The following is a 72,089-nucleotide window of genomic DNA, read 5'->3' as shown; positions in this document are numbered from 1 at the left end:
TTGTCTTCCACCTATCAAGAGCTAGAAGACCATCATCTGCACTTCCAAAATTCTCTTCAGAGAGAAAGAAAATAGCAATTTTACCCTTTCACCTGAGACAAACGAAAAGTGTTTGTCTCAGAAAAGTTCTCTGACTGCTCACACCTGCATGTCTGTTTGCTACTGCAAGTGAAAAGATAATTGAAGGTCTAAGGGGAGGTGAGGTCACAGAATCACAGACCCATTCATAACCAGGCACTGGATGCCTCTCTTTAGCTCACATACTGTTTATAGGGACCATGGAACTGACAACAGGATCCCGGACAGGAAAACGATTGTGGTGAGTTTGTCCACCTGCTGTCTGAAACGAGGAGTCCATAAGTGAAAATTTGTTTCAAGAGTCTTGGTAAGTGATCAGACCAGCAAATGGGACCTGGGATTGGACCAGGTAGATCACAGAGTTATATAAGAAATGAAGAGTACAAAGGAAAAGTTTAGCCAGCAAAGGGACATTGAGTCCTGATTACACAGATAACCTGCTTCTCATTTAAAGAGTCCACAGCAACAGTTGTTTGGATTTAATCTGATATAATGAAAGTTTGTTTTAATTAATTAGAGGTGTTTGAAAATCAGTCTGTTGCTCAGTCCGTACCTCTAAATTCCTAGATTGGATGCTTGGCCTTTCTAAGACTATGCATTCTTTCAGTACATGTTCTTAAGTCCATGGGATGAAGCTCCCAGCTTTATTCAGTCATTTGTCGGTGTGTGTGTGTGTGTGTGTGTGTGTGTGTGTAGAGTTGGAGCCTCATTTTTATCCATGGGTGTTTTGGTGCATGAATATCTGTGAACTGTGTGAGTGGAGTGCCCAAGAAAGGGAGAATAGGGATTAGATTCCCTAGAACTGGATTTACAGGTGTGAGCTACCATATAAGTGCTGATAAGAGAACCCAGGTACTCTGGAAGAGCAGTGAGTCCTCTTAACTGCTAATCCATAGCTCCAGCCTTGATATCAAATTTATTTATTTATTTAGTATGTCTTTTACATCATCTATCTTGATCCCAGTCATTTCCCTGTCCCTTTGCATCCACCCTCCATTTTTACACACACTTCCAAATAAAACAAAATTAAAGGGAAAATAAGATAAATTAAAACGTAAAATAGGGAAGGGAAAAACTTAAAAATCTCATCATAGAAGATGTAGTGTGACATCATGAGTCACACCATGAACCCTTTTTGTCAATTCTCTGCCAGTTTTCATTGCAAAAAAAAAATCATTTATCTGGTTTGAGGTCTCTGGTTTGTACTCTTGGGTTCCTCCTGGATAGCCTGTTGCTGCCCTGTATTGGGGAGATCCTGCAGCTTTGGGTCTGCAGGTCAGGTCCTTTCACTTGCTCCAACAGATCGTAGGGGAGGTGGATGATGGGGCAGGCCAAGTCATATTTTTGGTTCTGTGCTTGAGCAGCTGCGCTGCCTAGATAAAGTGCAGGGCAATATTTCTCATTTGTTGCTACTGGTAAAGGGTTCAGCTCCCTCACTATCTCAGCTCACTCCCTTCCTCTCTCATCTCTTCAGTTATGCCTCTGTCCAGGGGACTTGAACCATTCTGTCTCTCTCTTTCTCCCATGAACCACCATATCTGTACTTACACTGATAATACCAATCTGGCTGTAAGTACAAAGTACCAAATAGGCCCGCATTTTATTCTTGGAACTTGGAGTGGTTAACCCAGACCTGCTCATTGTGCCACTCAGGTCATCCTGGTGTCCTGCTGGGCTTCCCCATCACAAAGGGATCATTACAGTTCCCAGTCAGGCACTATGACCCCAGTTGGGCTCAGGGTTTCAAGGTGCCCCTATACCCTGGTTGGCTGGGTGTGCCTGCCCCTGTTGTATGGCACACCACGGGGCAGGAGGATTTTCTCTGGAGTCCAGTGGGATTTCACATTTTTACTAGTATAACTTAATATCATAAATATGCCAGTTTTCAAGAATGAGCTCTATTACAACATCAGTTAGCAATGCTGCTTCAATGGGAAAAGGACTATTTATTTGCACTAATAGTTAGCATGTCAGTATTTCATTCTTTTGTTTCCTTTTAGTAATACTTTATTAGTTCTTTGAGGATTTTATATATTGTTGATCATATTAACACCCTTTCTCATTTCTCCCAGATCCACCTCACCTCCTTTCCTTACCAGCACAACTTTGTATTCATTCTTGACCCCCCTATTTCTTTCTCTCTCTCTACATATCAAATCAAATTTGTGTTTTCCATATACTACTGGGTGTGTGGCTTGAAAAAAATATTGACTCTCACTCTCCCAGCAGCTGTCATTTGCCAGCTCAGTTAGAGTTGGAATTTCATGTCCAGCTCCTCTCTCCATGCTAAAATTTTCCTGAGTTGAGCTCACACAGGTCTTGGGCATGTTATCACAGCTACAATGAGTTCATATGTGCAGCTTCTCTGCTGTGGACAGAAAATAATATTCCATTAAAGTTATCCACTGTCTCTGGCTTGACAATTTTTCCATTCAATTTTCTGTGAGGTTTGACTTTTTTATACTCTATTCCTATATTGGTCCTTTTCACCATAGTATTATGGCCTGCCTTGTGATTGCTTGAATTTTTTTGACAGTCATCATTCTGGCATTTTAAATATGAAAAATGGAGTTTTGAGTAAATATCCACACATGCACACCATGATTTAGACCCTGGAAATCCCATGTTTCTCACAGTATGAACATGATCAAATATCTAAATGATCAATCTTAATTGGTATTGGTTTCTACAATAAATACTCATAAGCAAATGGATGCTTCTTACAGAAAAATGCCACTGAAATCATAATTAGAAGTTACAAAAGGTAAATTAAATACATAACTTTAAAAAAAGGGTCTCACTGGGTAGCTCATTAGGTCTGGCTGACCTGGATCTCAGTATGTAGATCAGGCTAGCCTCTAACTCACAGGGTTCCACCTTCCTCTGCCTTCTCAAGTTTGGGGTTAAAGATGTGCACCACCACACCTTGCTTTTAAATACACAACATAATGAAGATCTCCAGTAAGCAGTAATATTGAAGGCCTGTTGAATACAGATACTCTATTTGTTAATACACAATCACTTCCTTGTTAGCACTTTATCCTTTACCAAGCTCGAATTCAGAAACACTTAACCACTCTGTATTCAACTATTTTCCTAATACTCACACATGACATCCTAGTAGTGTTAACCTTCTAGAATAAAAAGAGGAAAGTATCTTTTGTATTTCTCATAGCCAGAAATAGTTCACTGCAAATACTTTATAAAATTATAGCCTATAAGTCATTAGCTGTTTATGGTATAGTTCTTTGTCTAGCAGTGGGATCCTATGAAATTTTACACCTTCCACATTAACATGTCCATTGATATTGTTATTACTAGATTTGCTTATGTAGAGAATTTAAGGACAGAATGTTTTTTTCCTGATATCCTGGCTCTTACTATCTTTCTACTCCCTCTTCCATTATATTCCCTAAGACCCAGATGAAGGACATGCCTCTCCCAAGCATGAGCCCCTTATTGGTTGTCCAATACAAATTGTTCAGCCCTAAAAACTTTATACACAAATAATAACAATGGTCTCAGAAAATTATTTTTATGTAATTGTGTATACAATAAGAATACATGTATGTAATAATAATAATAATAATGATCAAAGAGAAAGAAGCCATCAGTTGAGAGTGGGAAGGCAGGCTAAGTGTTGGAGGGCAGGAATGTAGGAGACACTGAGGGAAAGGAAAAAGTATTGTAATTTTTATTTAAAAGTAGTTAAAATAAAGCAAAATGATGTATTGAACTGTAGTGTGTTAACTGACAATAAGTCCAGAGGGACTAATTTCTAAGTCGCCCCTATGTCAGCTGGAAGCAATCTTAGATGACGACGCCCCCCCTCCCAACAAAGTTTACCCTCAGGTTTAGGGACACTAATTGGTGGCTGGTATAGGGTTGTCGGGTTGTGGAAGGCTTTATATGGACTCAGGGGTATAAATTATGTGTATATGTATATATATATATATATTTATATCAAAAAAGGGGGGGAGGGATTAACTGGTGATCTGAAGGAATAATTGATTTTTTTGAGTTATTGTTTTTTGAAAAACTATATGAGTGTTGATTCTTGTATATTGATATATTAAACATTGTATGAGAGTATGATACTACCTCTGTTTGAAACAATTGTTATATTGACATTGTTTACTATATTGCAATGTACATCTCTACCTCTGATATTATTTATGTATTGACATTGTTTACCATATTGCAATGTACATTTCTACCTCAGATATTATTTATGTAAGGACCCTGTTTACATTTGGAAATCATTGTCTTCATTTATTGCACAGTTGTCTATTCTATTAGTCATACAGTTACATAAGTGTTGAGAATTATATGTTGGTCATATTTATATTTAGGACAATCAGGTTTTTTAGACACATAGAGGTTGTATTTAGTATAGATAGCATAATCTTCGACCTCTTTGAAGAGCTGTAGAATATGGCCTTTAACCTAACCTAGAGTTTTGTATTTATGAGACACAATCACTCCTGGCAACAATGCTCTACTCCCGAGAGAACGTTGAGCACCAAAGACACTCCACTGGGAGTTTGTCTTCTACTTGGCAGAACTGGCCTTGGGGCAAAGAAAAGCCCATACCTCCATTACTGACTAAAGTACGAAATATCCATAAGTGGATAAAACAGAATTGTCTTATCTTGCCAAGACAGGATAGGATAGTTCTACTAAAGCTTCCTTGCCATTGTATAATGGTATGTCAGGTTATATCAGGCCTCAGCCAAAGTTGGTTGCCTCAACATTGCTATCAAGACTTCGTGTGGTTGCCCAGGTAGTCAATTGTCTCTGTCTTCTGTTGCACATTTTGGAAGTTTCTCGTTTGTGCTTCCTGGTTGCTTTGGTAATATTACTTTCCTTCTCAGATCTTTGATGGGGTTAAAGATTAGATAATGGTAGCTACCTTCTATATTATTTAGACTTCCCAAAGTAGAGTGATTAGAAAAATTTTTTGTTATATGCTCCTCGCCTGATATTGTTTACTTCTTGTAATTTTATATGATCTGTTCCCGTTGTATATAGTTGTATTTGATTTCTGAATCTGCCTTATTTAGACAAAAGGGGGAGATGTTGGGGCAGCTGGCCCAATCCCTGCGTTCAGGGGCGTGGCTGCCCCAGTGGAGTAGGATACCCCTTAAATAGGATCGGGGCTCCGGAAGGAACCCCGTTTGCTATCCCCCACATTACCTTCTACTCCGCTGGACCCTTGGTTCTGTAAGTTCCCTTATTTCCCCTTTTATTAAAACTGATTTATTATAAAAGGACTATCTTGGTTATTTCCCAACCCCTCCGACCGCCGGTACCGCCGGTACCCGCCAGTACAATTGAGATACAGTTGGTATGTTATTTGAAGCTCTTGCCTTGTCTTCCCATACAGGATTCTCCAGCTCAAGAATGAGTAAATTACAGGATGAGGGACGAAGACATGGCTGTAGGAATCATCTTCTTAATACAAACTTTGGCTGGAGTTTCAGGCAATTCCTACCTTGTATACAATTATCTCTTGCTTTACTTCAAAGAGCACCAACTAAAGGCCAAGGACTTGATTCTGATGCATTTAACTTTAGCCAACTTCTTAACACTCTTCTGTAAAGGAGTGCCCCAGACAATGGTGGTTTTTGGTGTGAAATGTTTTCCCAATGACTCTGGATACAAGCTACTTTTTTACTTTCACAGAGTTGGCAGAGGTGTATCATTTGGCAGTATCTGCCTATCGAGTGTATTCCAGGCCATCACCATCAGACCAAGGCATTCCAGCTGGGCAGGAATCAAAATTAAAGCTCCTCAATTCATTATCCCCTATATATCCTTGACCTGGATCCTGTCTGTCCTGGTAAACTTTGATATACTTGAGCACATGACTGGTAGTTTGTGCAATACAAACTTCACTCATCCAAAGGATTTGATACACTATTCTTTTCCTTGGGAGGAACCTGGTGAAATGCTCCATGTGATCTACATGGCAATTCCTGATGCTGTGTGCATGGTGCTCATGCTATGGGCCAGCAGTTCCATGGTTCTCATCCTGCATAGGCACAAACAGAGGATGCAGCGCATGCCCAGGACCAGGAGCTCCTCCGGATCCTCCCCTGAGATGAGAGCTACCCGAACCATCCTTCTCCTGGTGAGCACCTTTGTCTTCTTTTACACACTCTCCTCCCTTTTTACTATCTATTTAACATTTCTGCTTGATCCTGGTCAGTTGATTGTAAATGCCACTGGAGTATTCTCCATGTGTTTTTCCTGTCTCAGCCCCTTTCTGCTCATAAGACATGGCTTCAGTTCATCCATGCTTTGCCGTACCTGGATAGAAAACAGAAAATCCTCCCTAATTTTATAATAAATATGTGAATAAAGTTTGAAGAATCCTCATTTGTTCTTAGTCAAATCTACAGAATTTTAATCACAATATAAGCAAATTTAACATCTATGAGTGGTTGTGTTCTGCAAAGAAACTTTTATGTCAGAATATATGTATGTGAATATTTGTCCATACTTTTGTGTGTAGTTTTGTGCATGAACACATGAACATGTATTCACTCAGATCATGTATATTTTCCATACAGAAATAATATGTGAAAATCAAGTGTAACATATATATATTTCAAAGAAAAGTGAAAACATGATTTTAGACTTCAAAAGAGAACTAATTATAACCATGACAAAGTATATTAAAAATAGTTCATATTTTATGTGCATGGCTGTTTTGTCTGTATGTGTATCTGCACGCCACATTTGTGCCTGGTGTCTGAGGAGTCCAGAAGAAGAAGTTTGGTCCTCTGGAAGTTTTGTCCGCTTCCACGTGGTTTCTGGAAATTGAAACCTGCTCCTTTGCCAATCATGCAAATAGAGTCACAGAGTATTTCAGCTCAATGATTGCAATCAATGGGTCTGATTATTTTCCATGAAATGGTAGATGCATTTGATAAGCATTGACAAATTTTAAAATCTCCATGACTAAATCAGGCATGTTTTGATCAATAAAATTCCCTGCCTGAACTCATCTCTGCATGCAGCTCCTACATTGAAAATGAATACTGCAGTGTCAAAAGGCATTGTTATCTGCCTTCCATAATCAAACTGAGATTTAACTACGGTGACATCTCACAGCACAGATTGGCTTCTCACCTTTTACTTTATATGTTATATTGTTCAATGTGAAGTCTTTTACGTTGGGCTTTTAAAATTCCACCTCATAAATATAAAATTATTCTAATGCTACTCTATTGAATCTCCTGTGCTGTGGCTGAGATATGATTTGAGTTTTTCCAGAAAGTTACATTTGTTAAAACTTCTGTCACAAGAATAAAAATATTGGTTTGGGCAGCTTTTAGGAGGCAAACAGTAGAAAAAGATGCCCATGTCCTGGGATGATAGCCTTTGGACGGGATTAATGTTGGTCCCCTGGTTTGCCTAAGATTTCATAATAATGAATTGTTGAAAAACAAATTTTGGGGTTTCATTGCCCATTTGATCTCTACGTACTCTATGAGCTCCACTGATTTTTGCCATTATTGTAATATGGATTTGAACATGTCTTCCTGGCTTTCCCATAAAGTACTCAGAGTCAGGCATTTGGTTTTGAAAAGAGAAACGGAGCCTATGACTGTTTTCAAATTGGAGAGTGGTTGTTTCGTGTGTTTTCCAAAGTGCATGATGGTACTGGTGTGGATTTCTCGGCATGTAAATGCAGCTGCACATAAAGGATCACAGATTTAAGCCCATTTGGATTTCAGATGTAGAGCCAAGCAGTCCTGAAAGAGGACATCATGATTTCCATCCTGGAAATGCCTTTACTTTAACAAAACACCATAGAACATGTTCCATTGTAAGTCAACGTTTGTTTTATTGAACATCCTTTCCTGTTGTAAGCGGTTCTCCTTCATTTCCTCCTAACACATCAATGTATACCTTTCAAATTTATATTAGTGTTGCATTCAGAGTGAGTTTCTGTTATATGTTGGTAATGACTAAGATGACGGATGATTATAAGAAAGCTGTTTCCGCAACACAGCAGGGCAGTTGCTCATACGAATTTAAAGCAGAGTTTATTATCTGATTTGTGATTCAGGTAGTCTTATATGTGTTGACCCAGATGTGGTTTGTCATTATCCTTCCCCTGTGCACAGTAGCAGGCTATGTCCAATGGTTGGTACTCTGGGTAAACAGCACCACAACACAGAAGTGGATATCTGAGCAGCTCTTTTCAGAGATCTCCAGGCAAAAGGGCATTTTAGGCAAGACACTATGAAGCAAAGTTTGATGATTTGCTAAAATCTGACAGAAAGGGATTTGGTGTGAGAGTAAACTCATATTAAATAAGATGGGTGTGAGCTTTTCAAGGGAGAGAGCACGATTTGTTTTTACTATGTGGCATGTGCATTTGTGTGTATGTGTATGTGTGTGTGAAGTTTTAGTGACTTTCATTTTATTGCAAGAAAGCTTCACTCCATTCTTTAACATTGCTCAAGGACTATAAAGATTTTAGCTTATAATGATTTAAAGTTAAAGAATGTCAGGAGAGATGACTTGGTAATTAAAGGCAGTGGCTGTTGTTACAGAGGATCTGGGTTTGGTTTCAGCACCCACGTGGCAGCTCATAACCATCTGTAACTCTAATTCCATGGAATCCAATGCCCTTTTCTGGCCTTCTTGAGTACTGAATGCATACAGTGCACTTACATGCATGTAGGTAAAAATATGCATAAATAAAAATTAATAAAATCATTTCCTTCTGCAAAGAAAAATATAAGACATATATTTATTAAGGGTATATAGCATAGATTTGGAAATGTGAAGGGAGTGATAAAAACTCAAAGTTATGCATCATTTTAGACCGAAGTAAGGACAGTTTATGTCATGTCCTTGTTATGGTATCACATGGAAACTCATATCATCCCCATGGGCGATTTTTGCTTGATCAGTGTTATTTCAAGTTCCTGACTTACTCAACAAAATAGGAGCTCCGATTCTAGAGCAGAGTCACAGTTTCCTGTTCTTTCCTCTCCATTACCATCATCCGTCTGTCCTTCCCCACTAGTCTCTCCTTAGTTTTAAATGGCAGTGTTCCTCATTTTTACATCACTTCCTCCTTGTTTTCTGTCCTTCCCATTTTTTAGCAGGTAATCATTTAAAGTCTAGTACATTACAAAGTGTGAGCATATATATTAGAATTTATGTTACTGTGTATGCTGAAGGAAAAGCAGAGTCTGACAATATTTTGAATACTTCCAAGTTCACACTATAAATTGATCTCAATGAAGTAGAATGATCACATAAAATGGTAAAAAATGAAAATAATAAAATCCCAAGAAAAATGAGGGGTAAGTCTTTAATATAATATTTTTGATAGCTGTTTGAGAATTTTATACAATGAATTTTGGTCATATTTTCCCACTACTACTCCCCCTAATGCTCCCCAGTTCTACTCACCATTTCTCTTATCCCTTTATTTTTAAAAGCCAACGGAGTCCAATTTGTGCTGGTCATATACACACAAATCTGCCAGTGGCCACCCTTGTAAAGAAAAGTGACCCTCCATCCCCCAGAAGCCACCACCTGCCAGTATTTCCTCAGTCAGGGAACCTCCATACCAGAACGCTGTCTGGCTTGATCTTACGTGAGTCCTATGCAGAAAACTACAGCTGCTGTGTGTTTGCTCATGATCCTATAATGTCCAGAAGATACGTTTCATTTGGATCCCACCTCACCTTCTGGTTCTTACAATTGTTCTCTTCCCTCTTCCTCAATAGTCCCTAAGACTTGGAAAAAGGTAGTAAGATACCCATTTTCTTGGAGCACTCTACTGACACTTATTCTCTGCATGTGGATAAGCTGGGTATTTCTGAATTAATTGTCATCCGCTGTTTAAAGAACCCCCCCATCTCTTTTACACCCAGCTGTGGTTTCCGCTCCCTACTCTCAGTCCCTCCCTCCATTCCCCCTCTGTTCCCATCTCCCAATTCACTCCTCCTCAGGTTCTGTTCAGGAAAGGGCAGGTTTTTCATTACTATCAAGAAAACATACCATTTCAAGTCATGTGGTCTGAGAGCTGCACTCATCTATGGGTAGAGAGATATGACTTTAAAGGGCAGTTTCATACTGTGTCCATGTAGCAGGATAATAACAGCAATTTCACCTCTGGGGTCTGTGAACGCCCCCAAAATAGCTTCTTGGTTAAACTTAAGGAACCAGGCAAGCATTTTTCCTCACAAAGCAGGGCTTATACTCAAGAAATTGGTTAGCCCTGTAACAGTTGTGCCACTATTGTGCCTATGGACATATCTTGCCACAGTAATCATTCCGTAGCCCACAAGGGTTATATCTAGGTAAGACTGTAACTGGCTTTTCTCCTCCAGCAGCCTGAATAGCACCATCCAGTACTATGAAAGCTAGTCTAAGTTCTCTGGAATTATGATTTGGAGGTTGATTTTATTTGCTTTATGTTTAAAAACCACTTATGAGTGAGTAAATGTGATAATTGTCTTTCTGTGTCTGGGTTACCTCACTCAAAATACTGCTTTTTAGCTCCATCCATTTTCGTGCAAAATTCAAGATGTCTTTTTTTTTTTTTTTTTTTATGCTGCTGTGTAGTCCAGAGAACTTAGACAACAATGAAGACCCTAAGAGAGACATACATAGATCTAATCTACATGGGAAGTAGAAAAAGACAAGATCTCCTGAGTAAATTGGGAGTATGGGGACCTTGGGGAGAGGGTTAAAGGGAGGAGGGGAGTGGCAGGGAGGGGAGCAGAGAAAAATGTAGAGCTCAATAAAAATCAATTAAAAAAAAAGAAAGCTAGTCATCAGGAAAGGAGCTTCTTGGTCACTCACTACCAACTTGATTTCTCCATGACCTGGAACCAGTTTTTATAGTAACTTCTGGAATCCAATCTAAACATCAAGTTCCGGTAGGCCACCGTGAGCAGTTTCAACCTATATTGTTTGAAGGGTGTCCAAAACACTCTGACCAACAATTTAAGGAAAAGTATCCTGCCCCTGACACTGCTTTCTATTTGCTAGTTTGTGGCTTCTGAAAGGAGCATAATTCCTTGTGTAGGTTAACCACAGTTAAATTCTTATATCTAAACACACACACACACACACACACACACACACACACACACACACACACACACACTGGGGGGGGGGAGAGAAAAGAAGAAGAAGAAGAAGAAGAAGAAGAAGAAGGAGAAGGAGAAGGAGAAGGAGAAGGAGAAGGAGAAGGAGGAAGAAGGAAGAAAAGAAGAAGTCAATAAAATAGGTTTTTAAATGTCTTTTCAAATATCTTTAATGTTATCATTCCCTGTCCCCCATCTTCTGCCCTGCACTCTACTATCTCTCCCCACTGAAACCTGCCTTCCCATTATTCCCTCTTTATATCTATCCTGTGTTCTACTATCCATGAGGGGGGGTGGGATTTTATTCTATAGGATTGTGCTCAAATGTCAAGTTTTCAAATAAATGCATATGAAGAGGAGAAATATCTTCCATTCAAAGACCAAGTAGGTAAATGAAAAAGAGTCTATGACTGATAGAAATGAATACTGCCCATAACGGACAGTTTCCTGAAAAATATTTGATTAACTTGTGGAAACAATAACAACAAAAAACAGAAGCATAATCTTACTTACAACAGACGTGAAAATAACAAAGCACAAAACATGCTGAGCGAGGTGAAAGACCTCTACAAAATGCCTAAAACATGAAAAAAAATTGGATTTGTTTTATTTTTCTGTATGAGTTTTGCTTGTGTACGTGCAAGGCCCGCAGAGACCAGAAGGCACCAGATTCCCTCAAAATGGTGTCACAGATGGTTGTTAGCAGCTATGTGGGTGCTGAGACCCAAACCCAGGCCCTATGTAAGAGCAGCCAGTGGAAAAAAAAAGATAAAAAGAAAACTTACCAAGACAGTAGCTAACATCTGATCTGGAGTAAACATTTGCCTTAGAAAGTCCCAGTCTGCCTCAGCCTTATTACACAGAAAATTTCCCATATACATTTTGACATTCTAGCATAAACACACATTCTTAGTCTAGATGCTTATATCCATATCCTACATGTTGAATCATAGCCCCCATCATATAACATATCATGAATTTATTCCAAAATACACTGAGGTTTCCCATGTTCTGAAGTACCAAACATACTAAGATGTAATTAGTTATGTGAAATAATCACATTTATCTCTTTAGAATGCAAATGTGGCTTTGCCTTAATAATTAAGATACAGGTTTAAGTAAAGGGGCTGGGGAAAGAAAGGAAAGGTATATAATTTGATTTTAATTAAAATAAGAAAATAGGTTGTTGGAAAAGGACAGCTATGAGAGCAAGGAAAGAGATATTTTTGAGTGAGGGAGCCATTATGAGGTTAGCAAGAAACCTGGCTCTAGAAAAATTCCCAGGAATCCACAAGGATGACCCCAGCTTAAATATCACCATAGAACCTTCGTCCAACAACAGATGGAAACAGAGGAAGAGAACCACATCAGAGCACTGGACTGAGCTCCCAAGATCCAGTTGAAGAGTGGAAGGAGTGAGAATATGAGCAAGGAGGTCAAGACCATGAGGGGTTCATCCACTGAAGCAGATTGCCTGAGCTGATGGTAGCTCACCAACTCAACTGGACTGGGAGTGAACGAGCATGGGATCAAACTAGTCCCTCTGAATGTGGTTGACAGTTGGGGCAGACTGAGGGGCCACTGACACTGGCATCTGTCTCTACTGCATATACTGGCTTTTGGGGATCCCATTCTCTTTGGATGTATACCTTGCTCAGCCTACATGTAGTAGCGAGGGCCTTGGACTTTCCACAAAGCAGGGTGCCTTGCTCTCTCTTAGAACTGGAGGAGGGTGGGGTGGGAAGATATGTGGAGGGAGTGGGAGGAGGGGAGGGAATGGGAATTTGGATTGGTATTTTTTAAAGTAATAAAATAAAAAATAATAATAAAATAAAGTTCCAAATAAAGTCATAATAGCCAGAGATTATATATATATCAAAACCTTGGCTTATATAAAATTTACTTGTTTTATCATTAGAAATGTTTGGTTGGCACAATGAAAATTACACACACTTTCAATTTTAATAAAAGGTCAGTGGGACCTACAAAGATGTGTGTTCTCATTTTCCTGAGAATCTGAACTCCATGTTTCCCTGTTTCAGCATTCATGGATAGCAAAAAGAAACAAGCTAATTCTAAAACGCTTCAGAGGTCTCTTAGAAGATAGAAGTGAGTTGTAATTAGCAACTGGATTAAATCTTTTTTTTTTCTTTTTTTTCTCATGGTTTATTTTTTTTTATATTTAAAAATTTCCATCTCCTTCCCTCCTCCTCCCCCTCCCTCTGCTCCTCCTCCCCCTTCCCTCCCCTCCTTCTCCCCCTTCCCTACCCTTCCCTCCACCCATACCTCCCCTCCCTCCCTCTCAAGGCCAAGGATTAAATCTTTTGTCAAAAACATTTTCTGGGTTCTAAGCCTGAAATGCCACTGCCCCTGACAGATAAAAGTTAATTTTGGATTTCTGGGGAGTTGTCACAGAATGAGAACCCTGAATCACAGGGTCAGGTTGCTTCCCCACACATACTGGCTGCTGTGACCTTGGAACTTATCCCACAGTCCTGCAAAGGGAAGCTGTCATGGGAATATTTTTATTGCAGTCTGTGAGCCAGAACAAGGGAGGGGAATGAAGGAGAGACGGTTTGGTTTAGGGCTGACATTTAGAGAATGGACTCTGGGGATAGAGAGAGATCCAGACAGTTTGGGTTAGTGATGACTTTTGGAAAATGAACTCTGGGGATAGAGATCCCATGCAGGATCTCTGAGTTGGGTTGTTAATGCAACTTAATGAAAAGATCCCCTGAAATGGGCACAGCTTAACCATGCCAGTCATGGGCAAAGAAGGCTTCACAAGACTTGAATAGAGATATTTCTGTTGTTCATGTAACCTTACAAACATGATGACAGGTCCAAAGAAAACTCCATTTCCCTAAATTCTAAAAGGTGGAAGGGACAAATGGCTATCTGTGGTGCGTGTTAGCATACCAAAGCATACGCCCGCCTCTAGGCTCCTTCAGTATAACAAGTACCTGTTACACACAGTCCAAGTGCATCCTAGCTCCTCACTTCCTCACCCATGCTAAACTTCCCCAGGTCCCAGGCTTCTTTCCTTGCAGCTAGTCATTCCCCTTATAAACCTATTTCAGCTATGCTCTGTCTTCCTTCCTGTCTCCCCTCTTCTCTCTGTTCTCCGTACACACATACCCTCCCCGCACATTACTGCTTCTCTTATTGCCAGGTCCAGTCTGAAAAGTTTACTACTTTCCCTCTTCACTCTGGACTCCTCTTCTAGACTCTGTCAGATACTTCTAGCTACATTCTCATTCTGTCTATCTAGATCTATCTATCAATCGATTGATCAACTGATTGATCTATCTACTATAAAACCTTCCCCCTAGTCACACCATAGAACAGTCATGTCAGTTTCTTACCCTCACAGGGTAAATCCTCAGGATTACTGCCAACCAGTACATTCACCTTGAATTTGGGCCTTTGAGAAAGAATAGGATGAAATCACCAGAGTTCCCTCACACTGTGTAGAAACCAAGAGTGTAAAGTTATTTGTGGAATGAAAATGCTTATGAAAATGTTATTCTCCTGTTTAATGAATGATTATCATCTAACACTTCTGTGCTCTGATTATAATGAAGACAGATCTCCTTCATGAATTTAAGATCTGATACATGCCAGGAGGTGACTTCCTCAGGTGTCAGAGCAAAAAGATCATGGCACTGAAATCTTCATTTCAGCAAAGACAAAGAGTAGGGTATTTCCAGCTGCAGTCTGGGGGACACATTCAGAGGAGATCTATGTCTAGAATCTGGGTAAGTGGTCATATGAGAAAATGAGATGCCAGATTGAAAGCAGTTGTCACACAGGAAGCAGAAAACTGGGGAGGAATGGGATCAGGCAGCAAGAGCAATGGAGTCTTAGACACATTCCAAATCCAGATGTTTTCTCTTAATATACTCCTCCCTGCAGTGGCTGCTGGGATTAAATCTATGTAAAAATGAGAGCTGATGCTTAAGGTGATTGTGGGTGCATTAGTAGCAGCCTGCTGCTGTGTCTCTAGCCCACTATCCTAGCCTTGATTTTCAAGTTTCCCAGAGCCATGCCTGTAAGCTCCCAGGCTTGTGAAGAGATGGGCCAACAGGATCTACTTAGTCCGTACAGAAATGGAAACTGCTTGAAGAGAATGGCTACTCTCACCCTGGTCACAGAGTGTGCTGGGTGTAGAGATCAAGAGAATCCATCCTGAAAATGTCATTGTCTGATTATGATGAAGCTCTTCCTGTTAATACCGGCTATAAAAAGTTACCATCAGCCTGACTTTATTTTATTTTATTTTTGAGACTTACGTAGCTCTTGCTGGCCTCTAACTCAATATGCAGAACTACCTGCCTTTCTCTTGAGTGCTGGGACTAAAGGCCTATGATACCACGCCTGGCAATCCTGACTTCCTAACAAGACCCTTCAGAGAAGCATCACTTGTTTCCACTCGTTCATGGAATTCTCCGCATTTTGTAAAACAGATCACTGTTATTAAAGGAATTTAACAGGAGTCTGGAGAATGAATAGGACATGGAAAACTTATTGCCTGTTCTTTGCTGTTCAGTTTCACTATGAACCTATAATTGCTCTAAATAATAAATTGTGTGAATTTTCTACTACCTAATGAAAGCCTAACGTGTATTTCAATTATTTCAATGTTCATGTTATACTTTTACCAGTTTGTTTATGTCTGTTATACTAGTCAGAAATCTCACAGTTCTACTCAATTAAAAAAATAATGACAGCTTGAATTTTGCAGGAAAATTGATGGAGCTAGAAAACATTATTTTGAGTGAGGTAACCCAGACACAGAAAGACAATTATCATATGTACTCACTTATAGGTGGTTCTTATACAGTGACTTTATTTGCAAACTGCTTTTGTATCTCCACAGACAGGGCAGGGGTGTCTCCTTTGGAAGCAACTGCCTCCTGAGTTATTTCCACCAACATCAACCCTAGTACTGCTTGGTGGGCATAGTTTAAAAAGTCTCACGGGTATACTGGCTCATTTATACATATACCTGATCTGGATCCTCTACTTCCTTAAAATATTTTTGCTGTTGTTGTTTGTTATAGATGTGATTGGGAAACAGGGCAACAGAAATAAGACACGCCTGTAGGATTTTGGATGTTTTGCTGTATACAATATACACACAAAATTGGTATATTCCTACATGCATTCTACCTGTCATTTCCTGATGTCCTGTGAATGGAACTCATGCTTTGGGTCAGTGGCTCCATGGTTGTTTTTCTGTACATATACAAGAGAAGGCAACAGATGTGTAGGAGCAAGGCCACCTCCTGATCCTCCCCTGAATCCAGAGTCACCAAAACCATCCTCCTTCTAAGTACCTGTCTGCTTTTCCATGTTCTCCTGCATCCTTTAAACATTTTAGGTCTTATTATCATCCCAAGCTGGTTACAGGCAAACACAAGTGTAATGGTCTCTATGTGTTTCCAAATTGTCAGTCCTTTTCCCTAATAGTTGTTGTAGCTGCATTTAGGAAGGGAAAATTCTCTTGACATTATCACCAACATGCTAATTATAAGCTTTTGAATTTATTTCTTCAGTCCCATTCTCAGAACAGTAAACACTAAATTCACATGTAGATGGTTTATCAAAAATATGTATCTATGTGTCAAATGTGTGTTTATCTCTATATATATAGACAGCAATAGATGATAGACAGGTAGATGAATGGATGGACAGATAGCATGTATGTGGACACATGAGAGCACAATTATGTATGATATCCATCTTGCAATATATGTCAGAGAAATTATATATCATATAACAAATAGCCAAAGATTAAACAAGAAAACCTGGGAATGGAGAGATGGCTAAATGGTTAAGAGCATTGATTGCTCTGGCAAAGGACCTGACTGTGATTCCCAACACACAGGGAAGTTTCCAAGTTCCTGTCTATCTACTTCTGCCTTCTGCAGGTTCCAGGCATGAAAATGGTGCACATACATACATAGAGCCACTCATACAAACATGTAAAACAAAATGAAACTTTCAAAATAAGGTGGAACATAACTGTGGGAGACACTCAATGTTTACCTCTGGTCTCAACAAACATACACACACACATTTTTCTATACCTTTTAAGAACTGTATCATTACATTATATCCCCCTTCCCTTTTCTCCCTCCAACCACTTTCATACATCTTGCTTATTCCTTCTCAAACTCATGGCCTCTTTTCCTTTCATTGTTGATTTATATTATCTATCATTCATCCACATCTATCACTCATCCATATCTATCTATCTATCTATCTATCTATCTATCTATCTATCCATCCATTTTTCCAAATACATAAATACAACCTCCGTAGTCCATATAGTGCTACATGTATGCATGATCTCAGCACTGACTACTTTATATTGAATAAAAAATTCGCCGTAGTATTTTCTCTGGAGTTGAAACCTCGTGCTGTTGTTTAGGCAGTCATGTTGATGAGACTTCATGGCTGTAGCCTGACATTTTTAGGAGACACAATCTCATAGCAAACTTCCTATTCCATTGGTGCTTACAAGCTTTACACCCTTCTTTTGCAATGATCCCTGAGTTTTAGGTGTAGAAGGTGATATGAGTAAAGAAATTTTGCAAGAAGCCTACAATGAGTGCAGTGTTTAGTCAAGAATATAATGACCTGGGGATTTGCAAAGATTCCTGGGAAGACGTTAGATTGTTAAGCCTGTGTCTTTTAGTGAGGTGTGTTGAGAGTCAAACTTTCTGAGAACAGAAACAATTGACTTATGTGAAATAGCAAATGCGTTGCTCTAAAGTTTTCATAAAATGATAAAAGGTTTGGGTTAGAAAACAAGGAGAGACAGAAATAGATTTGAGTACTCAAATGAGATGGTAAGTCTGAGGGTTCACTTTCTTTCCTGTGTTCTTCCTGACTGCTAAGAATCACCTGGGGCTATAGAGCTGTTCCATTGTTCTATGATGACATGGAATTCTAAAGTGACTAGGCATTCTCACATCAGGCTGCTTGAGACAGAGTGCTTCAGACCAGGCAGAACTCCATCTAAGTGACAATATGTATATTATGGATATTTTCTATTTAACGTAATGTTTGGGGTTTCCGTTTCTCTATGACAGAAATAAATGTATTTTCATCAATATGGAAACACTTAGAGACAAATCAGGTAAGCAAACCCCAGAAATGCTTGCCGGTTGTCCTTCCTGTTACACTGGATTTACTATGTTGACAAGAGATATACAGTGGGTCTCAGGAGACATTAAAATATCATGTCTGAAGACAGAAATGAGAAAGATCTAGGTTCTGTCCTCTCAATCTCTGTGGTAGATCCTCCTGAATGATTGGTTGGCTCCAGAAACGACTAAAAGAGACTTCTCTGTAGAGAACAAAGGGCCAGAGAAAGAACACCCTGGCCTTGAGATTAGGGCCAAGGACTTCAAATCCCATCCATCCCTGAGCACACAATCCCACCAATCACTGAGTTAGCACATGGGCCAAGGACTTCAATCCCATCAATCACTGAGCACACAATCCCACCAATCACTGAGTTTGCCCCAGAGTCTGACCACAGAATCCCAAACTCAGGAATTAAAAACTCACCAATTTCTGAGCTTGCCCTAAGTTCAGGACTTGAAATCCCACCAATACCCCTGCCCAGAAGTTTTATATAGTAAGTTCAGCATTCTGAGCAGTTGGCTGCTGCTTCTTACCTGAGTAAAGATAGCCAGCCTCCTGTTTTTTTTTTTTTTTCTTTCTTCTTCAAATAAATCTTGTGTGAGGTTTGTGTGGTGTGGTGTGATACTTTCACCAGGGCCAAGTTGTAATACTTTCCACTCAGAGGAGCAGAACTATAATAGCTTTGCTGTGGAACTCCCCACCACCCAAAAGGAACAGAGTTGTAACACTTCTGTTGGAAAAACCTTTCCTTTCAGAGCTGTGACGCTTGTGACTCTGTGGAATTCCATGGCTCCTGACCGGATGGATGTGTTGCGGCTCTGATGGAAAGGTACGGATTAGTGAGGAGCAAGGGAATACCACAGTCACTGGAAGCACAGCAGCAGATCTGCTTATTAAGTGTAACTACTCTGCCTCTAGGGCAAGTTTTCCCAGACAAAGACCTACAGTTCCACGAAGCTCCATGGATAGTTGTTACAGCTGGGCTCCAGGGAAAAGTATAATACTGCACGACAAATCTCACTCAAGAGATTTATTGAGAAGGAAAAATCCAAGAGGGTGGCTGCCTCTAGGGTGAAAAGCAGCAGAAAACTGAACATAGTACAGAGCTTACATAATGTTTCTTGTGGAAGCGGGTGCTTTCCAAGGTGGCTTGGGATTGGTGGGATTTTGCAGATTCTGGGGCAAGTTCAGGGATTGGTAAGATTTCAAGTCCTGGTCCTGGGGTCAAGTCAGGGGCAGGGTGCTCTTTCCTTGGCCTTTTTTACCCTACACATTATAGTGTGTTCATTTGGAGAATATGGAAGCCATGAAAACATCTTATGTTAGAGAAGGGAAGCACTGGCTAAGGAAACATTATCCTTTCTGACCCAGTTTCTTGTTTCAGCAGGTGAGATGCAGTACACTTCTCAAAGAGACCCATGCAGAACAGAGAGGAAGACAAATCTTAAGACAGGGTCTCACTATGTAGTCTTGGCTGAACTATAATTCATATTCACCTGCCTAGGCATCCTGTTGCCAAAGATTAGATTGTCCCTGGCTTGATGGCTTCAACAAAGTGCAAAAGGATCCCACACTAATGTGCTGATGTCTGTGGGACAACTGTAGGCTGCCGCAGGAGAAACGGAGAGTGAGAGAAGCTGGAGTAGAGTGAGCAGAAGTGAATAAAGGGGAGAAATCTGCCAGCAAGATGAAAATGAGTAAATTTTCTCATCCTCAGCTAACCTCCCAAACACAAACTGCCCTAGACCTTGTTTGCTGAGGATCCACACCACACTGAAGCACACTGCAGAGGTATGCCTGTTCTACTGCAGGCATATGCAATGCCTGATGGAGGCTGTTTTCTGACCTGTTGTTGCCATTTGGGACAGAGGAACCTGATGTCTTACACCCATCTTGATGAGAAGCAGGTCACTGTCCTTGTTTGTAAACATGTGCCACCTTGTCTTCATGTGCCACATGTCTTCATCCAATTGGAGAGCCATGTTAATTTTCCCCAGTATGACCTATAGCTCATATACCACAGATAGATCTTGTGTGGGAGTTGAAAATACTATAACCCTACTCATTAGTCAAAGGTATCCCCACGCCCTCACGTGCATCTGGGTTTCTTGGGTCAAAGCAAAAGGGCTGAGTAAAATAGATGCTAGCAAAGTATGTCTAAGAGCAGGATGATCCAGAAAGAAGACAAAAGCTGTCCATGTGTCCATGGATGGTTCTATGAAAAAGACCAGAAGACAACTGTGAAGGTCTAGAGACAGCCTCATAGGAGAAAGTGGGTGTTTAAGTTCATCTTAGCTCTACATGGTGTCTATACCCTAGGGTCAAGGACCCAAGGAACCAGCTTACTGAATATGCAAAGCTTCACACTCACGCCTAATACTGGCCTTAACTGTAGGCATCTCTTAGGGACATGAAAGCTGCTGCTCCTGCCCCATTTAACAATGCTTTAAGTGCTGGGATTTACAGCAGTCTTGGGCTGCTTCTAGACAATGCAACCAGACACCAACCAAGCATTCCCTGCTAGGATTCCAGTGTCTCCATCTCATGGCCAGGGTGACTGCCCCCTCAGCCAGCCCAAGTTGACCCAAGTGTATACTTCATCTCGGAGTGGTATGTCCCTTGCCTTTAAAGTCACTATCAAGAAAGGAGAACTGGATGATAGTGTTTAAGGCAATGCTGCACAAATGTTACTAAAGAGGTAGATCCCTGGAGACACTATTAAAACAGGGAGATGCCCACCAGAACCAGCACTCTTGCCTTCAGACAGTGCTAAGTATCAAGATTCCAAGCTCTGTCCATCAGTTGGAGAAGAGATAAGGACTGGATTAATGTCAGACTGTGTGCCTGGTGTTCACCTAGGAAAACTTTCATTCTGGGGCATGAAGCACTGCCTGAGAATCCTGCTGATGTTCCTGATGTTCTCAGGAACATGAGAGAAGAACTGCTAAAACCAGTCACCCAATGCTACAGTTACTTCCCATCCACGTGAGTCACATGTTACTCCAATGTTACTTCCTCTGAGACTCTTCTTGGTATACAATGTATCTAAGTGATTGGTCCTTTTTCAGGGGCTTTTGGCCTCCTTTGGTGAGAATTGGGATGACCTTCAAGACTCCAGTCATTTAACAGTTCCACTGTCACCAATAACGGCTGGCTGAACAGTGTGAGGGATTCAGGCTCTGTCTTACTCCTTTGACCTGCCTGGCCTACATTATGACTTCCCTGACCTAAAATGACTGACCCTACTCCAGACATCTGGTCTGCATTCCAGAGAATAGAAAGAAGGATCATGCCTTCCCTGTGATACGCTGTGAGTACTATTTCTTTCCATGTCATTTTGGCCAAAATTTAGTCATACCACTGGACACTCCAACAGCTAAAAGCACTTCCATATTAAGGGGAGAGCAAAAGCTGGAGAAATGACTTAATGGTTAAGAATGTTTGTTGTTCTTTCAGAGGAGTCGAGTTTAGTTCCCAACATCCACGTCAAAAGGCTCACAACTGCCTATATTCCTAACCCTCTTCTTGTCTGTGGGGGTACCTGCATACACATGGCTACAAACACAAATATAATGATGGTAATAATTATAATAAAAGCAAAAAAAATCAATCTTCAAAAACAATAAGGGCAGGGCAGATACTGAGAGCGAATGGTTTTGTCTTCATACAAAGTGCCTACAAAGCACTATGAAGCCATGTCCTAAGACTCCACAAAGAGCCCTAACCAGTCTCCTGGTATGAAGGTTTTACTTGCATATGTACATGGATTCACCAGGCAACCTGACAGCACAGCAAGCGGCCCACAGAGCTTGTAAGTGCTATCCCAGTGAGGGCTCACACAGGCCAGGACTCCATCGCAGGCGCTAACCCAGTTAACACTACACAAACCTGAGAATTATGCCAGCGCTTGAAAACCTAAGCTTCATCCCAGGACCCTGCCGAGCAGCCTCTGGGCCCTCTGCCCGGTGGCTCTTGCTGCACTCTTGCCAACTCAAGTCCTTCCTCTCATGACAGGAGGGATAGCTGCAGGACAGTCTCCTCAGGAACAGAGCAGAGAACCAACCCCCATGCAATGCTCTTTCCTCCATTCTGATGACTAAGACTAGAGACCAACTATTTCTACACATTTATTTCTCTGTGAGAAGAGTAGGGAAAGGAATAAAATAAAAATGGCACAGTTGACACACACAAAAAAACATGGTTCAGGGGTTGGAGAAAGGGAGGTGGTGAGTAGATGGGTGAGGGGTCCCTATTACAGCAGCAGGAGCCAGTGACCTAGGATGCTCCATCTCTCCCACTATGGGCAGGAACAGCCAGCTTTTCCTTTCAGGCTGCTGCCCTGCCCCAACTTGCACTGTCCTAGCCCCTTGGGAGGTGGACAGAAGTCTTCCCAGGCTACAGAGAGGAGGAACCGTGCTGGGGGAGGGGCCTGGGGTCAGACCATGCACAGGGAGTGACAGTCATTGGCCTCCACCTACCTCCCTAAGGGAGGTACTTGGTGGGGGTTGGAGGGTGGACACCAGAGGCCGGCAATGGTTCTTCTTCCAGCATCAGGCAAGAGACAGAACTGGGAAAACAAGGAACAATCAGGCCTCAGAACTGGACTACACTGCCTACTTACACTACCAAATTCTGCCCCCTCCCCAGGCGCGCCCTCACCCTTCTTTCTGGGCTCTATACTCTCAGGTCCTTACCAGTCAGCGCCTCCTGGGCAAAGTACTTGACATCTACATCCTGGTCCTGCGTCAGCTTCTCCAGGATGGGCTTGACTTCACTCTGCAGTGTGCTAGAAAGGGAGGAGAAATGAAGGTGGTGAACAAGGCTAGGCTGAGACAGGGGATCACAGGCAGGAAGATGGCTCCTGTGCAGGTAAGCATCAAGAAAGTCATACAATATCATAAAGCAGCATATAGGACGAGGGCACACACAAGTAGGCTTGGAATCAGCTAAACAAGGATACTCTGGGGCGCCCAGGTGAGCCCACAGGCCTTGGAGCTCAGCAGATTCCTTCACTGACTAAATGTATATTCACTAAGGCACTGTGTGTCTGGTGTAAATACAGAGGCATATCACTCTAGATTCTTACCCAGATGAGCACAGACCAGAAGACCAATTAATGGGCATGGCAGAAATATCAAAGGCTTCCTGATTTCAAGGGGCCAGAAGTTACATCTACACAAGGAGATCTGCCTGTCTTGTAAGTTGTGAGACATGTAGGCACATCTCAGAGACAAAGGTTTAAGGCTATGAAGCAGAGATGAGACATATAGGTATCAGATGTCTCCTTTAGTTTAGCAGGCAGCTCCTCTTCCCTCCATACAACCCTCCCTCATTCCTAACACTTGCTTTGCTTCTGTTGTTTGCTTGCTTGCTTTGTTTTGGGGAGGCAGGTCTTACTATATAACTACACATGACCTCAAACTATATAGCCCAGGCTGGTCTACAGCTCATGACCTTCTTGCCTCAACCTGTAGAGTGCTGGGAAGCTGTGTACCACCATGCCTGGCTATTAGACTTTTATCCACAAAACATTATTTACATGTATGTGTTTGTGCACACACTTTTGTGAGTTCTTGGTAATTGGTGTATGTGTCAGGCTTGGATACCCTAGAACTAGAGTTATAAGCACTTGTGAGCTTTTGTCTGGGTGCTGGGAAGTGAACCAAGGTCCTCTGCAAGAGCAGCTAGTGCTCTTGACCATTGAGCCATTATCTCTCTGGCACCCATCTATTTTAAACTCAATATAAATGGCTTATTTTCCTGGGTCTAGCATCTCCCTCAATATGATGCCAATAAATCATCCATAATTATACATGTTGCTACTTAGACACAGGTATCTCTTTTCTCATTACTAAGTTTTCTGTCCTTTGAATAAGTCACGTTTTCACTGTGGGAAAGTATTTAGCTGTTTCTGTCTTATGGCTACTATACATAAGGCCACATGTTGGAAGACAATGTTGGCTGGTCAGAGGTCATGGCCTCCCAATGGCCTAGCAGTTTATCTCAATAAGCTTGGCAAAATGGAGCTCCTTCCTTCCAGCAAAGGTTCCTGTTCTCTACTGTCCTTGTCTGGAGAATGTTCCTGAACCTGACCTTATCTAAAAGCTGTCACTAAACCAGCTGTAGATTCATCTTTAGCTTGACCCTTCCATAGTTCCCTGCTGAGAAGACTCATGCTAGGAGCTGCTATAGGACACTACTGCCATATACTGAGCCTTGTGATAGGAGCATGCCACTTTATGCAAATTAAGATTTGGCCCCAGGCTCGCAATCCTATATTTTCCTTATACTTTAGAATATATTCACTGAAATCTGTCAGAAGGCTGTCTCTGTACTCATGGGTCACCATGCCCCACCTGCCTCCTTCCCCTTTTGACCTAGTGGCCAACAGGCCAAGGGGGACAGAGGACACCCATAGCCACTACATTTGTGGTGGGTGGTAGGAGAAGAAGTACTCATTTCTCTAAAAGCAAGGCCTAGCTCAGGGTCTACACCGACCTAACTGCATCTGTCCACTTAAAATGCTCAGCCTTTAAAGCCATCGCAGGTGGGCATTCCAGCTGTACCACAGCTTCCACCATCCTGGTGTTCAGAGTACTTTTGCTATAACCCGTCCTGTCCCAATAGCCTACAGTGCTCAGCACCTAGTCAGCTGTACCTTCTCAGGTACTCACTGAGCACATGAAGATCCTATTTTCAAATTAGCACAAATGAACAGGATTCCTCATGATACTGTCACACATACTGCTTTGATGGACAACTTGCCTCCTCCATCTCCTCCTGACTTGCACCTTCCTGCTTCCAATACTCCCACTTGAATGCCTTTTGTCTTTGTCTTCTTCCCATCTGTAACTGTGAGTTTCCTTGTCTTCCCACCTATAAGATTCTAGACAAATTCTTTCCACATAGAAACAACTCCGCCCTGTCAGCAGATACACAGCTTCCCATTTCCATGAGGCCATCTTGTCAAACTCTTCCTTATACAACTCAGCTGGTCTGTGTGCTGCCCATGTCATGAAGACATTCTTCTGTATTTTCTACACGTTTTCTTCACAATCCTGATTCTGGTTCGAAAACTTACTTCAGATGAATTTGTTTATGCAGAGGCAGGAATTCCACTTATTTTATGTGGGCATCCAAGTGATCTAGCCATTTTTAGAAAAAAAAAATGAACATTTTTCCATCAAACTGCAATGGTACCCGCTGTTCCACACACCTGAGTGCTTTGTGTGCTCTGGAAAATGGTTCAGTGGACAGGAATGTCCACTTCACTGTTTCTTAATTATGTATATACATGTTTCCCAAAGCTTCCCAGGGTACTGTTTAATAGACTCACTAGAAATGTTCAGTGTACTTCATTACTTATATTTTGGTTATTTGATGTCTGTGGTACAAGTGTAAATTTTAGATACAAGCGTAACTTAATCTACACAGATAAAATATCTACATAAATAAATATTGGCTAATTTCATTATGGAGCAATTCATTGTAGCACAAGGCTGCACCTACCACCCTCTCTTTTCTTTCATTCTATTTTGTGGGAATGAATTCTCATTCTAAAACAGAAAAAAACAGACTTTGTGGAAAGTAAAGCAGCAGCAGCTAGGGTCATAAGCAAGACGGCTTCAAACCCTGCCCTTCATCTTCAAAATATCTAAGATGTTTAGAACAAGCCCCAGACCTCACCTGTTATCAAGAATGGGTCCTATCTTCTGTAGTGATTTGGCCACATTGAAGCGGACATTGGCAACTGGGTCCCCAGCCATACGAAGCACTGTGGGCAACATGTGCTTGGTGGTGATATCCTGCCCACAGACCTCAGACAGCACCTGAGACCAGTGAATAGCAAAAGCATGATTATGCAAGTTTCACTGCTAGGTCCTTATGTCTCCCCACCTGACCAGGCCACCTGGGTCATCGTCAGGTTCCCAGAGGAATGCGGGAGGATCTGGGTCCAGAGGCATCAACCCCGGGGAGAGGTAGCTCCGAAATCCCTAAACAGTGTTCTTTGAGGATTGACTGTGCTTTGTCTGGATTTCCTTCATCCTCAAGGTTTGAGTGGTTTTGATTCCTAACTCCTGAAATTCCTCAATACAGGAGTCTCCAAATTGTAGTATGGAGGAAATGAGTCATTTCCAAGCCATGCTTTAGCTTCTAGTGTCAGTAAAACAGTAAGAATAAGAGACTAATGAAAATCAGTAACTATACTCTGACACAAAATCAGAGCTGTTCTATGTCTTCTGTGGCTATTACATTACTCTTCACATCCTGGTGAGCATCATCATAAATCTACAAAGGTGAGCAAACCAAAGCATTGACTGTTAGGTGCTTTGATGTGTGGCACAGCTGAAACTGAACTGGGTCAACTCCAGAGCCACACGCTTGCTCTCCTGCTCAGCAAGCAGAAAGTGCTTCCATGTGAACACATGTGCTCTACTTCCCTCTCAATCTTGGATCTCTCACCATGCAATCCTTAGCCCCCCAGAAGCCTGATCTGACACGGCAAACTCAAGCTTTTGCCTGCAGTCTTCAGAGACTCATCCCAGGCCCAAATCATATTTCTATTTACAAGCAAAACACCACCACCACCTTCATCTTAGGGGGCATTCCCATTCCCTGGGGTCGACAGGCAGTCGGGGTGCTTACATTGATGCAGAAGAGCGTGGTCATGCGGTGCAGGTAGTTAGGGTCTCCAGACATGGCTAAGACCTTGGGGATGATAGTGGCATGGGCCCACTCCTTTCCGAACTTCTCCACTAGCTTCTTGAGGTTGCTGGTGGCAGCCTCACGGATGGCATAGACTATTATAATAGGGAAAAGGAAAGGGCAAGGGAGGTGATTCAGGGTGAAGGACTGACCATGACCATACCTGTTTCTGCCTAAAGTGAGGCCCCAGTGGCCAGACCACACAGGTTCAGTCAATTCAGCCAAAATAAGAAACAGCGCTTGCTACATTTTGCCCAGTTTCTTCTCTTACAGCACCTTCTGGCCACCCAAAGAGACAGATGCCACTTGCCTCATTATCCAGAAGTACTAACTGAGGCTCTGCTTGTGCAGATTACATCTCAAGCTATTTAAGTATACTACTTAAAACTGCCTGAGAAAAACAAAAACTTTAATTTTTTCTTGTATATTTTTTTTTCTTTTTCTTTTTTTTTTTTTTTTTTTAACCACTTAATAAAACCAAGGAACAAGTCTCACAAGGGCCCGAGAGATCACGGTGAGAAGTCTTTATGTTCGAGTTTGAGTGTAGGGCTCCACAGACACCCACCCCACCCCACCCCTAACCTACACTTCTCTAGGGATTTTAACAACAGGTGAGCACTGACAAGGAAATGTGCCAGCTCATCTGTCCTTGCAGCTACTAACCTGTCCTGCTGTATTCTGGGGGTACTTACCATGATCCACCAGCCAGGCCATACACAAAGAGTTGAGTTTCTCATCAAAAAATTCCACACCCTGCGGAGGGGAAAAGATTGGTAAGGGCCTGAGGGGAAAAGGGGAAGGAAGAGAGAAAGAGAGGGGTCCCAGAGAATCAGGCAATTCTGATCCCCACCAGAGCTGCCAGTCTTCTTCCTCTGACTCAACTCCTTGCACCAGCTAAGGACTCAGTTCCTGGGTTCAGACATCCCTCCACAGAGAGCTGTCACTGCCTATACTGAGGCTCTAAGCCCCTAGTTACAGCACCACAGCCCTGGTACTAGAGTTATGCCCAGACCAGACCCTGAAATCTATCACTTCATGGCCAACAAAACCTGGCTCCTCACTCACCAGCTGTCCAGCCAGCAGAGGCATGTACTCAATGATCGCCAGCCGCACTCGCCACTTGGCATCCTCAGCCAGCTCCACAATGGCAGGGAGCAGGGACTGAGAGAGCTGCCGGATACCAATCACCTCATTCACGCAGTCCAGGTTGGAGATGATGTTCAGCCGCACCTCGGGACACTTGAAAAGATGATAGGAGGATTAAAAGAGCACTTCGTACAGCAGCCTTAGAAAAGTGATGGGACGTCCACCCATGGAGACGGTGGGACTGATCTAATGGGAGCTCACCAAGGCCAGCTGGACTGGGTCTGATGGAGCATGTGATCAAACCGGACTCTCTGAATGTGGCTGACAATGAGGGCGGACTGAGAAGCCAATGATAATGACACCAGATTTGGATTCTACTGCTTGTACTGGCTTTTTGGGAGCCTAATCTGTTTGGATGCACACTTTCCTAGACCTGGATGGAGGAGGGAGGGCCTTGGACTTCCCACAGGGCAGGGCACCCTGACTTCTCTTAGGACGGGAGAGGGAGGAGGTAGGGGAGTAAGGGAAGTGGGAGGGAAATGGGAAGATGGGAGGAGGTGGAAATTTTTAATAAAAAAATTTAAAAAAAGAAAAAGTGATAGGAGCAGGCGAGGGCTCCTTTCTAGGTATCGTCCTGTAACTTGAAATATACAAATATCCATCTAGTCTCAAGGGTAGCTGAGGTTCTCTGCCCAACCGGCTGAAGCACCTAGTGTCTGGAACACCAAGGAGTACATGTGTAGGGCCTATTATCATTCTTATCACTTCACCTTGATAATGCCAGACCAGGGAGCACATGTGACGAGCCTCTCACCTGCCTGATTCCAAGCATTGCAAACTCTGATTTATAGTCTGTATCCATCCACACTCACGCCATAGAGCACTGACACCCATAGCAACAAACACATGGACTGGTCCCACAGAGGCCACAAAAAGCAAGTTCTCTGGAAAACCCAAAACCCAGATCCAAAAAGAGATTTTATTGTTTGTTTTAGTCTGGTGTTTGCTTTTTTTGTATCTACAGAACCAGAGTTGCGAATGTTAAACCTTTCAACTGACTTCATAAACCTTCTCTAAAGAAAGACTTCTGAAGTAGCAAACAGCTTATGAGAAATCTTTTTCCCAACCTGAGAATGGGTCATTATTATAGAATCAGTCACTAGGTACTCCACAAAAGTGTTCCATTAAAGAATCTGAATGGGCCAGGAGTCTACGGCCATACCACCCTGAACGCGCCCGATCTCGTCTGAATGGGCCAGGAAGTGGTGGCTCACGCCTTTAATCCCCAGCACTAAGGAGGCAGAGGCAGGTGGATCTCCATGAGTTTGAGGCCAGCCTGGTCTACAAAGCTAGTTTCAGGACAGCCAGAGCTAAACAGAAAAACCCTGCCTCCAAAAAAAAAGAATTTGAATGGAAAGCAGCACTCCGGGCTGGCATGCATCCAAGAGCTCTGGTTCTCTCTCATCTCTCCCTACACTTTCTTAACAAAAGGATCTCTTGCAGCTACAGCACTTGCCTACAGATTCAAATCCAATTCCCTGAGCTGTCACCACAGTGACCTCTTTGGTCCTGTGGTCTAGGTCACCTGCACAGCCAGGTATGGTGACCTGACTGGCTATGGTCAATGGAACACATAGAAGACACAAGCTAGAGCCAAACTCTTCAGTGGGATTCAGTAAGATTACAGCTGTGACTTCAGACTGCGAAAGCCAGGCCGCAAAGTTAATCCCTCATCACAGGACCAGTTGGAATAATGTGAGAGGAATCATAACTTTCTATGGCACTGTATTAGGGTCTCTGGTACATGAACTAAAAATCATGGCGTACCTCTCCCGGTACCCACAGTGTCTAAATGGAGCTATGGGATGGGTTACACATCTGTTCCTCTCCACTGGCATACTCTGTGCGTCCCTGAGGATCACCACTGTCTTGGTCTTTGTTCATCTTCTCAATACTTGGGGAAAGGATGAGTATGAAGTTAAGGGGACATGAAGCACTATCTAACAAGAGTGAGCGAAAAAGCAGACACTTTTTTGCCTGTCATCTAGCAGGAGTATGAAGTGTGGTGTCTGGTGCCAAGATTCTAAACATTCTTGGAAAACTGGGTGAACAGTAGACTACCATCTCTGCAAAGTGCTGAAAACATTCCTGGTGCTCTCACCTCATCCTTGAGCTGAGCCAAGAAGAGTGGCAAGAGGTGTTCGATGGTGTTGTCTTTGCCAAGAATGGGAGAGAGGCCCATGATGACTGAAGCCAGTGCTGATTTGACGTGTTGGTTGGCATCTGAAACGAGCTCCTAGAGACGAGAAGGAAGGAGGAAGCCCAGGGTCAGAAAAATCCCTTTAGTGGGAAGTGGCTACACATACCTCAGCCCTGATGGCCTGAGGAGACGACACTCTCCTACTTTTAACACAATCAGGGCAGCTCAGGAACGCACTGCATGTATTCACAAGTCCTCCCTTGCTTGTTATGTGAGCCCTGCTTCCAGCAGCCACTGCCCCATTCCACAAGATCTGTGGATGAGAGAACTCAGTGGCCTTTGAAGGCCAACACATCCCTTAGATCTTAGGGTCAGTTGCAACCCTCAGATTTTGCCTACAGCCAAACCCAGGACTGTTAAACCCAGTTACTGTGTGTCCCAAAAGGATGCAAACCTAGCTTGGCTCTGAATATACTCAAAACCAAATCTGCACCCCTCTCTGGAAGTCTCAAATCCTACAACCAAGCACTCCATTACCTTGATGCAGGGCAAGATCTGGGTCATGATCACATTCTCCCGACAGTCAGCTGAGAGATTCTCACAGAACTCTGTGGGCAGAGACAGAAAGGTGCTGGTTAGACTTGATGGCCCAGTCCCACTTCTGCCTCTCAGACATCCCCCAGCTAGGTTCTGATTGCCAGCACCAACCTTTGACCTTGTGGGAGGCCGCGGCCCTCACCTCAGCCTCACAGTCCTTCATCAGGTTCTGGAAGGCAGGTACTAGATCTGTTTTAGTGATCTCAGGCCCCACTGCTTTCTGGAGCTGTACATAAAGAGGAGGGCAACACTGAGAGTCTGGCAGCTGCTCAGAGCTAACAAGGCAAAAATTGAGGTGAAGGCACCAGGACGAAACTAAGACACAGCACTGGGGACTTAATACCAGCACCACAACATGATCATGGGTGAAGTCATCACCTCCCTGAACTCTGGCTTCCTCAGAAACAGAAGGAAGGTTCTAGGACATGTACTACTGTATGTTTTCCATTTAATTCAGGTTACTTGGGTTGGATTTTCCATTAACTACAGTAGGTGGCTCCCACTTTCATCTGACAAGAAAATATAAGCATATTTGATAAGAGGGCCGGGCGGTGGTGGCGCACACCTTTAATCCCAGCACTGGGGAGGCAGAGGCAGGCGGATCTCCATTAAGTTCAAGAGCTAGTTCCAGGACAGGCTCCAAAGCTACAAGAAACCCTGTCTTGAAAAACCAAAAAAATAAAAATAAAAAGAAGAAAAAGAAATAAGAGGGAGTTAGAAGATACAGGAACCCTACCAGTCTCGAGGATCTAGAAAAAAAGCATATATGTGGGTCTGCTTCAACCTGCTTCAAAGATCAGTTAGAAGCAGGATGACTCATTACTACCAAGAGAGTAAGTAAGTAAAAATCCTGCAGGATCTCATATTATCTTGGGTACATACTACACCTTTTATTTAAGAACATGTTTGCGGTTGGCCATGGGCAGATTGTCATTTCCATAGCACAAGGATCCCATCTTCCAAGGCCTAGCATAAGCCTGCTTCCCTCTGAGAGGAAGGAGCAGGAGACTAACTCTCTTGCTTTTACTATGGTACTAAGCCCTTCAGGCACACAGATTTCTTGCAAGGCCAAGCGTCAAACAACTTCACTGTGCCCACAAAAGCAGTCCTTAGGGCGGAGCCTTCCAGCAGACCCCAATAATCATCACGAGGGAGAGCTCTTGTCCATCACTTTTGTCCCTTCTCTCGCTGAATCCCAGGATCCCTGCTCATTCTGTCTCTCACCTCTGCACAGGCTGTCTTGTTGGGATACAGCTCCTATCTAGATGCCACTTCCTCATCCTCACAACCAGCTGGAGCACAACCTCCTCCTCTCAATGCCATGAGGCACAGAGAACAGCACATTCCATCAGCACTTTCTACTGAGGCTGACCTTTAGCCTGCTCCTTGAAGGCAATGTATGTGTGTAATTCACCGACTGCAGAACCTCCACCAAAGGCACTGAAAATAACTACGGGCCTGGAATTAGAGCATAGCAGTAGAGCACTTGCCTAGCATGGGTCAAATGGGCCAAGCTCTAGGATCAACTCTCAACACTGAGGGGTAAAGACAGCAGGTGGAGGCATGCTGTCAGGTAAGGAAATTTTGATCTTGTCCCTGTTCTGTATAGTTTGTGGCATTACTCTGACAACTAAATCTTGGACTGTATCTTAAGGAAGTTTTGAGGTCAGGGAATATGCTTTCACAGAGTTAGAACTTGGCTTCAGAATCATTTTTATCTTTGCACTCTCAGTTGCCATTCATGCATCCAGGGTTGGTTCTGAGAGATCAATGGAATGTTTATTAAAATTGAGGACTGTGGTGCCAGCTCCCACATATGGCTCACTCCTCCCCTCAGAGAACCTCAGTGTACCCTCCTGTGGAACCATACCAACCTACCTCTGTGAACTTGTCAGCCACCATGTAGCGGACACGCCAGGACTTATCTTCAGCAGCCTGGCGCAAGGTGGGCATCACTAAGGCCTCCAGGTCCTCCTGGGGTAGAAGCTGGGCAATGTTCACACATGCCTCCACTGCCAGCAGCCGCACCGAGTCCTAGGGAGAATGGGGTGGCTTAGGGTCGCAGAGGCCTACTGAGCTGAGGGACCCTTGCCTCAGCAAGTAAGGGCATGGTGAAAGCTGGGGACTGACTCACCTGCTCGTCAGAGGCCAGGTTAGAGAACATGGGAATGATCTCACTCTTGACATTGTCCAGTTCCAGGACCTTGGCAAACTCCCCCAGCTTGGAGGCTGCGGCCCGCCGCACCATGGGGGTGTCGTCTGAGCACAGGTTCCGGAAGTACCTGGGATGGGTCGAGGCCTGGCTTAAGATCTTGGGAAGCCCTAGCAGCTGGCAGCCCAGCATTAACACTGAGCACTGCTGGCTACGCTGTAGACTCTGCTGCTAACAATGGTGGCTTTGTACAACTCATGAACTCTGTCTTTCCAGTCCTACCAACAGGACCAAAGGCAATGGCACATCCCCACACAGCTAACTTGAGGTCTCAGTGAAAGACTACAACACAGTACTCTTTATGTGGCCATGGCCATAAAACTGTTTAAAATGCCACTGACAGGTCTTCCTTGTCAAAAGTCTCAGTCAGAGACACACAGGGAGTAATGGAGACATCCCAGTATGTGCATATGGCTGTAGGCCAGTACTCTGGAGTGACAGATCAGGACCTGGGTTTCATAGATCTGAGCAACAAGACACTCAGCAACTGCCAGGAATGTCTACTCAGGGGTCTAGACTGGATTTATTGTGTGGAATTCTAGATTCTCTTCCAAGCAGACCATGTGGAATGAATTTCCAAGAAGGCAGGTCAGGCAAATCCAGCCCTGTGGTGCCCTGATGCCCCTGTCAAGAACAAGCCTCCCTGAAGAGAACTGAGGAAGGAGCAGGGAGAGGTCAGCAACATTAGGTTCTGGGAAGACCTAAAGGGCTGAGACTTTGAGAAACGCTAAGGAAGGCGATGGAGAGGAAGGACTCACTGTCGAAGTTCTGCCTTCACAGCACTGGATACTCGGGGGTAGCAGACGGAGAAGAGGCCACAGGCCGATGTACGGGAGGTGAACCAGTCTCCACCCGCCAGCCGCTTCACCAGAGGCACAAAATGAGCCTCTAGGTCGGAAGGTGAATGCTCATGTGAGATGGCCCGTAAGGATTCTACCGCCTTGTCTCGTACTACTGTCTCCTCCACTGTGGCCAGTGACTCAAGGGGTGGCTGTGATGAGAACACAAGGTTAGAAAACAGTGTTTTCTCTATTGTCACAGCTATGGAACCCTACCTCATGGCCTGATCTAATGAGACTCCTCTGATCTCTCCACCCCATCCTTCATTAAAAGCGTCCCATGAGAACTCCTAAAGGAACTTCATTGGGTCCATGAACCAGTTCTCAAGGAGGCCCATGTGTGTGTAGCTCTCCATGTACAATAATCATTGCTGACGCTGGCTCCAGCACCCATGTACTAGGTTTTAGACCATGCCACTGTATTGCTGACATATTTGTCACTCCTTTCTATTGAGTCTTGTGAAACCGTCTTTGATACTGTCCTCATTAATCAAAGAGCAGGAATCTGAAGCACACAGGCTATGTAATTTGCCTAAGCTACTATCAGCTACAAGCCAAGATCTAAAAGACCGTTTGGCTCTCCTTCCCTACACAACAGGTCCCAACAGTATCAAATCCTCTCTGTGTTTTCAGCTGTCATCCAAAAGAGATACACAGACAGATGGTATGGTAAGGTAAGGCCTGGTGCACTCAAGCAAACAATCTTGAAAATCCAGCTCTGCTACTTACTAGCTAGGAGTCTCTGACAGGATGGCTCAACATCCTGGTACTCTATATTGATTCATGTATCAGGTATACCTTCCTACCCAACCATGAAAACCACAGCATCTAACTGTGAGTACTTATTATACGCCAAGTGCTATGTGAGGGAATCTAAGTCATTTATCAGGGTGGGCTTCGGGGACCTCCAATTGACCAGGGCAGTTAGAAAGGTTAGCACTCTTAAAAGGCCTATCAGTATGTGGCAGAAACCTGCCTGACCCCAAACCCACAACCCTACAAGTGGGTTGCCCGCTGGTCCTAGTGAGGGTAAGGATACAGAATGAATGGTAACTGGAGATTAAATGTCACTAATGACTTGACATAAGTGACACCAAAAGGCCATTTATTCTAGGATGATCTCCAGCCTCCCTAATCCCTCTCCTTCTTGGTCCCCATTACCCATAGGCAGAACCACAGTTTTGACCCCAAGGTAGAGAAAAGGCTTAGGGAACCTCCTAGCTTTCACTCACCAGCAGGCAGTGCACATACTCAGGTCCTCCCACCAAAGTGGTGAAGGTTCCCAGTTGTTCAGCCAAGGCCAAGAGGACTTCATCTTCATCATAGATAGTGTCTGTGGGACAAGGACCAAGTCCATCAAAGACTCAAGCTGAACCAGTGACCCAAGCTTCAAACAAGCAAACAGCCCTGTGCCTCCTCATTTTCAGCATCCCTATCTCCCTGCCTGCCACTCCCCCTCATCTGCTACCTGCCAAGCAGAATGAGCCCAGGTCCCACAACTGCCTTTTCTGTACTAGGTGGGGGGTGGTAGCAGAGTGCCACCACTACTAAGCCTCAGTTTTGGCGCCCTCTCAATGTGGACAAACACAATCGTGTATACAGCCCAGGACAGTCAATGGAATTTCTGGTTGGGTCTAGTTTAAACACGCAGCACCGCTTTCATGAACTCCTAAGTCTTCAGCCAGGAAATTCTTTTCTTCCTTTTTGGGCTCGGTTTAGCCACTGTTGATTGCTTGTAGAATTTCCAAGAAGCTGCTAGACTATGTCAGATCCTTTGCCGCCCGAACTCATTCTCCCCCCTTCTTTTACTTTTACCAAGCATGAGATCAGAAGCCATGATCACTTGCAGCCAAGACTAGCTTTGGTGTGCTCCAGTTCCTGCCAGAGTCAGAGTAGCATCTCTGGAAATCTGTCTGTTAAAAGAATAAGCAGCCAAGCGACAGGGAAACGATCTGTGCTTCTCCTGAGGGAAATGCTGGCTGCTCCCACAATGTGCAGTCACTGGCTGCTCACCAGCACTTTAACATTCTTTCACCTTGGATTTGCCATGAGGAAGGCAAGCAGAGGAGCCTCAGGAGAAACCTAGGCCAATGCTATTGATACCTCGACCTCACAGTTCCAGATTCTAGAACTGCAAAAACCAGACTGAGGCCTTTGTCCTAGTAAACTAATATAGTTCAGTAATTTTCCCTCACAAAAAGCAAAGCTGAATTTCTTTAGATATGAGCCTACAGGCCTTTAGCTTGTACTCGCTGAAGCACTACCAGTGTCTTGTACATGTGTCTGCTGCTTCCTGTTCTGAACACTTTCTGAGCCCAGAGCAGAAGAAATCTGACATTACTTAGATTGCCAACAGCTCAAAAATAAATCTGTCTGAATCACAGTTCCTTTTCAGTCTTTGGTCTCCAGCACACTCAGGCTCCCACTGTTCTTCCCATCTGGATTATTAAAATGCCACATGCAATTGTCAAATAATACATCTGAGTAGCATTTTCCTACTAGCTTAGTGAATTGTCATGATCCCATTATGTGATTCCTGACACTGCAGAGGAAGGGAAACAGCAAGGCAGGACTGAACCCTGACCATCTGACTACAGGGCCTCTGTTCGCAGATATTACCTTGCTAGCAGGGTCTACCTCTGTGCCTCCCCTCACACACCCTCTATATATCCACACAGTGGTCCCAAATCTCACTCCCTTTGTACTCTAGCAGCTAACCACAATGGCACCTTGCCCATCAACAGGATTAAACCTCAGAGGCTCCATATAATACAGAAAGCCGGCTAAGGCAGCCCATTATAATCTAGGTGGTTCTTCCAGTGCCCCTAATCCTGATGGTTTTGCAACCTCACCTCTATTTACTAGTTACACACATTGGTTATTTTCATTAATTGCCCAGCTCCCTCCTCGCACAATCACCTACATACAACTAAACTCTTCTTATAGAACAGCTTTCAACTAAAGAGCAGAGCCCAAGAAGTGGAGGGCATTCCCAGGATCTCGGCAGAGTTAGGCCACAGCAGCTTGTTGCAAAACCCAGGGATCTTTGGCTTCTCACCTGTACCGTTATTCATGTAACTGCTCTTCATGTTATTTTGCTGCCAAGAGCAGCCTCTGTCTCAGCATCCTAAACCTTAGGGTATCTCTGATTGCCAAAGGAAGACCCCTGGCTTGGGTCCATCTTCTCATGCCAGATGCAGAAAACTACTCTTCACGCTGTGTTTACAGTCACAACTTCACACTTCGTCATTAGTCGTGCCACTGTGACAGGGCACCAAACCCCAATAGGCCACAGCTACCCATGTGTCAAACAGGGGAGGGCCAAAAGGCTGGACCTTCTACTCCTAGGCCATCCACAGGAAATGATCCAATATAAATCACTCTGTCAGTAAGAGAGCACTGAAAACCTTTAGTTCCAATTCTGATTAGAGGGGACTACAGGAGGGGAAAAATGAGAATAACGACAGCAGGGATTTAGTATGGTGGCCCACACTGTGCCCAGCCATTGTACAGAGAACTTGATGCGCACTTGCAGACAATAGACTTGGCAAAAGCTAAGAGAGCCCCATTTAATACATCCCTGGCCCAGTCACTGGCTCTTCGCAGGAGCCGTAGTCTTCATTTAGGTTACAGCATCATGCCTATCTTACCCGCAAACCCTCTGACCAGGCAGATGTGACATCAGATCCCAACTCTTCACAATTAGTTAACACTGCTCACTATGAAGCCTAAATATAAAATCCCTTTGGTCACCTCCAGACAGAAAAATTCCAGGGAAATGAGTTACTTCATCTTTCTGTGCCTCAGTTTCTTCATGTCCAAATCAGCAACAGTAGCATTCCTTGCTTTAAGGTGTTGCTATGAGACTGAGGTGAATGACAATGGAGATGTAAATTTAAGAACATAGGCACTCTCATAAGCACTCCGTGAGCTAAGAGTTAACTCAAAATCACAAGAGTCCAGTGGTCAGCTGGCCTGCAACAACTATGTAATAAGTATTAATGATTAATGCTCTTTAATGCCCACATCAACAATACAGTACGAAGATTATCTTCATTTTAGAGATGAAAAAAAATCTAAGAAACTTGTCCAAAGTCAATGCTAACAGTTGAAGCTGTGATTTAAACTAGGTTCTGCTGCTCCATCGTTCCATATCATTTTTTCAGAGGATCACACTTAGGCTTCTTTGGAATACTGCCCCATGCCACTGTGGCATAGGGAAGACTTTCAATTTATTAATCTACTTTTCACTCATTAATAAGAACCATTCAACTGTCCTCACCACATCTGGGCCCCAGAAATTCTTACCTGTAAGGAAGGGCAGGAGCTCACTTCTGGTCCGTTCAACACCAAGGGCCAAGGCGATGGTGGAGAGTTTCTTGATACTATTGAGGCGAAGCTAATGAAAGGACAAGCAAAGGAAGAGAGAACATTAATAATTTTGGACCCACAGGAGTCCCAAAGCTCTGAAACACTTAGGCCAATCCCCAGACTGACCCACTGCTATTCATGAAGATCCTTAATGATCAATAGTAACAGCAAAATACAACCAAGCAATTCTGTGTTTCTGAAAAAAATATTTACCAACAGCAATGGTAGCAATGGAAGCCAGAACCTTTCCCGGGTCTTTCCAAATTTAGTCTAAAGCTGAACTCCATTCCTACCTCTGCTCCTCACATTACTACAGAGAACACTTCGAAGGTAGTAGCAGAAGAAAGCAGGAGGATCAGAAGTTCAAGGTCATTCTTGACTACCTACCAAGTTCCAGGCCAGCCTTAGCTGCAAGTGAACCAATCACAATAAATAACCCAGAACTGCAAGAATTAACAATATAACAGTACCTTAAGAATGAAGTAGTTGGGCACAGTGATACACCCCTGTGACCCCAATACGCAGAAAGTTATGGCAGGAAGATCTTGAGCTTGAGACCAGCTTGAACTATATATAGCAAGACCACATCAAAAACAACACCTTACTGATGCTCCCATAAGCCACCCTAATTAAGATGATTTATGTAGAAGGAGGACTATGGGAAGAAGGGGCTCAGAGGGAATGTCAGAGTACAGAGAGCAGTATGATCAAAGTGCATCATGTAGATGTAGAAGAATGTCATAATGAAACCATTATTAGGTATATAAATATATGCTAAAAATCCAAAAACAAAAACCAAGACAAGCATTAACAGTGCTAATACCTCTAGTTCAGTGGGGAAGACCCACAACATGAAGGTTTATTTGCTGTCTCCATGTAAGCATGTGTTTTTTCCTTATTGTTTTTGGCTTGCAGCTTCACCCTCACATAGGTCATAACAGTCAGAATGTCTCTTACCCAAGGCCAGTCACAGAAAGCCTCATTTTCCTGTCTTCCTGTACTACAGTAGCAATAAAGGATTTTTCCTGATTGTCAACTACAAATACCATTTCAGAATGGGTCCTGTCCCATACCCAAGAAGGAGTATTGCAGAGGCCAGGAAGAATGATGAAAACTTTCTAGGTTTTCCTCATCCAGTCAATTATCAAATAAGGTATGTGGGAAACCTGATTTACAGGCAGCTGATAAAAAAGCGCAGGTAAAAAGACCTGGGACTTACAACTGGCATCTGAAGTTTGGGAGATAGTCTTAGGAATAAGACCTCAACTGTGGGATATGACACTCTCCAAGTAGACAGCATCTCAACTGAACTAGGTTACAGAAACACTGGCCGAAGAACTGAACGCTTGTTTGCTTGCAGGGAAATCATGCACCATTTAGGACCATGGAACTCTCTTGACTGTGGTGTGAAAGCACAGAAAAAGCAAGCAGTTCTGTTCTTCCAACACACACCATGTGGGAGACACAAACCAGCCCAAATCCCTTGTACTTGTGAATGTGAAGGAGCATCTTTGCTGGTATTATGTTTCATCTTAAGATGAAACTATCCTCAATTCAGAGTTGATCCTAGACTCTACGAATATCCTTATAATATAGCAACAGAAATGGAGAAGAAGGCATGGTCATATAAAGATGTAGGAAGATGCTGGGGTGGCATATTCACAAGGTGAAGAACACCAAGAATTGCCAACAACTCCCTGAAGTTAAGAGAGATGAAACAGACTTCCCTTGGAACCTCAGAGGAACCAGTGACTTGATTCAAGATTTTTGGCCTGCACAACTTTTAGAAGATACATTTATAGTTTTAACCCATCCTGTTTGTAGTAATTTATTACATCAGCCTTGACAAATGACTGTCTCTGGCTAACACCCCAGGGAAGAACATGTGTGACCATGCCTCTCTACTCCACAGAAAGTGAGGCTCAGAAAAGGAAACGTTTTTTGCCTAGACTAGCCCTGAGAGCTGAACATGACAGCAGCGTCCCTGTCTGTTTCTTCCTTCACAGGGTGCTTTTGTCTACCCAGGTCCAGAGCTGTCCCCAAACAGAAAAGATAACGTTTGAAGAAGGCAATGCTTGAGGGATTACAAACCCTTCATTACCCCAGGGGAACACTCTTCCTGGAAGGAAAAAGAGAACAGAGGAGTCTGCTCTCTTTTCAGGCTCCACACAACTGGTCTTCAAATTACCGTGATCCTGAACAAGTATGGTTGTCACCTCAGGGGACTTAAAGGAGGTCTCTGGGCTCACAGACTATGCTGAGGATCTGAAAAATGCTATGATGAAAACTGTCTGAGCACAGCAGTACAAGCCTGTATCTCCAGCACTCGGGAGGCTATGGTAGGAACACCATGTGTTCGAGATCAGCCTGGACTACAACGCAGCATCTTACCTCAAAAACACAAGAAAACAAACCACAGCAAAAAATGTACACACCAAACTTTCCATTCAGTGTCGCCACAGTAGCTTTGGGAGCAATGAAAGAACAAAGGAGGCCCCAAATCTCATTTTGGTGGTAAAAAGTCATCTACTATAAACCCCAAAACTTATTTTCAGCCAAACTATAAAATATGCAGATCTATGGAAAGGTTAAAAAGCCAAATATTGCAAACACTAACAATCCCTAGATGCCAGCAGTAAGCCCACAAGTGCTTGTTCAGTACCCAGCAAAAGTGTTCTTTAAACTACCAGTAAATGTTTCCAGTCTCACAGGCCAGTGTCTCTGAACCACTCAACTTGTACTCACAGCACGATAGCAGCCACAGGAAGGAGACATTCTGCAAACAAACTGGCTCAGCTTGTATTCCAGCAAAACTTTACTTGCAAAAGCTGCCAGTGACTGGATATGGTCCACAGCCTGTATTTTTGCTGAATCCTGTACTAGTTTTTCAACGTTCTTGCCTCATTTTTTTAAAAATAAATCTTTATCTATTTATATGTACACCGTATTCTGTCTGCATATATGCTTAGATGCCAGAAGAGGACACCAGATCTCATCAGAGATGGTTGTGAGCCACTATGTGGTTGCTGGGAATGGAACTCAGGACCCCTGGAAGAACAGCCAGTGCTCTTAACCTCTGAGCCATCCTTGCCTCAATTTTTAAAGATGAAATTCTACTAGGATGGTTGTCTTAGCAGCCTGCCTCCTTTTCCCTTTGTGTTTAAGGTAGATGTTTGTGCTCCTCTCTCAAAAAGACTATGGGAAACGCATGGGTCAGAGCCACATCTGGTGAGCAGCAGCCCTAAGAACAACAGAGGGTACCAGGGAGCAACCACAATCACGTTCATAATCTTAATGCAAGTATTAATAGCACATAACATCTATAAATTAGCTCCCTGTTTGCTTAGCCAATGTATTAACATACTTGGCACTGTGCTCTGAGGTCTTGTTCTAGAAACACCATTTTAAAAGGCAAGGAAGCTGATGCAGAAAAACAGGCACTTTTTGGAAAGCAATGAATCCCCAACCAGAACCTAAACACTCTATCTGTCCATACTGTCATTGAGAAAACATGCCTAAGAGTTGGGAGTCTGAATATGGGTAGCCGTTCTTTCACTCTAATTTTGATTTTGTTAACTATGTCCATTGTTTTCTTCGGGAAGATGGCACTGTGAATGCTGGAGAAAAGAGACAGAAAGCTGTGTAGCCGTGTGGCCTGAATTCAAAGCTGTGCTAGCAATCAGCTGCAAGATCTTAGGTCATCTTCACCCAGAGAGACATACGACAGACTTCTGACCTCCAGAACCATAAATAAAACTTTATGCTGTTTTATACTGCTAAATTTATGGTAATCTGTTACAGAAGCATTACAAAACTGACATACTGACCTAAGCTAACCAACTTCCTTATTGTCTCTGTGTGTATACTTCATTCAACAGCTTCCCTCAACCTTAGCACTAATGTCGTTTTAAATGGGTCTCTTCCCTCCCATGAAGGACGGTCTATACACTGCAACCACGTATAAAAGCATTCCTGACTTCTACCCAGCAACAATCTCCCAGTTATGACAACCAAAACATCTCTAGACATTGCTAAACATCCCTGGTGGCAAAAATTGCTTCAAGCTAGGAACTACAGTTATTACATAGATATACTCCTGCTCTCTGTAAGCCTCTCCCCCAACTTCTCAAACTGTATCCTGGAAGGAGTCTCTCCACTGGCCCAACTCCTCACCCAACTATTTAGTTGTTATGTACTCTGCCCTCACAGTTCCTTCCTTGACAAGCAGGTAGTGGCTCAAACTTCAACTTTTTGACAAGGCTTCTCCACACTAATAATGTACCCTACCTTCCTTATTTTTCTCTTTGCTGTTCTTCACAGTCAACACAATATGTATTTATCTGTCACCCTTCACTACAAGGTAAATTCTTCCAAAGCCAGTTTTTTTCTTCTTTTTCCCACTGTACACAAGCATCTAGAGCACTGCTGAGAACACACAGGCCCAACAAACAATTGCTGATTCATTATCTCAACACTGACAGGTCTCAATCACTTCTTACAGGTGGTAGTATATTTAGTTTTTTTTTGACTGTTTCACACCTAGCTTCCTGTACAACAACCAGCCAGTTTCTTTGTTGATACAGAGTGTCACTATGTAGTCTAGGCTAGCCTTGAACCTGCCTCTGCCTCCTGAGTGCGGAGATCACAGGCAGGCTACCACCATACCTGGCTTTGGTCTCTTTTCTGTCCCCAACAACATTCCTGAAAACTGCACGTGTTTACTGAACATATAAATTCACAGAGTATCCCTATAACCAGGTAATTATTTCCATTTAACAGAGGAGAAATACCGATTGCTTGAGTCAATCAGCAAGAAGCACAAGGACCAGGAATACAACTCCAGTCTGTCTGGCATCAGAACCAGAATCATACACATAAGACTTAGAAGCTGGGCTAACCTCAGGTTATCTAGTGCACCACAAACAATTCCATACAAAAGGACAAACAGGGTCCATAGAGCATGGTACCACAATAGCCACTCCCCCCAAAATAACAGCTAACATTTATGAGGCCTTTACAAGCAGCCAGTTCTATTTTACTACATTTCCTCAGCCACTAGGGTAAGCCAGGACTATTATTAGCCGGTATTTTGTAGAAAACAGAAGCCAGGGGCGATGAAATAAAGTGCACACAAGGTTATCCTCAGGTGAGACGATGCGGCCTTGAGGTCTGACCTCTTTCAAAACCACAGCAAACCGACTCAAAGGCCTTAGGTCACTCTTCTCTCTCTGAACCAGAACTATCAAATCGCTTGGCAGTCAGGCCTGGGAAGAAACCGGGAAGAAGCTGAGGAGAGGTGGGTCTGTACACGTGACCCACCCCTGAATTAGGCTAGTTAAATCTCAGGGGAGTATACTTTCACATACTCTTTCCTCCTCCTTCAGGAGAGCTACCCCAAATACCAGGCGAAGGCCCGAGAGGAATGGACGGATGTCCTGGTATCAGTCCTTACTCGGCCCAGCTATATAAAAACACTAAAAGCAATGGGAACTGTATCCCGGTCCTCAGCAGCCATGAGGGCTTCCCCTACTCCGCTGGTCACGCGCCCCCGTCTATCTCCCCCAGGGGGCCATTCTGAGTCCACCGCCAATCATCAGACTGGCAGGCGGCCGTAGTCTCCCCAGCCCATCTCGGGCCGCCCAGGCACAGATCCCGGACGGCCGCGCGCACTCAGAAGGGACCCTCGAGGCTTGCCCTCCGCTGGGGAAAAGACCCAATCAGGAGCGCCATCTCATCGAATCTTTCCACTAGGAAAGATGAGACCTGGATTCTGATTGGTCACCGCTGTCTTCCGCCACTCCCGGAGAACCCCGAGCCATCTCTCCCGCATTCCGCGATCATCCCCGTCCCCGATCTTCCCAACACACTTTAACGGAAGGTCCCCCACACCTGAACGTCTTCATTGCGGAGTTCATCTATGAGCACCGCAATGGGGTAGAGTGAATCGTCGCCGTCGGCAGCTGCCATCTTGCCTCCCTGGCGTCTCTGTCAGGCTGCGGCCAGGGCCGGGCGGAATCCAGGATCGGGCGGGGCAATGCGCGGGGAAAGGACGCAAAGAGGGCGTGGGGGCTCCCGAGCCACGCTACAGGGGCTGTCCCGCCGCCATTGGCCGCACAAGGTCGCGTCTGTTTGGTCCGAACCTACCGAGGCCCGCCTACTTCCCATTCACCATTGGTTGGGCGAACCAGATTGGCTTTCCGCCGTAGTATCGGAAGCGGAAGTGGGGTATCTTAGCGACCAAGGTTGTTCCCGCCTACATCGCCGCTAGCAACCACAGAAACGAGCAGGGCTTTGAGCCAATAAGGATCGAGAAGAGGAGGTTGCAAAGTGGCTCCTTGAAGCGGCGCAGAAGCGGTGGGTGACGTAAAGAAGGACAAGCCGGTCGGGTTGTACCTCTGCGGCGTTGCTCCGTCCCCTGTGAAGAAGGAAATCCTAAGAAGGGGGACTTGCCTTGGTCGCTTCTTCGACACTGGCCTGGGGCGGGTGACACAGGCCCACCTGCCCTCCTACTCTGGATCAGTCCTAGAGAACTAGAGTGGGCTGGGCGAGGCCTTATCCGGCCGAGGAGCTTCTAGGTAGCTAGTTAGAAATCAGCGAGGCGGAAGGTATTTTAGGTTGGACCTCTGTCTCACGAAGACCCTGTGACCCCCCTTACAGACTAAAGTAGCATAATCATTTCTCCTTAAGATTGAAAAGTGAACTATGAAAGGGAGGAAGGTGGAGATAGCAGGGTGGTTGAAGGCTTATTAAGGAAAGAATGTCTTTTCTAAGCTACGCTTGACTATTTTTGTACTTGTATTTTGTTTTTCTCTTCTCTCTCAGACCAGAGAGACAATTAAGGAAGAAAACACTCTCACAGAGAGTGGGCATTTATAATCAATGATGTGCATTTGGATCTGAATTGTATCTCTGGTCCTCGGTGCAGGCATAGAACTGGGGAGCCCAGGGAAGGCTATGTAGAGTTGTTCCTACTAGTGCCTTCTTGAAATGCCATTCCTCCTCATTTGAGTAATCTCTATAGAAATCTCCCCCCTTTCCTGTTTCATCTACTTTGATTCCTGACAATGTTTTCCAGTCTGATCTTGAACTGTACTGGGATAGACATTTTAGGAAATACTTGATTCCTTAACAATTACAAGATGGGGGTGAATTGTGTTTGTAATAATTATGATCTACAAAGTTATAATTGGTACTGGGCTTTTCAGGGGTTAATGTGAAGATGCATTTTTAGAAATTATGAGTTCTTATTGGTATTTCTAATCAATTTATGTAAATTGCGAGAATTCAAATAAAAACTAAGGTTTTTCCACTTAGCAATATTTTAATTTTATATTTGTACTCCTATGCCAACATCCTTAATTTTTTAGTGTGCTATTATGAAATATCTGGGTTTGGGGACATATATGTCATAAATAATTATATATGATTGATGATTATATATTAGGATATTATTGCATTTAGAAACGTTACATGTTAAGCAGTTATGCCATGACCAACACACCTGGAAAGAAGGGTAATGGAGATTGAGAAACAAAACTCAGGGTTCACTTTGAAAATGAATGATTCTTATTTTTCCCATTGCTGTTGAAATGTTGTATAGCTAGCACCTGGAGAGTGCAAGCAGGGTTTGAGAAACAGTCTCTTTGGCTGCATTATCTGAATTCTTTCTTTTGCATTTCCTTGCCCTTGGCTTCTTTTGCCCCAGTGGACATTCCTCCTAGGCTTTATCTTGTGCCTGAAGTTTTTCAGTCAGGAGATCATATCTTGGTTAGGGTTCATACTTGAGAAAGGAACTACAGACCATCTGGACCCTTCACAATTATATACAATGTATAATAGAAATGTGTGTTATATACTTGTAGGTTCTGTATATTAGGATTAGGTAAAAAGTGTATGATTGGTAGTTTCAAGTTGTTAATAGAATTATTAGTCAACTTACCAGTTGTAGCTTAATTTGTTTATGTTTTGTTTTTGAGACAATGTTTCAGAGTGTAGCTCTTGTTGACCTGGAACTCACTATGTAGATAACATTGGACTTGACCTCACAGAAACATGCCTCTCAGATGCTAGAACCAAAGCCACGTACCTTCACACCCAGCTATATGATTATGGTTGTTCTGTCCTTAGGAAAAGACCCACTTAAGGGATGGGCCAGTAGCTCAGTGGTAGAATGCTTACCTAGAATGCACAATACCCTAGTTTCAACTCTCAGTGCAAGAAGAAAAGAGTAAGGGAGAAAGAAAAAAAGGATGTTTCACTTTGTATGGATAGGCAAATATTTATTTTATCTTTATTTATGTATATGTATATGTTGCATGTGTGCAGGTGTTCATGGAGACCAGAAGAGGGCATCACATCCCCTGAAGCTGTAGTTATAGGTAGCTGTGAGTGGCTTGATTTGCTGGAAATTGAACTCTAGTTCAATTTCAGTTAATTTCAGTTAAAAGCATCACATGCACTTAACTGCTGAGCAATTGCTCCAGCCTCACTATTTTTTCTTTTACTTTGCTTGCTACACACAGAGCAAATTCATATATTTAAAACAGCTATCACAGATCATTCTTCAGACAGGGCAGAATACTTCCGTATGAAATAGTTTCAGGTATGTGTATTTGATGTGATGAGAGGATGGATGGGAAAATTGGAGGAGGGAAGTGTAGAGAAGAAAAATTGAGTTGCCTTGGGGTATATAATGGGACTTGCAGACAGTAGAATGTGGAGTATGGCTCTCTTTTATCCTGTCCTACCAAGAGGAATCTGTACTGTTTTGTCATTGTGATGCAAACCTGGGACTCTCTGGAATGCTGCCCATCTAGCTGTTCACTATAGCAGTTTAGCCAGGAGGGTTCCTCAAATATGAGAGAACTGATGGTTTGTTCCAAGGATACTAAATGCTAAGGACTTATGGATATGTGGATACTATGATCTGTTTCTTCTGCTTGTTTGTATGCCAGTTTCTCTCTGAGTTGTATCCCAGCTTGGCTCAAATTTACTATGGAGTCAAGGCTGGACTTGAACTCCTGATCTCCCTACCTCTACATCTAGGGCACTGAGATATGTGCATCACCATACCCAATTTATATGGCACTGGGAATGGAACTCAGAGACTCATATATACAAGGCAAGCACTCTGCCATCTAAACCACATACCCTCAGCTCTTCAGTGCATTGTTCTCCATTTTTACCTGTGTAGGATGAAGAATCTCTGTTTTTGCTGTCTGAGGGAGAATTTTGCTTTTTTAACCAAAAGTTCAGAAAATCAGAGATATAAGTAGGAGAACAGGACTCCGTGACAGTATAGATGATATTCCAATTCTGCATCTTGTTTCATCACATCAATATAAAACATTCTAGGTTCAGACTTTAATGGAAATGTCAAGCATCACCCTATCATCCTTCTACAGAATAAGTAAGCGTGGGAAGGAAAGGGGAGGGGAGGGAGTGAGGAACATTCTTTTCTTCAAAACTTCCAGTTTCTATGTACATTGTAGGTGACTCCTTAGAATGCTCAAGTTTCAGGGTTCAAAGTTCCACATGAAAAATATAAAAAAGAAAAGAAAGGTTAAAGCCTGAATTATCCCAATATGGTATGATAGACCACGCCCTCCTAAAAGGTTGCTGTGAACATCTTCAAAAAATTACTTCACTCAACTGCCAACTGAGAAAAACCTAACACACAGGTTACACCATAAAAGACCTAAATAACAGCGCCCCCATTCAACAAAAAGCAGTTTGGAGAGAAAAAACTGCGCCCCTTTTCCCAAATATTGCTTATAAATGTTCTTTTACATTTAAAGGGGGAGATGATATAGATATGAATTTGCATTGGTATAGATTTTAAGGTCAATTTTGTTATATGTATATGTATTTCTTATCTTGATTAAGCTATTTTGATTGTGTAGTTCATTTTAAAAACTGTAATGTATAATTAAAAAATATAGATTGTTAATAGATAATCATTGATAATAGTTAAGCTTGTAGTCATGTTATTAGATTTTCTAGATATGTAGAGATATATTTCAGTTAGATAGACATTCTTCATATCTTTCAAAGACTACAAAATATGACATTTAATGTTTTAATAACTTAGGGTTTTTCATGACAATGAGACACATCTGCTCCTGGCAGCACCAATCTACTTCAAGAGGAAGATGGGCATCAAAGAGGCTACTTATGGAGTTTGTTAGCCATTTGGGCAAAAAACTGCTCTTGCCTGGACTGTTACATAAACTGGACACAAGGAACCCACAAAAAGAGGACTGCTAAACTTGCCTAAAGGTGAGATGGTCTCTCAGGGTTCCTGATTCGTAAAAGAGTCTGCGAGACGTTCTACAGGACACAGCAGAAAGTGACTAAACTGTCTTTAAAATTTTTCTGCTTCATAAAATTGTCTGCTGGATACTATGGGCCTAAAGCCTAAAGATAGATGCCCCAACGGTACAAAAAAACTTTGGGTGACTGTCCAGACAGCGAGTTGTCTCTGTCATTTCTAGAGTTTTATAAGTTACTTATTTCTTGTTTACTTAGGTAACATTATATCCTTCTGGAGTCTTTGATAGAGTTAAAAAATAAATAGATAGTTATAGCTTTCCTTAGTTATGATAAAAGATAAAATAGATTTAAATATTGTAACTATAATACTTGCTTGATAACTGTTTTGTTACATGTAATTTTACTATGTTAAAGTTAAAGCCTTTCTTTTTTGTTTAAACAGAAAAAGGGGAAATGATGGAGGAGTGTTTATGTGTTACTTTCATTATTAATAAAGAAAACTGCCTTGGCCCTTTAAGAGAAAATTAGGTAGGTGGAGTAGACAAAACAAAATTGTAAAAACAAAAAAGTAGAGTTAGAAAGACGCTTCAGACAGTCGCATGGTGAGTCTCCATGCTGCTGCTCTCCGAGATGGATGCAGGTTAAGATCTCTCCTGATAAGCCACAACTCATGGTGCTACCCAAATTACTAAATATGGGTTAAAGGAAGATATAAAAATTAACTAATAAGAGGCTACAGATAATGGGCCAGACAGTGTTTAAAAAAATACAGTTTCCGTGTAATTATTTCGGATAAAGTTAGCCGGTTGCTGGGAACTGGGCGGCGGGACGCAGCCCCGCCGCTTCACACTACACTTCCTTTTTTCTCTTTTTTCGTCTTTGTCACAGGAAAGGACCAACGAATAAAAACCAGTCAAGCTTGAGTATCAAAATAAGTCAGTCTTCAAGTTTTCTCCAGGAAAAGAGCATTAACCACCATGATCCCCCCCCCCCACACACACACTGAAAATAAAAAATAGAGAAAAAACACAAACCTTCATTTGATGGAGGAGAGTTATCTGTCTATGTTTTTTTTATTAATTAATCAATATTAATTAATCAATATTAATTAATAAAAAAAAACATAGACAGATAACTCTCCTCCATCATTCATTAGTTTGACGGAAAAAACCCAGTGTATCTATGAGTAATAATATCCCTGAATAAAATTATTCATGTAACAGTAATGCCCACGAATAATAATAATCTGTGACTTGCTTAGTGAGAGGACAATGCAGATGGGTTATAGCCCTTTACCCTTTAATTATCTTCACGCGTCAGAGGAAATTGATTACAAAAGAACAACATTGGAAGGCAAAGACCATAGCTTAGGAATGTAGCTCAGTTGCTAGTGTGCTTGCCTAACATACATGAGACCCTATAGCTTTCTGTTGCTGATAAACCACTCCAGCCAAAACTAATATGGGGAGGAAAGGGTTTATTATTTGCCTTACAGGTTATAGTCCACTACTGAGGGAAGCCAAGGCAGGAGCTTGAATCAGGAACCATGGAGGAATGCTGCTTATTGGCTTATTTCTGCTTGCTTGATACCTTTCTTATACAGCTCATGACCAACTGCACATTGATGGCTCTGTTCACAGTGGGCTGGGTCCTCGCAAATCAATCAAGTCTCACTTGCCAGATATATCTAGGTGTTTGTCAAGTTCATAAAAACTAACTATGAGATCTCAGCACTGTATAAAATTGAATGTGGTGTTGTACGCTTTTAATCCCAGAGAGACATGGGATCAGAAGTTAAAAGTTTATTTTTGGTTGCATGCTCAAAAGGCAGTCTGGCTTACATGAGAACCTGTAAGTGGAGGTGAGGTAGAAAGAGAATACCCTGAATGTTCAGCTTGGACTTTCCAGGGATAATGCCATTTTTTTCCCGTGGCACCCCACATCCACAGTGTCTGAGGATATTATTTCCTTTTTTCTTTTTTAGTTTTATTTTTTACTAAATGCTTCTCATCAAGGCTCAGGAACCTATGTGGAAAAGGAACCAGAAAAGGCAGAATGGTTCTAAGAGCCATAGGAAACTGTTTCTAAGGAAACAGTATCTTCCAGACACAACAGGGTTGAAGCATGTGTGAACCCACAGAGACTGTGACAGTATACACAAGACCTATATAGGTTCAAACCATACAAAGGCTTAATTTGGCGTTTTTTGTCTTAACTATGTTTTTTTTCTATTTTTATTTTTGTTTTGTTTTGAGAGGGCTGGTGATATTCATTGCCAGAGAACTTATAGTAAGTCTACTGTTTATATTTTTATATTCATGTAAAATTAATAATTGTTTAAAAAATTATTACAATTTATTTTTTTTAAAAAAAAAATCCGGGAAGAGTGTATTCAGACTAAGTCAGAACCTGGGACAGTTTTCCAGTTATGTAGTTATTAGGCCACAAGAGTTTGGAATGATAGCAGTGTGCTGTGTGTCTCAGCAATCAGCAGATGGCAGGAGATGCAGGAAGAGCAGTGTTGGTTGTGAGGATTTGTTGATGGGTACATGGTGTTAATTCCCTAGACCATAGGCCATTCTAGTGCCATGTCTCCTGTCCTACACTGATGTGGGAGAGTCTTCTGTTTGAGTTGATTTCATTGGCTAATAAAGAAACTGCCTGGCCCATTATTTTCAGCCTCTTATTCACATCTTTACTAACCCATATCTAATAATATATGTAACACCATGAGCGGTGTCTTACCGGGAAGTTTCTAGCGTACGTCCACCTTGGGCTGGAGCTTCATCTCGTCTGGCTTCTCTCTCAGGAGAGGCATGGTGGTCTGACTAACTTAGGAGAGGCGTGGCATCTGACTGAGCCTTCTACCTCACTTCCTCTTCCTGTTCTGTCTACTCCACCCACCTAAGGGGCGGTCTATCAAATGGGCCAGGCAGTTTCTTTATTAGCCAATGAAATCTACTCAAACAGAAGACTCTCCCACATCATTTCCCCTTTTTCTGTTTAAACAATAAAAGAAAGGCTTTAATTTTAACATAGTAAAATTACATATAACAAAATAGTTATCAAGTAAGAACTAGTTACAATACTTATATCCATTTTATCTTTTATCATAACAAAGGAAAACTTTAACTATCTATCCATTCTTCAACTCCATCAAAGACTCAGGAAAGATATAATATTACCTAAGTAAATAAGAAGTAAGCAACTTACAAAACTCTAGAAATGACAGAGACATCTAGCTGCCTGGACAGTCACCCAAAATTCCTCTGTACCATTGGGGCATCCATCTTCGGCCTTCAGGCCCATAGTTTACAGCAGACATTTCCATAAAGCAGGAAATTTCAAAGACAGTTCAGTCACTATCTGCTGTGTCCTGCAGAATGTCTCGCAGACTCTTTCATGAATCAGGAACCCAGAAGGAACATCTCACCTATAGGCAAGTTCAGCAGTCCTCTCTCTGAGGGTTCTCTGTGTTCAGTTTATGCAATAGTCCAGGCAAGAGCAGTTTCTTGCCCAAATGGCTAACAAACTCCATAAGTATCCTCTTCGATGCCCATCTTCCTCTTTAAGTAGATATATGCTGCCTGGAGCTGACGTGTCTCATTGTCATGAAAAGCCTTAAGTTATTAAAACATCTAAAATGCGATATTCTGTAGTCTTTGAAAGATATGAAGAATGCCTATGTAACTTAAATATATCTCTATATAGCTAGAAAATATAACTAACATAACTACAAGTTTTACTAATATTGATAACTATCCATTAACAACCTATATACATTACATTTTTAAATGAACTACATAATCACAATACATTAATCAGTATCAGAAATACATATACATATAACAAAATTGACCTTAAAATCCATACCAATGCAAATTATTCATATCTATATCATATCCCCCTTTAAATGTAAAAGAACATTTATAAACAATATTTGGGAACATGGGCGCAGTTATTTCTCTCCAAACTGCTTCCTGCTGAATGGGGACGCTGTTAATCAGATCTTTCATGGTGTAAGCTGTGTACCATGTTCATCTCAGTCATCAGCTGCGTAAAGTAATTTTTTGAGGATGTTCACAACAACCTTCAGGAGGGCGTGGTCTATCATACCATATTGGGATATAAGCAATCCACAGGGTCTCATTTTCTGTAAAAACAAAAGAAAAATCTCTTTTCCAAAGTATCATATCCTTAGATCCAACTTCTGAAGTCAAGGTATTTTCAAGATATCTTTCTTGGATTAGTTCAGCAGCATTTCTAAACAACTATCTTTTAGCAGCTGTTGCTTCTTCCTCAGCATTCAAACAATTCAAAGAGAGCATAATAGTGTACAGCATCAAGATTCTCTGTGTATTTTCCATTTTTGTGCGGCTTTATTTTAACCTCTATTTCTTTTATTTTTTGAGACAGGTTCTTTGTATATCTTTGTCCTGGAATAACTCTGTAGACCAGGCTGTCCTTGAACTCTCAGAAATCTGTCTGTCTCTGCCTCCCAGGCATTGGGATTAAAGGTGTGTGCTACCACACCTTGAGGTCACAGAGGTCAATCCACTTCTGCCTCCCAAGTGTTGGGATTAAAGGTGTATACCACCACAACAAACTACTTCCTTTTTCTTTCTTTCTTTCTTTCTTTCTTTCTTTCTTTCTTTCTTTCTTTCTCTTTTTTTAACTGTAAGAACTTTAACTTTTAGCCTGCAAGTATTTTTAACTCACTGCAAACCATTTAGAGGTTTTCTTTGTCTTTGAATCTCTCTTTACTGTATATCTCTCTTTTTCTGACCACACGGGTCTTTAATTTACCAAGCAATATAAGTAGGATTAAAGACGTGGCTTTGACAGCTAGATCCAGCCCATTCCTTAGCTTTCCAGCCTCATGGCAGAGGTACTTGCTAGAGCCATTTTTTTTTTTTTTTTCTGAACAAGAGTCTTTATTGGCCACAGCTACTTGAGGGGGATGAAGCGGGAGGAGTGGGTGGCACCAATGCCAGGCCGGCCGTGCTTCACTGGCTTGTAGGTGATGGAGAACTCGCCCAGGTAGTGGCCAATCATCTCCGGCTTGATCTCCACCTGGTTGAAGGTCTTGCCGTTGTACACGCCCACCATGCTGCCCACCATCTCGGGCAGGATGATCATGTCCCGCAGGTGCGTCTTCACCACCTCGGGCTTCTCCATGGGTGGCGCCTCCTTCTTGGCCTTTCTCAGGCGCTTGAGCAGCGAGTGCTGCTTCCGCCGCAGGCCGCGGTTGAGGCGTCGCCTCTGGCGGGCGCTGTAGAGCTGCATCAGCTGCTCATAGGACGTGTCCAGCAGCTGGTCCAGGTCCACGCCGCGGTAGGTGAACTTGCGGAAGGTCCGCTTCTTCTTCTGCTCCACCTCGGCCATCTTGGCGGCGATTCGAAAAAGCTAGAGCCATTTTTATTACCACAACTCTGTGGCGTTTCAAGGTACTTGCCAGCAAGCAAGCTGCAACAGTGTTAAACAACAATCAAAAGCTCCATAGTTAGGACCGCCTGCTTGAATGAGTCAGAGTTTGCCATGGCAGGACGGACCAGAACGCCAGCATTTTAAAACAGCACTTTTTTCCTGCTACTGCTGAAAACAAACAAGCATGCAGTCAGCTTTTCATCAACACCATTTAAGTGTTTTGTGGCAGGACCTCTTAATGAGCTGCAGGGTTTGCAGCTGAAGCTGAGTCAGGAAGCCTCTCTTAGATGAGAGCGCTTGCTCAGACCCGAGAAGTTGCTGTTATCAAGAAAACATGCTTTACTCTATTCTTTCCCAAGCTTTCTCAAGCTTTCTGTGGATTCAGTTGTCCACGTTAAGCGCCACTCTGTAGTGAGGGGCTGCGGGCAGGGCTGCTTTTTGTCCCACCCTGCTCCTGGTCGCCGCCCCTTAGGTGGGTGGAGTAGACAGAACAGGAAGAGGAAGTGAGGTAGAAGGCTCAGTCAGATGCCACGCCTCTCCTAAGTTAGTCAGACCACCGTGCCTCTCCTGAGAGAGAAGCCAGACGAGATGAAGCTCCAGCCCAAGGTGGACGTACGCTAGAAACTTCCCGGTAAGACACCGCTCATGGTGTTACATATATTATTAGATATGGGTTAGTAAAGATGTGAATAAGAGGCTGAAAATAATGGGCCAGGCAGTATTTAAAAGAATACAATTTGTGTGTTGTTATTTCGGGGCATAAGCTAGCCAGTGGCTGGGAGCCGGGTGGCGGGAAGCCGCCCGCACCTCTTCACTACACTACACAGTTACAGATACTATGTAAGTGTTAGAGAATACTGTGTAATGGAATTTAGGAACAGTAAGTCACTATGCATTTGAGAAACCTTGTGTAGCAATTTCCTCTGAGTTGAAACATTTGCTCAGTGAAGGACTTGGGAAACTCTTGAGACTCGGGAAGTAAACAAACTTGACAAGGGTTACTGCTGCCCCTCCTCAGGGTTAGAGAAGCATTAAATAGTTGCTGGAGGAAGTTGACTCTGACCAGACCAACTCAAGTCAGATAATCTGACCTGTGGAGCTGCCTATAAACTGTGCAGAAGCTCCAACATTGCAGCTTTCTTGAGATGCCATCTATGTTGGGGTGGGCTTTTTAAAGTGATGCAGCTTCATCTGATTGATTCCTGCTGTTGAAAGTAACCCCTCATGTATACTCCTGTAGGTAACTCCAATAAAAACTCACTGATTCACTAAGTTGGACATTAGTAGAATAATTACCTTAGTCTGTCATGGTTTCCCTGTCTTGGGTGGTAGGTGTTGTATGAGGCCACTTGTTTGTTCTCAGCTGTTTAACCCCAAAATAATCACACAGAAACCATATTATTTGCAATACTGTTGGCCAATATCTTAAGCATATTTTTGGCTAACTCATATCTTAATTTAACCTATTTCTATTCATCTATGTGGCTTACCGGGTAAAGTTACAGTATCCGTCTCTGGCTGGGATACACGGCTTCACACTGACTCTGCTTTCTTTCTCCCAGCATTCACTTTAGTTTTCCCCACTTAGCTCTCTTCTGCCCTGCTCTGCTATAGGCTCAAAGCAGTTTCTTTATTAGCCAATAGTATTCACAGCATACAGAGGGGAATCCCACATCAGATAAGATGTGTATATAGCATCTCCCTAGGAAAATTCTTACACAATAGACCTCCTGGAATAGTATGGACCATTGAACTGTCCTGTTCCCTTAGGGAAATAAACAGGAATGGTTGTATGTAGAGCCTCTTGAAAGAAATAAGGTGGGATAGAATGGGTTGGTTAGGAGTACCACAGCTCATGGTTCACCTTCTCAGGGAAACACAGACCAAGGCTGAAGTTTGCATGCAGAGGTTCACCTGGGAAACCTGTGGTTCTCCCTGAGATGGAATTTAGGAAATGGATTTAGACAGAGGAAACTCATACCACTGTGTCATTAGAATCAAGACTTACAATGAACCTCTACAGCATTTGGGCTCAAATGAAGATGGGCACGTTGGTTCTGGAGAAGAGTTGATCTCACAGTTGCATCATGGTATCCACTGCACTTGGTGTCTTCTGTGGGCCTTTTGGGAGTATGAGAACCACTAGACTATCCATAGAAGAATTTTGAAGACAGTCTCATGGACCATCTTAGGAACTACCTATGCTATTTTATGAGGGCTTAGGCTTGGAACTCAAGATTTCAGTTACACATGGGAAGATACAAAAGCCAATGTAGTGTTTCTTTAGAAGATGCAGAAACTAATTGGGACATGGACATCATCTAAGCATCTCTTCTGTTATATATACACAGCTTCTTTCTGATCACCAATGCTATGCCATGGCACAGAGGTAGTGACAGCAGGGCTGCTGTGTGGGTGGCAGCATTCTGATTTTGACATGCAATTTGAATGCAGAGGTGTGTCAGGATCATAAAATTTCCACAAGCAATTCATTCATGACTTTGACACACACACACACACACACACACACACACACACACACAGAAACTAAAAAGTAAGTTGCAGAAGATAAATAAATGATGAGATCTTTAGGTTGCCTGTGTAATGATCTGTTCTGGCTCTTTAAAAGACCATCCATGCCCACTCCATCTCTATCTGCTGAGGCAGGCAGATCTTTCCTGCTTACAGCCTGAGTCCTTTCCTTTTCTGATCCCTCTAGAAGAGGCAGCTTCTGCATCTCCTCACTTCCTCTCTTCCCCCTTCTGTCTCTCCCTCTCCCTCTCATTCTCTCTCTTTCTCTGCTCTTCTCCTCTGTTCCCTTCCCCTTTCATAACCCACTAAACAAATATCCAACCTCACTCTCATAGCATGCCTATCTATGTCTGTCTCTTGCCGCTTGTCTCCCTGCCCAGGAGGAGCCACCACTTTTGGGACCTGTCCACTGCCTTCTGACACATGGGCCTCTGCCTGCCACCACCGGGGATCTGCAGCATTTTTAATTAATCCATTTCAGCCTGTATGAAGAACAAGGGCATTCCATAACTTTATACATGATTAAGTTTGGAAGACACTTTCTAAGTTGGGGTCTATGAAGTTCTAAACACAGAGGATGTGGAGAATATGTATAAACAGGGATGTTTTAAATAAATCAAAATAGATGAGAAAACAAAGTAGGTAAGATCGTATGTGCATCTCTGTTCAATCACTAACATTTCAGAATATTTGTTCTTATTTCATGTATATAAGGGTTTGACCTACAAGTATATCTGTGTACTGCTTGTGTGTATAGTGTCTAAAGAGGACAGAAAGAGGGTGACAGATTACCTGTAACTGGAGTTGAAGACAGTTGTGAGCTGCCAAGTGGGCACTAAGAACTGAATGAACCTGGATCTTCTGGAAGAGCAACCAGTGTTCTTAATCCTTGAGCCATCTCTAGCTTTCTAATAATTAAAATTTTAAAAGTCAAATAATTATTTCTTATGTTAATTTTGATTTTTAAATAGTTGTAGTTAAGACAAAAATTACAACTAGATTAATCAAAAATAGTTCCACATTTTTTAGTAAACAAATAATGCCAGGTAAAGCATCAATGTAAGTATAACTTTTGTCTTTTTTTAAAAATTAAATATTTTGAAACAATTTCACAGAATTGCTGATTGACAGCAATCACAGTGACAGGAAGGCTATTGTAGATACTTTCACCATAAACCAACTGTGATTTTTAAACAGGAAACACAAAAGCTTGAATGATACAGAAAAGTATGTCAAAGCAGACTTAGGAGAAGGATCAATTTCATAGGTCTGACTTTGGGAGAATCTGAAGGACACCTTGGTCCTCTGCATGGTTGCCTGCTCTGTTTTGTCTGTATGGCAACTAAACGATGTAGCCACTGCCCACAGTGTGATCTCCACACAGGTAGCATCCGGTAATTACAGCAACACTATATGTGGTATGCCCATGGATTTGTCATGACCAACACCAGAGCAGTATCCAAAATCTCTGGTATTTGTCATGTTTTCTTGCTCACTTTTCCAGATTCATACATAGGGAAATGACACTACATATCATTTGCTGAATCTAGTGCAAAAACAGTGATGTCCAAGTCTCTGGGAGCCATTGCTTTAAAGTATTTCTACCTAGAGTCTCTGGGGCTCATCATGATGGACTGGCAGACACTCAGTAGATAGGTGCTACTGATAGACACACCTCTCCCCATCTTGGGAAAATATAAAGAAAATCTGCATACATAATCCTCAAAGTCAAGGTGCCATCTAAGCAATTCCTTTAGAAATAAGTGACGGTGGAGTTGGCTACAGGAAGATACTGCACAGGCAGTTCTGCATTCTTCAGCTCACATCAGTGAAATGTGGGAGAAGTAATGATGGAGGAGACAGAGGTTCCCCACGATGCTGAGTGCAAATTGTGGTGACAAGATCACTCCTACTGCCAAGTTCCCAGTGGCTAACCTGCAAGGTCTCAGTTAATGATGCCTATATTTATTAATTCCTTTATTAAATAAAATTATTGACTTAACGAAAGCACAGTTTTTGAAAAACATTAAAGTGAAGGGCTTACATGAAAACTGGAATGTTAGTACAAACATTGGAAGGATTTTATATTAAAATATATTACTGGATTTAAATCAGGGGTCAGTGTAGAGTGTAGAAACTTACTTCTGTTTTCCAGGTCATTTCTACTGATTGTATAGATGGAGTCCTGAAACAAATTTAAACCCAGAAAAAAAAATTTCCAGTATGAGCAATTGCCCAAACCTATGATGGACTCAGATGATACCCACTGATTTCCTTCATGGTGTGTTCACAGTGAATGTCAGGACATGATAGCATTCAGTGTGTCAAAAGGCTTTACTGGACTTTGAGATATGGGTGTATGATTCTGTAACCACCATTCCCATCAGAAATGCATTTGTTGTTTGATCTGTAGCAGCAATGAGGGAGGGGGAGGGGAGTGGGGAAGAGGAAGGAAATGGGAGGTAGGGAGGATGCAGAAATTTTTAATAATAAAAAATAAAAAAAATAAAAAAGAGAGTGTCAGATGAGACAGCTGGAGATGCACCTGTAAATTTCATGATTTCATTTCTCTTTAGAGCTGAACAGTATTACATAGTGTATATGTATCTCATTTTTATTATTCACTCATCAGTTGAAGGAAATTTAGGTTTCCAAAAGTGTTCCAAGTACTCGTTGCCTGATTAAATACCATAGGGAGACTTGGCAACTTAAGATCGGCGTCTATTTCATCTGGCACTCTTTATACTACACCACAGAATTTATCCCTTGTTTTGAGTGATCCTTTACACACTCTCTCCTTTGAATGTCTATGTGTGTGTGTATGTGTGTGTGTGTGTGTGCTGGGGTTATTAATATTGTTTTTGTGGCTGTGCTTCCCTGCTATGACAACCTACATAGATATAGTACTCACCTTTGTTAATTTCTTTTCCCATTTGATCCTTTACTTTAATGCTGAATGTGTAAATTCACTTTAGCCTCTTGGTTACATGTCATATCCTTCTATCATTTATCATTCTTTATTTTTTTCTTTCAAGGTCTATAATTCTCCAAAGTTCTGATACATTATATCACACCCATTTTCCCCCATTACTGAGATGGGAAGACATCAATATCCCACTCTCTCTAATATACAGGTCATCTGAACAAAACAATAACAGAGAAATCCTGGAACTAACTGACATTATACAACAATGGTCCTAACAGGTATTTACAGAATATTTCATCCAAAAAGAAGAATATAGATTCCTCATGGAACTTTTCCCAACACTTATCACTTTAACAGATACAGAACAAGTCTCAACAGACATCTACTAAAGTATGAGTAATAGGGAAAACATGATGTAATCTACACTAGTCGTGACTGTGCTCATGTATACAATTGAACACAATTAAGAAATAGTGCTGTACAAATAATCCTGGAAAAGTTACAAATATCAGCTCAGTCACAGGTAGAATTCAGTATAGAGCCTTACTCCTAGAATAGATGGGTTCATAACCATTTCTGATTAATTTACATACCTGTTCTTTTGTTTGGCTTTTTACATTTATTTTTATTTCAATTTATATGTACATGTACATGCCTGCTTAAGTGTGTACCCCATCTGTGCTTGTGCTGAGGAGGCCAGAAAAAGGTGTTGGATCTTCTGGAATGTTGTTTACAGGCAGTTTAGGTTCTTACGTGAGTGCGCAAATTCAACTCTGGTCTTACAAAAGAGCATCTCTCTAAACTTCTGTCTCATCCCACTAGACTCTTTTGTTTAAATACTACAAAAGCCAGGGGGCTTTCTCAGTGTTAAAGTTTAAAAGTATATCAGAATAACCTATATGTGTTGTTTGAATAAAAAATGTCACCCATAGGCTTGGGCGTTTGAACATTTGATACTCATGTGGTCATTTTGTTTGGAGAATCTTGAGAATGCACCCTTGCTAAAGGAAGTTTGTTGTTCAGGGTAAGTTTTGAGTGTTAATAGTCTCACCCTACTTCCAGTTTATTTTATTTTATTTTATTTATTTTATTTTTTGACTCTTGTTAGAACACGTGGTTCAAGAGGTTGTCTATCAGCTTTCTGGTCCTGCTGGTTGCCTGCCACTTGTTTCCTTGCTTCCCAGTCATGATGGACTATGCTTTCTATGAATTTGAACACAAAAACATCACCTACATTATTTGCCTTTGGTCATGGTATTTTATTACAAAAATAGAAAAGTAATTAATAAGGGAATTAGTACCAAAAATGGGTTGTCATTGTGAAGCAATTGGCCATTGTTATATTGAGATTGGAAGACTGGTAATTTGGTTGAACATTATAAACAGAACTTAATGTAGCATTTTAGAAGTAGCCTGGGACAACACAGAGCTGGGGGCATGTGCTTCTTTAAGCAATCTGTGAGAGTTAACTGGTGTATTTACTCATTCCAAAGTATTTGAGACTCCTCAGTTCCAGAGTGAGGTTATGCAGCTTTGCTTGTCACAATCTGAAACACATAACAGTGAATGATTCACAGCTCTCTCATTTTACTTTTTCTATTAATTTTCATATTCCTGCACTATTTGTGAAAACAGATATTGCAAATACAAAACGCTAGATGTTGCTGACCCCTTTAATGCAGTGTAGTATGCTATGAAATAAAATATGTCATTTTGAGGCACTGATCTTAACTGACCTTTTCCATCAAAAAGATTAAAATCTTGTATCACTACCCAATAAGAGATATGAATCAGTACATCTGTTGCCAGGCCCTAGTGCATCTGTGTCAGAGATGGGATGGTCAGGTTGGAATCCCAGGAGCTGCGTCACTAGATAACTGCACAGCTGCAGCTTAGCAAGTGCTCATTTGATGGAATCAGGCTCTTGTTGAACAAATGGTTCAGGCCACACCATCCTTCATTTCATTAATCATATGACTTTCAGAAACCCAAATACTTCAACTAGTTCTGCCTTCCACTTAGCCATTCACATCATCCTGCACCCTCCGTCCTATCATCTCTCTGAGGTATTTCTTCATTTTATCTATCCCAAAGACTTCAGTCTTGACCTTTATTCTCTCTCACAAAGTCTAGGAAACGTTGTTCCTGTCTCCTTCTGCTTGCACTCTATCTGCCTTTATTTCAAACATCTCAACTCATAGTAAGCCCATGTGTCCTCTATAACAAGCAGCCTTGAAACCTTAATTCTCAACTTTCTTGTACTTCAAGAACTTGTGAAAATAAGGAATGACCTGGTCCCTTAAGTCCAGACAGCTGAGCCATATCGCATGACTCTATAATCACTGCCCTTTTGTACCGGTCCCTTAACCATCTGATGCTCACTGCCCTTCCTAGATTATTTCACTTTCCTTTGCCTTGTTTCACCCAACTTCCTGTCATTCATGTCCTTTTCTGTTTTTTTCTTTCTTCTTCTTTTTCTTTCTTTCTTTTTTCTTTTTTTTTTTTTTGAGACAGAGTTTCTCTGTGTAACAACCCTAGCTATTCTGGAACTAGCTCTTGTAGACCAAGCTGACCTTGAACTCACAGAGATCTGTCTGCCTCCTAGGTGCTGGGATTAAAGGTGGGCGCAACCACCACCTGTGTCTTGACAAGCCCCATTTGTTTACTGATAAGATTCAGAGTGGAAAATCCCCCAAAGAGACTCATATTTAGATCAGAGAGTTTTGCTCAAGGTTATTGTCAATAGGTGTGGTTAATAGCCAGACCTTGTATTTCAGGTATAGAGAAGTAGACTAACTCTTCTAACTAAGTAGACATTTCTAACTCAAACAAAAGTCTAAGGATCTAAATAAGTTCCTACTCCCTTAGGGAAATACCAATGGATTCCACCTAGAGAGTGGTTTGCCTGCAGAATATTTTGGTCTAGGGTGTGAGCATTACTTGTTTTGTTCTAGCAACAGAATGTTTAACTAAGAAAGTAGCCTGCAATCTTCAACTGGTCTTTTTATTTCCTTGTATCATCATGTTAATGCAGTATATTTTTTTATTTGTGTCACTACTCTGAACACCCCACTGTAGAACTATTATCAATGATTTGGAGAAAGCATGAACTAAAATATTTACGCAGAGCAAGTCCTGGCCAGAACAAACAGAGAAAATGAGAATTGTTTTCATCTGCTTACCAAATAGATAAGATTATCAGGGGGTGGCTTTGGGCATCTTCTAAGTTATTCTTCATCATTTCATGCCTCACATGGGGATAATTTTCTGCAGTTCTTCTATGAACAAGTGTTTGCTTTCAAGGACACCTCAGTTCAAGTAAATTGGGGTGGGATTGTGATAAGGTAAAATGACATAGCTTCCTTGTAACTATGGTTTCCATTGGATTCTTAACTAGAGGGATTCACTGGTCTCTATCCAAGTCCTCAACCTCACTTCAGGTGTAATAAGCCAGTGCACAGGATTCAGATGACAGCCCAGTTGTACAGGGTACCTCAGTTGCCCATATTATCTTCTGCTGAATCAAGAAATTCTTAACATAGTTTGTTCTTGTATAACTTTTGTTTTGGTGTATCATTATAATCCTTCTATCCTCTCACCAGTTGTGTGTGTTAATGTTACAGGCCTGACCTATAAGCTGTCTCATAAGTACTTATGTGTACATGGGTGTAAACATACTATATACAGGGTCTCTCTGCATTCTTGGTTTCATGTATCCGGATGATGTAGTCATACATTCCCTGGATGAAGACAGTCTGCTGAATGCCTCCCCACTGTCCAATATCACAGATTCTATCCCTCTGGGACTACCTTAATTGCTTTATTCATTTTTATGCTTCTGGTTTTCATACTTATTTTATTATCACTCAGAATTTTTTTTATTAAAGTTCTGGACCTGGTTCCATGATGCCTAGTCATGGAGGACAGCTATGGCTTCATCCCAGGACACTTACCCTGGGTGGGCGGAGATAGCACAGAGCTGGGTGATCAGGCACCATTATGGTGAATGAGTATATGGTGGGAAAATGAGAGAGAGAAAGAGAGAGAGAGAGACAGAGAGACAGAGACAGAGAGAGACAGAGACAGAGACAGAGAGAGACAGAGACAGAGAGAGACAGAGACAGACAGAGACAGAGAGAGATTCAAGTGTTCAGAAGAGAGGCAGATCTGCTAAGGGGCCATGTCTGGGTCCATGGCCTTGATGCAGCTGTGGTGGTCTATGTTGATGTCTGTAGCTCCAATGGTCCTGTGGATGTCTGGAGGCTGAGCCACTATCTGTGACCATGTTGGTGTCTAAGGGATGTGTCTGAGGGGCCACACTGTTCTAAGAGGCCTATGGTGTCATCCAGCTTCAAGTTACTGCTGAAGGGTATATCTGGGTCTGTGGCCCTGCTTCAGCTGGTTCCTGTGTTAATGTCAGTGGCTCCTGCTACCACTGAGGGCACTGCAGAGGACCTTAGTCTGGGCTGACACCTGAGGCCATGTTGGATTTGAGGGTCATGCTGCTTCCCGGGCCATGTATGTCTGGGTGGCCTGGGCTGCCACTCAGGACCATGGTGATGTCTGGGCCTGAGCTGCAGCTGAGGACCATGTCCAGGTCCATAGCCCTACTGCAGCCAGAGTCTGTGTTGATGTCCATAGCTCCAGTTATTGAAGGCCAGGCAGATGACTTGAGTTGGGCTGCTACCTATTGGAGTGCGACTGTCATGCTGCAACTGGGGCCATGCTTAAGTGGGTAACTTGAATGCCAGCTAGGGCCATGATGACATTCAGGCCCAGGTTTCTGTCAGGGACCATGTCTGGGTATATGGTTCAACCACAGTCAGTGTCTAGGTTGATATGCAGGGTCCATGTTGCCTCTAAAGTCCATGTGGACAGTCAGGGTTTGGGCTGCCATCTAGGGCCAGTTAGTGTCTGAGTTCCTTGCCACTGCTGGGGCTATAGAGTTCTGAGGGGCTTGTCCTACCACTTGGGGCCATGCTGTCATCTGGGTGTGGGCTGCGGCCAAGGGTCATGTCTAGGTCCATAGCCCTGCCACAACCTCGGTCTGTGTTGATGTCCATGGTTCCTGTTATCATTGAAGATAATGAGGATAGGGTTGCACACAGTTGGACCTGCCCATCACTGATTCTAGTTCTAAAGAGAAATGACCCCCTCCCCCCCACACCAGTTGTAGCACTTGGGAAAGGGCATCCTGTCCCTCGCCTGGGCAGCACAGTAGAGCTAACCCTGCTGGTGGAGGTGCAGGGGGCCTGACCCTGAAGGCATGAGATCTGTCCCAGGGGCAAGAGTATAATAGTTTACCCTGCCCCTCACTTACTGTAACACTCCAGAGAGTGGTTGGTCCTTGAACTTTGCCAGACCAGCACAATAGAGCTGACCCTGTTGATGGGATCTGAGCCCTGGAATGTGAGTGAGAGAAATGCTTTAGCCTTCATCTGCGATATGGTAGACTGGGTGAGAGAGGGATGCTATCTCCCATCCCCCATCTCTCAACACCTGTGGCAGGCGGGACAGCTGACCATGAGGTCATGAGAGCGGGAGAGCTGGTCTTGCCCCTCACCAGCTGAAGCACTCTGCCTGTACCTCCTCCAAGCAACATGGTAAGAGTAGAGCTGATTCTATTGGTGGGGTTGGAGGGGTAAGGGATTAGGGAGGTGGGTGGAATGGGGAGGCAAGGTCAACTGGCCCTAAGGGTATGAAAGCAAGAAAACTGACCCCACCCCACCCTCATGTGGCATGTGGTGATGTGTGTGAAAGAAAGATAATTTCCCTGCTCCATTCCACCCCTTGCTACCTGAGGCAGGCAGGAGAGCTGTCTTTGGGAACACAAAAGCAGCAAGGCTGGCTTTGCAGCTCATTAACTACAGCTCTCACTCAGCAGAGCTATCCCTGAACCTTGCCTGAGCAATGTGAGGAAGGCTGCTTGTTCGTTTCCCAGCCACCGGGCAGTTTAGACCCAAAATAACCACACAGAAACTATATTATTTAAATTATTGCTTGGTCTATTAGCTCTAGTGTCTTATTGGCTAGCTCTTACATATTAATTTAACCCATCCCCCTTAATCTGTATATTGCCACATGGCAGTGTCTTACTAGGTAAAGTTCCAGCATCTGTCTCTGGCAGGGCTACATGGCTTCTCATTGGCTCTCCCTCCTTCCTCCCAGCATTCAGTTTAGTTTTCCCTGCCTATCTATGTTCTGCCTTATCAACAGACCAAGGTGGTTTCCTTATTCACCAATGGTATCCACAGCATACAGAGGGGAATCCCACATCAGAGCAAAACAATAGAGCTGGTCCTGGTGGTGTGAGTGCAGGTGAGCTGGTCCTTAGGGCGTGAGAGCAGGAGAACTGGTCCTACCCCATACTGCCTGCTGCAGTGGGTGACCTAGCCAGGACAATGCTGTAGAGCTTGCTCTGGTGGTGTTGATGAGGGAGAACTGGCAAGCTGACCTATCCAGTATCACCTATACACCCCAAACCAGGGCTATGAATTGGCCCACCCCAATATCTACCTCATCTAAGAACTGCTGGAGTGTGTGAAAGTCTTGGACCCGCAGATCCAAAGTTGCAGGATCTTTGTGACACAAGGCAACAACAGGATATCCAAAAAGAGTCCCGGTGAGGGTCCATTATCAATGTTGTAGCAAAAGTCATAGGCCTTGGACCAGAAAAATGACTCATTTCTATGAACACTTGCAAGTAAATATGTAAGGAATAAATGGTATATTGTGTGACTCACTGTGTCACAGTATAGCTTCCACACCAAGCTTTTTGTTGTTGTTTTTCATTTAATGTTAGTTCATTTTTCTTTTCTTTTTCTTATTTGTTTTTTAAATTAAATTTAAGTTTTGGGGGTGGTGGTGGTTGCAAAGACAGAGGACAGCTATGAAGGGATGGGGAAAGGGATGGAATCAGAAATACATGATGTGAAATCCACAAAAAATCAATAAAAAGAAGTCTCAAAAAAGTCCTATACTCTATGTAAAATAGCATAGACTTGTCAATATTCAACAACTGAAGATATTTCTTTTACTATACCAACTTCACATCTTTTACATGTTCAGTTTCACAGAATCTGATGCCAATAACCAAGTAATTTAACTGTCTGAATCCCAATTCTCTAAATAATTGAAACATTCTGGATTGTAATATAGATTAATTAGATATCTAAAGAGACGGTCTATAGGCTAGAGAGATGGCTTAGAGGTTAAGAGCACTAGCTGCACCTCCAGAGGTCTTGAGTTCAATTCCCACCAACCACAGGGTAGCTCACTACTGCCTTTGATGTGATTGTTTCCCTCTTCTGGTGTTCATGCATATATGTAGGCAGAACACTGTATACATAATAAATAAATTTTAAAAAATAACCATAAAAAAGAAAACAGCCTAGCCTAATGCCTAAAGACCTACATGGGCTCCCATTTTTATAAAGTGTTAGCTCTAATTTTATAGAAATCTGGGAATTTTGCATAACAGTTTATTTCCAAATGCAATGAAAGTTTAAGATCACTTCGAAAATTACCATCATACATTGGCTGTAAGCATAAAATGTTGAGAAAAACACAAGTGTTTACTACTCAGGGAATACCAGGCAACACAAACATTCTTCTGGTGACTCTTGTTTTTCTCACTATTTCCAATGTTGGTGGGTGCATGCAATTGAGTGTAACTTAACCTGAATGTCACTAATAAAAAACAATTTTACAAAATTATTAGCAAATTATCACAACTATTTCCTTAGACAGAAATGTGATCCCTATTTAATTGAACAGCAGAAGAATTTTATTTCACACTTCAGAAATGGCATTGAACTAGTCTTCTAAAAAACTTGGTTTTGTAGCTATAATGAAGACAATAGGAAGGGGAATCTGTAAAAATAATAAACATACATGATGGATTTATTTAAAAAGTTATCTCCCAAGAACATCCACCAATATTCTTTGCTGTGCTTGCTTCTGGAAAAGTTTTCCAATACATGTATTCTTGGTCACCTACTCTCTGGAAACTGACGCTAAAAAATTGAAGCTCAACCCATTTATTTGCCTTAAGCAAAAGTACTTAAGATTTCCATGAACTATTAACTCACATTAGAGTGACTTGCTGCATTCACCTCTGCTATGTTACCTCAGGTACTAGTTTCAACAAGATGAAAATCCACATGCATAGTATAGAGTCCCTTAGGAAGACCAGTGACTACAGAGTTAGTTGTATGTTGATGTTTTGAAAGACACTCAGAACATAAAATTTTAGATACTGTAAGAGACCATACAATCTTCATACCTATGATACAGTTATGGAATTTTGAATTCCATACTCAGGAATAGCACAGTCTTGGCACAGTGGCATAATGGCTCATAACAAAGAGGCCCAAGGTAGGAAAACACAGTGAAATGATGGCTGTGATGCTCAGCAGCCACCAGCTAGGATTATATATGAGAGCAACACAACCTTGTAAGATGGAAGAGAGGGAATAAAAACCGAGAAAGGTGAACACCAGAACCAGAATGCTCTGGGTGGCTTTGGATTCGGGGGATGTTTTAGAGGAAACACAGATACTGCGGATATATTGAACCTGCTGCTTGTGCCTGTACAGAATTAAAACCATGGAACTGCTGGACCAGATAATGAGAACAGAAAGCAAAATTTCAGGAAAAACAAAGAAAGCTGTATATAATGACCCCGTGAGTTCATCATGACCTACAGTGGAGCAGTATTTCATATCATTCTTATGTGTCAGGTTATTGCTGTTCCCCTTGGTATATAAATACACAGGGAAAATCATGTTTACTGATATGTAGAGAATCCAGCAGAGAGAAGTGAAGAGGCCAATATGCTTTGGAGCTTTGACTTTAAGACCATTCCAACAGGAGTCACCTGGGCTGATGGTGATGGCTTGGAAGACACTCAAGAGACAGGTGGTACCCATGGACATGCTCCTTCCAAGTCTTTGAATATACAAAAGAAGTTTACAGCTGAAATCATTGAAGAATCCTTTCATCCCCAAAGCTCCCATTGTCTCTAGCATTCCTTTAGAAAGAATAATCAAGAAGTTGGCTATGAAGAGGTGTGTGAGAATCACATCTGTGGTCTTTAATGTCTGTTCAATGTGGTAACGGATGAGGTAGCAGGAAAGAAGAGAAAGATTTCCCAGAATTCCAACTGTGCTCTGAAGTAAGAATATTATTCCTATTGCCAAATCTTTGAGGTCCATTCTGTCATTTAGCACTTTTCCACCTAAATTATGGAAAACAATACATTCTCTGATCAAAACGGTGACTTGAACTTTTATAGCTTTTTTTAAAAAAATATTTTTGCTGGTGTGAAAGAATTACATATGTTCAAGATTGGAAGGTTATTGTGGGCAACATAGCAAGACCCCACCTGAAAAATACTTTGTTATTGTTACTACTGAAGTCTATCAGAAACTTTTATTAGAAATGTCAGGATTAAGAATATGATTGTAGGGGTTTGATCTAGTCCCTCAGCATATATGTTATGGTTGAATAGCTTGGTGTTCTTGTGTGATTCCTAGCAATGGCAATGGTGATGGTTGATGACTTTTCTGCCTACTTCTGGTACCATTTTTCTCCTACTGGTTTGCCTCACCCAGCCTTGATGTGATTGTGTGTGTCTAGTCTTCTTGTAGCATACATATTATGCCATGTTTGGTTGTTGTCCCTGGAAGGCCTGCTCTTTTCTGAAAGAATATGGTGAAGGCATGGATCTGGGGGAGAGGGGAATGGGCTGGAGAGACCCGGAGGAGGAGAGGGAGGAGAAACTGTGATCATGATGTAATCTATGAGATAATAATAATAATAATGATTGAGTAAGACCAAATTGCCTTTAAGGAGCAATGAGCAGTGAATAGAAATGGAAAGGAGGCTCACTTTTAAATTCCATAATGACTTGCTATTTACAAGTCATCACAGGGCATAAGGAAACTTTAATATAACTCTTCAACATAGGAGAAAATGCACAGGAAGGGGAACTCTCCTCCATTGTTGCTGAGAGTAAAAACATATACAGCCACATTGGAAATCAGTATGGCAGTTCCTCAGAAAATTGGGATTCAACCCACCTCAAGACCCAGTAATACCACTCTTGGGTATATACCCAAAAGATACTCAACCATTCTACAAGGACATTTGCTCAACTATGTTCATAGCAGCATTATTTGTAATAGCCAGAACCTGAAAACAACTTAGATGCATCTCAACTGAAGAATAGAAAAAGAAAATGTGGTACATTTACACAATGTAGTACTACTCAGGAAAAAAAAAAGATATTTTGAAATTTGCATGCAAATGGATGGAACTAGAAAAAAAACATTCTGAGTGAGGTATGACAAACATGGTATGGACTCACTCAGAGGTGGATATGAGACATAAAGTAAAGGATAATTAGACTATAGTCTACAATCCCAGAGTAGCTAGGTAACAAGGAGAACCCCAAGAGAAACATACATGGATGCCCTGGGAAGGGGAAATAAGTAAGATCTCCTGAGTAAATTGGAAGAGTGGGGGTGGGGAAGAAGAGAGGGTGGAAGAGAAAAAGAAGGGAAGAAGTGATGGTCGAGATTAGAGAAGAACAGAGAGGAAGAGAAAGAAAAGATATATTGATCCAGGGAGCCCAGCAAGAAACCTGGCACAAGGGAAATTCCCAGGAAGCCAAAAGAATGACCCCAGCTAAGACCCTAAGCAATAGTGGAGAGGGTTTCTGAACTGGCTTTTTATGTAATCACAGTGATGACTACCTTAATTGTCATCATAGAACCTTCATCCACCAACCGATAGAAGCAAATGCAGAGATCCACAGTGAAGCACTGGGCTGAGCTCCCAAACTCCAGTCAAAAACATGGAGGAGCAATAATATGAACAAACGGGTTAAGCACATGATAGGGATATCCACTCAAACAGCTTATCTGAGCTAATGGGAGCTAACTGACTGTGAATGACAGTGGGGAAACTAGCATAGAACCAAACTAGGCCCTCTGAATGTGGGTGACAGTTGTATGGCTGGGGTTATCTGTGGGGGTCACTGGCAGTAGGACCAGGATTTATCCCCACTGCTTGAACTGGCTTATTGGAACCCATTCTCTTTGGAAGGATACCTTGCTCAGCCTAGATATAATGGGGAGGGCCTTGATCCTGCTTTAAAGTGATGTGTCAGACTTTGCTGACTTCTCATGGGAAGTCTTACCCTCTTTGAGGACTGGGTTGTGGGTGGGGTGGGAGGAAAGTGGAGGGAATGGGAGGAGGGGAGAGAGTAGGAACTGAGATTGGTATGTAAAATGAGAAAAGATTGTTTTTTAAAAAAATAGTTATAAAAAATCTTTCAGCATGTATGAACCCCATGAATTTCTCATCTGAAATTAAAACCTAAGAAAATGAAAATATTTTTCCACAAAAATGTGAATATTTATCTATTCTTATATAATATGTTTATCATACAGCAAAAAACCCTAATCATATAGTCACTAATCATAAAGTGATGTTTGAGACTTTACCCAAAGAACTAGGTCTCATCAAATTTCATAGAAAGACGTGACTATAGTCATGCATGCTTGTTCACATGAGGAAGGAATTGCAGAGAACAGAAACTCACTCAGGAAGTATTCTGTGTGGAAAACTCTTGCTAAATAGACAACAAAATGATAGGATGTGAATCATTTCATTGGAAGTCTCTGAAAAATGAGCACTCTTAATAAGGAACAAACAAATAATAAATGATTTTCTTAGGATCCATTGTCTATTGTCATAGTGCAGTAGCAGATGTGCTAAGTAAGAACTGTAGAAAACAGCAGCTCTTTGTATGAATGTAGATACAGCAAGCATCTCACACAAAGACATTGTGATCACAATGAAACAATCATTTTGGGATATGAGAATATGTGTAACAAAAGATACACAAAACCATGTGTCAGTCATCCAACACTTGTGCCTTTGCCTTCAAAATTCACAATTCATATATAAGATACACTTTTTTTTAAAAAAAATTATTAAAAATTTATGCCTCCTCCCCGCCTCCCATTTACACCCCTCCCCCCTCCACTCCCCCTCCCTCTCCTGTCCAAAGAGCAGTAAGGGTTCCCTGCCCTGTGGGAAGTCCAAGTTCCTCCCCCCTCCATCCGAGGAGCAGAAGGAGGGAGAACATGAACAAGGAAGTCTGGACTGTGAGGGGTGCTCCCATCCACTGAAATGGTGGGGCTGATCTATTCAGAGCTTACCAAGTCCAGCTGGACTGGGACTGAAAAAGCATGGGATAAAACCGGACTCCCTGAACATGGCGGACAATAAGATACACCTTTTAACATTAGACTTAGTCACATGTTCTTTAAGAGTTTACATACTCAACTGATGTTTTCATGATGCTGTGCTCTGCAACAATGTAAGTAAAAGACCAAGGTATTCACACAAAACAAATGAAATGAAAAAGTAAGATTCATACATATGATTCCACTTAGGCAAAGCACAAAACAGATCAGTCTCTTATAGGTTAACATACATCTATACACATATCCTCACAACCCCACCCTTCACTAAAACCCTAGCA

General features: G+C 42.3%; 3 protein-coding genes across 3 annotated transcripts; all 3 read right to left on the bottom strand.

Moving 5' to 3' along the window:
- Positions 1-22,479: 22,479 nt before the first annotated feature.
- Positions 22,480-44,423, bottom strand: Ppp2r1a (protein phosphatase 2 scaffold subunit Aalpha). Its single transcript, XM_038339534.2, has 15 exons — positions 44,266-44,423; positions 38,314-38,404; positions 35,238-35,338; positions 33,925-34,157; positions 33,089-33,236; positions 32,833-32,988; positions 31,066-31,180; positions 30,895-30,965; positions 30,319-30,453; positions 28,137-28,310; positions 27,764-27,824; positions 27,012-27,166; positions 26,052-26,194; positions 23,060-23,151; positions 22,480-22,932 (listed from the first exon to the last, which is right to left on the bottom strand). The coding sequence occupies exons 1-15, from the start codon at positions 44,341-44,343 to the stop codon at positions 22,916-22,918; spliced, it is 1,770 nt and encodes a 589-aa protein (XP_038195462.1). The 5' UTR covers positions 44,344-44,423; the 3' UTR covers positions 22,480-22,915.
- Positions 44,424-53,564: 9,141 nt separating this feature from the next.
- Positions 53,565-54,044, bottom strand: LOC119820879 (40S ribosomal protein S15-like). The gene has a single exon (XM_038339560.1). The coding sequence runs from the start codon at positions 54,031-54,033 to the stop codon at positions 53,596-53,598; it is 438 nt and encodes a 145-aa protein (XP_038195488.1). The 5' UTR covers positions 54,034-54,044; the 3' UTR covers positions 53,565-53,595.
- A 13,807-nt stretch (positions 54,045-67,851) lies between these two features.
- On the bottom strand, positions 67,852-68,748 carry LOC119820874 (vomeronasal type-1 receptor 4-like). The gene has a single exon (XM_038339558.1). The coding sequence runs from the start codon at positions 68,746-68,748 to the stop codon at positions 67,852-67,854; it is 897 nt and encodes a 298-aa protein (XP_038195486.1).
- Positions 68,749-72,089: the final 3,341 nt, after the last annotated feature.

This window comes from Arvicola amphibius, chromosome 8 (genome assembly GCF_903992535.2).
Source record: "Arvicola amphibius chromosome 8, mArvAmp1.2, whole genome shotgun sequence".
Classification (NCBI taxonomy): domain Eukaryota; kingdom Metazoa; phylum Chordata; class Mammalia; order Rodentia; family Cricetidae; genus Arvicola; species Arvicola amphibius.
This window is presented reverse-complemented; position numbering and strand designations above follow the sequence as displayed.

Excerpts from the sequence above, each read along its gene's own strand:
- LOC119820879 (XM_038339560.1), bottom strand. The coding sequence starts at position 54,033 with ATGGCCGAGGTGGAGCAGAAGAAGAAGCGGACCTTCCGCAAGTTCACC.
- LOC119820874 (XM_038339558.1), bottom strand. The coding sequence starts at position 68,748 with ATGGACCTCAAAGATTTGGCAATAGGAATAATATTCTTACTTCAGAGC.
- Ppp2r1a (XM_038339534.2), bottom strand. The coding sequence starts at position 44,343 with ATGGCAGCTGCCGACGGCGACGATTCACTCTACCCCATTGCGGTGCTC. Across the intron at positions 31,181-32,832 it reads TGGCTGACAAGTTCACAGAG|CTCCAGAAAGCAGTGGGGCC; the intron begins GTAGGTTGGTAT and ends CTTTATGTACAG. Across the intron at positions 30,454-30,894 it reads AGATCTTGCCCTGCATCAAG|GAGCTCGTTTCAGATGCCAA; the intron begins GTAATGGAGTGC and ends TCTCGTCTCTAG.